At 40.4% G+C, this 72,089-nt stretch overlaps 1 protein-coding gene across 1 annotated transcript; it reads right to left on the bottom strand.

Moving 5' to 3' along the window:
- Nucleotides 1-4,538: 4,538 nt before the first annotated feature.
- Nucleotides 4,539-38,582, bottom strand: THRB (thyroid hormone receptor beta). The gene is made up of 7 exons (XM_009948239.2): nt 38,135-38,582; nt 20,612-20,712; nt 16,506-16,653; nt 14,482-14,687; nt 11,189-11,335; nt 6,259-6,517; nt 4,539-4,780 (listed from the first exon to the last, which is right to left on the bottom strand). Exons 1-7 carry the CDS (start codon nt 38,580-38,582, stop codon nt 4,539-4,541), a joined length of 1,551 nt encoding a protein of 516 aa, XP_009946541.2.
- Nucleotides 38,583-72,089: the final 33,507 nt, after the last annotated feature.

Here is a 72,089-nt window from a genome sequence, read left to right on the forward strand (position 1 = left end):
TTTTTTGTTTGTTTTTAATTTTAAAGCAAAAATATACCATAGTAAAAAAATGTGCTCACACCGTTTTGAGTCTTTAAGTGGAAAATAAATCTCTATCACACTAGAATAAAATTCTCTCTATAAAATTTAAATACGGATCACTTCATTGCTATATCAAAAGGAAACGTCTGGCAATCATTTCCAGATGATCACAATAACAAGACACATTAAGAGGTCCTGTCACCTCTTCCTTTGTGAAAAGATAAATGTTGAACACTTTCAATTGCTCTCACAGTGAGAGGAATACGTTCCCTGGTTGCGGATTTTGATTCTGTCAATGAAAAAGGTTTAGCCTTAGGAATGCTGGCTACATCTCAAAACCGTAAGACTGATTTTTATAATTTATGATTCATGCAGCAAGAAGTCAATATGACACATACAGGTTAGAGTTCCATAGCATAAAAATACATCACTAGCAACGACATGCTGCGCTTGTGATCAACAGCCCTGTCTTGGCAGATTTCTGATACAAATGGTCTTTCTGGACATTTTTTTCCTCTTTCTGTTGCCTGCCTCTGAAGAAGCAAGCAGTCTCCTCAAGGATGATTTTGGACCTTGGAGGTCTAACTCTAACATCTACTTTTTGGCAGAATGTAAACAAAAATCATTATCACGCACTATATAGGTCACTATAAATATTATAACTTAACTGAGATTACACATGAAATGAATACCTAAATGCACATGTAACTTGGGGCAAAACCATGAATGTGACAATCAGGTTTGACAGGAAGAATCTTCTCTGTAAGACCCACATGTAGACCACAAAGCAAACATGAGAGTTATTGTGGCACCATCAGAAATGAGACTCTGGACTGCACTGGGACGTGCAATGTTTGTTATTCCACTCAGAAGGCCAGTTACTACAAAGGGTGCTGACTGCAGTACTCATGTCTGCCACTCAGACCGTCAGTCCAGTGGCTCAATCCTACAACGGCTTGAGACCAGAGATATTTAAAAGCAAGTGTGTCTTTGCAGAACTAAGGTCAGTATCCACTGGTAAGAGTCTGCAAGAGCATCCTCCTGTGATCTAGTTTTGCTCTCCAGATCATGTAAATCAGGAGTCGTACTGAGGGAGTCAATGAAGTCACACAAAGTAAGACTGGTAGGAGATTAGAGGCCATTAGATGTCAGTACATCAAATCTGTCAAACTAAGAGCTTGGTCTTGTTTTTTAATTGAGGAATACTACTAATCCCCCTCTGTTAATCAGTTCCAGACTCCAACTTAATCTAAAAAGCTAGAAAAGTATGTTGACACATGTCCTTTCTGCTTAGAGCACTGCCGAACCTGTCAAAGTTGGCTGCCTGATTTTAGGCACTTCAGTCCATCTGCAATCATCTAAGGAAGGAGGCCTGATTTTCTAAACCCTAATTAAGCACAACTGCAAAATGCACCAGCATCTTGGGAAGTCAGGCCATTAGCTCGGATGCCTAAATGCAGCTTACGTGCCTCAATACAAACATCCATTTATGCAGGCTGCTTTAAAGCTCTGTAACTTGCCATGGCAGACCCTGGGGGACAAGTTCCTGTATGAGCAATGATTTTTGCAGAAGTCACTGTGCAAAGTGTTAATTCTCAGCACTGTCTCAAACTCCAGTTCTGTCCAGGGTGTTTCAAGTTCTTTCATCTCTTAGTGCTTCCCCAAGTCAATCCAGTAACTCTCACACCTTTTTCTAACCTCTGATCTTTATTTATTATTTGATTAATGCAGTACTGACAATCCCAAGTGTTCAAAAGCCAGTTATGAGGGCCCCAACATTTATGAGCTAAGTCACTGTTGAGCAGTGACCTCCCACCTAAATAAAAAACATTTAGGCTACTGATTTTCTTTATAGCTCAAAGGATAAGAATTGTTGACGTTAATGACAGACTAAACCTCTCAAGCAGCAGCACAACTCCAGGAACTGAAGCGCTGAAAAATACATGAAGCATCATGGACCTTGTAGTGAGATCGTTGTGATTATTACTGGGAGAAATGCGATGTTCTTCCTCATGGGTCTCATTCACAGCACAGTCAGAAGCTTGTATGGTAACTCAAGATCACAGTTATCAAACAGATGAGATACTGGCACTGGCTTCAGAGAAACTCCATGCTCAGATTCATGGCAGACAGAACTCCGAAAGACACGCACATTTCTCTTTTCTTTACAAGCCATTGTGGGTATAGATGCAAGTAATGGATTAGTTCATTTTTTGCTTTCCTTATATGCTATCAGTTCCCTATTAAGCCCCGCCCCCCCCATCAGAAACCTAGCACTCTTTACTGACTATGGATGCTGCTCATCTGAGATTCTACAGGAGTACATGTGAGTTTATCACATTGTCTGGCCACTTGTTCCAAAAAGCTAGAAAGTTTCTAACTCCTTGTCCCCAAGACACAGTGCTCTAAAAGGAATCTGGATAGAGACTGATGTTGTTAACACATATGCTTTGAGATGGAGCAAACGCAGCCCACAACAGAGGTTCTGCGACTTCAGCAAACATTTAAGAACAAATTTACAATGGTCTGTCTTCCTTGCTACCTGCAAAAAAACCCTAAACATCCCATTGTGTTTTATATTCTCACAAAATTATGGGTAAAACCCCCTAAGTGATAACATCAGTGCTCACAACTCATCACAAGTGCATATGGTATCAAAGAACTGGGAGAACAAGTTTCCACATTCCTGAAAACATAGCCAATAGCACTCCAAATGCTTTAGCAATGATGTAGGAGAAGGGGATGGAAAGAATTTAACCCCTGACACACGCATACTGTGTTCCAGCTACACGATAAGATTTCCTGAGTATCATGTTTTCATGAGGGGATAAACACATAACATATGGGTTTAGATATGGGCCATGAGCTTTGAAAGTCAACACATCCACCCTAACAATGCCCACTGACTTGCCAGGCAAATACATCAATAAATAGCAGAGAAAGGAATTGGTACAAATGAATGCACAACACAAAAGAACGTGGGTTATAAGGAAGTGTAAAATACGTGAACAAAGTCTCCTGTTCCCAGGAAGAACAGAAGGATGCTTTTGATGCATTGTACAAACTCAGAGGATGGTTTAACATCACGTTTATAAAACCCGGGGATGACACCCCTGAATGGAGATGGATGACAGAGAGGAACCTCTATCTATAACGCCCTCATCACCGGCCTCCAAACATTCCAGGACTGTGAGTACTGGCTTGCAGATTTCGGCAGCAGGACATCCTGTCATTGCTCAGTTTGGTTCCTGCTAGTGCAGTTAGTGGAAATAAATTAAAGGAATCAAGAGAGAATCTAGCCAAATGAAACACATACAGACACCAAGGAGGGAGAACCTAGCTGATCAACATACATGAACGCACACACGCACAGGAGAGGTTAGAGGAGAGAGAGTAGGTAAAAATATGGAAATATGTTTAAGACATCTGCTGAAGATTTGGAATTATATATATATAAAATTATATATATAAGGGCATATAAACTTTATATATATATATAAAACAAAAGATTACTGCCAAGCAACACTATTTGTATTACTGGGATAAAGCTGTACATTCTTGAGTGTTGTTAATAACACAGCTGGTTTCTGTCCCATCTGAAGGTTACCCCGTATGTTTCGTTCTCCTTGTCCTCATTCTGTGACCATTCACATCCTGGAGTAACTCCGAGGAAAGCCTGCTATCCTGACAGAGAGACTTCTCCCTCAGAGTGACGAATTTTCCACACATCTCAGAAAAAGCAGACCTCTCCACTCTCAGGAAAAGCACCTCAGAGGATCAAATTCCCCTCCCTACTCCAACAGACCTTCCAGTGAAGTCACCTGGAGTTCAAATGTAGTAAGAACTAAAGGATCTTACTTTCTTATACACATGGAAAAAAAATGAGTCAGTCCCTTCTAACACTCTGCGTTACTTTAAGTACTTGATTCATGGGGCACAGTTAAACTGTACCTGCTGGAACAATTCTCAGATAATGATGGGATCAAGATGATGATGAAGATCCTAAATTGTTACAATAGAAAAAATCATGAAGACTAGAAATTTCATCTCATTAATTGGTCACTTGTGCCCTGCAAAACAAGGCAATACTAGACAGAATTGCCAGGGTCAAATTAACAATAGCTGTTTTAACTTGGAGGCCAATTTCTTTTCTGCCACTTCAATTTCTCTCCCATATTTTCCAAGCAATGACGTGTGTGAGCTGGTGACCACGCAAGTGCTGGTGAATGATTGGTCTGTTTGTATTTTCACTGTTAAGCTGTCAAAGCATTCACATCAAAGGACTGAAGAACAAATTGCAATAGTCACAAGTACCCGCATTAAAGGGATGTTTTCATCCATGTGTATACAGCTGCCCCCCAGCAACCCCAAAAGAAAACCCAAACAAAAACCCAACCCCACCTCAAGAAACAGAAGAGCACAAAAGAAGAAGAAGAACAGAGGTGAGAAGAGCCGGGCAACGGGATGAAATGACAGCCAGTAGTGCGACAGGGGTGCGGAGAACCGCTCCAGTCTCTCTAATCCTCAAACACTTCCAGGAACAATGGAGGGAAGAGTTCTGTGGGGCACTCCACCTTCATGTGCAGGAAGCGGCTGGCATGGCAGGCTCCGATCATTCGCAGGTCTGTCACTTTCATCAGCAGTTTTGGCCAAAAGTGTGCAACATGGTGTTTTCTGTAATTAATGTAGTGTTCGAATGCCAGGAGGAAACCCTCTTGACACTTTTCTATCCTCTCGACGCAAACAAGGCCTGGGCGATCTGTGGATCAAAGAAGCAGAATTATCATTGTTAATGATTTACATTAACAAATTCCTAATCATAAATCAGGAAAAATAGGAAGGTTCCATTGTTAGGAAAGAAAGGAGGGAGACCAAGGGCATCTGGCACTGCCATAAACAACTTCTTTGACCCTGGACACCTCACTTATCAGTACTATCCCTCTTAAAACAAGGAGATAATTCTTCCTTTCTTCATTCTTTGCTTGCTTTGCCCTTTTAGAGTACAGCTGCTTGAGAAGTGTTTCCTTACAGTCACTAGAGCAACAGATCCCAGATCTCACCTAAGGCTTCTGTCGATACCTTTCCGTAAAACAGCTAATAAAGAACCAAAAAACTTTAATTGTCAGGTATCTAAATCACAGTTCTTTCCTATCTGTTTCTCTACAGTCTGAATGATGCTTTATCAAGTTTTGATCCACAGGTGAGCTGCAAAGGAAACTGTCATGGAGCACTAAGGAACAAAAAGTTTGGCCGATTGTCTCAACTGGTGCACAGACTGGCGCTGGGAAAGCTCCTTTCTTAAGTGACTCTTCAGGAGACACTTCTGGGAAAGCAGGTCCTCTGAACTGCCTTCTGAAACCCCTATCCACGTATCACTGTGTAGGGAACTAAACAGAAATCAAAATGTTTTGATTGGGAAGGTCAAGTGCTATGTTGTGATTAACGTGGAAATCCTTCCATCTCAGACGCAGTTAATGGTTATAAACCACCGTCTGTCTATTGTTATTCAGTGCCCAGTCTTCAAAGTGGTCTTAAAACAAAATCTCATCAAATCTGCCACTGCCCAAGAATGGAATTTCCTCTTTGGGCTGGCACAGTCAGTGGAAGCATATTTGAAAACATACTCAATTTGAGACGATTAGAAACTCTTTGGAAATCATATGAAATGGCCTGTGCTGCTTCTGTATCACGCCACCAAGAGATCAGTTGCAAATGGCCCCAGTGTGGGGAAACAGCACGGCTCTCAAATGCCCATTAGCAAGTAGTGGTGCTGTTAAGTAGGAAAACAAGACAGAAGGTCAAACTAAGCGCATGAGACTGATGGAAATGTGTATCAACTGTACCTCTTACTCAGTGCATGACAGTACCTAGGGGAAGAGGAACTTGTTGTAAGGACAACTGTTGTGAAATCAGTTTTTCATTCCAGGCAAACTGTCTCAGAATCAGATCTGATTTCTTTCTAATTATCATCCACGCCTCTTCCCGAAGTACCAAATCGAGCAAGGTGTGTTACCAAAGCCACTTTTATGCCCACCTCTCTGAATACCCTGAATTTTTTTCCTAGTGCTCACCAAAGTAATTCTAAGCTGCATCAGCATTTTGAGAGATAATGTCTCCCACATTACTCTAGCCAGATCTACAAGATCTAACACATCCTATTTCTTTTTAAAAAGAGGCTTGTAACAAAGACTAAAGAGTTTCAAAATGGTCAGGGTTCCAATATATTTCTATTCTCACCTGATGACATGAGCAGAACAGCCTGAAGAAGGGCAACCTCGGTGTCATCCAAGTTAAATGAAGAAAGAGACATGCCCAGGTCAAAAATGGCATCAGATACTACGCCAAGACCCCCATTTTTCAGCTGGCCCCTTGTCACCGCCATCTCCCCATTTAGTGTTAAAGTCTCACTCTCGGGGTCATAGCGAACTGCTGCTCGGAGGGACATTATCTCCATACAGCAGCCTTTCAGAAGGATGATCTGGTCTTCACATGGCAGCTGCAGAAATTATAAACGGTAAAGAAAAAGATACGTTTTCCAAACTGAGTTGGTTTTACAACTACAATAAATCCATGAGCATGAAGTTGCAGTTCACACCCCAGAACACTACCTCGCATAGTGCAGGTACTCTCCAAACACGCTGCTGATGGACTGGCACCACCAAAACTCGTGTTCCTGCTTTCAGAAACTGTCAGCAGGTTAACATCCCCACACACCCTTAGGAAATCTAGCGATGACACAGCTGTAGGCAAGTGATCCTGAGCAAGATACACAAAGCAAACCAAGCTGGTTCAGATACTGAGGTGAAGTGACGCAACTTGCAGAACTGCTGCTCTCCATGGGACTGCTCAGTTTGTGACAGCATGATAAAATTATGTCAAATATACCTTAAGAATGTCGCTATCCATTTTAAAGAACATTTCACAAAGCACGAAGGGTGAAGCAGACCTGTGAGGTGCCAAGTTGGTGGTAACATATACTACTGGTTTTGTCTCCCATCAGGGGTGGATCTAACTGAGATGGCTGAAGTGGTCACTGTTCTCAGCTGTTTACCCTTCTTTCTTCTACTCCTGAGCTCCCTCAGCTTACAATTTAGCATAACAGAATAAACCATAATTGGGGCTGATACAGACCTCAGATAACCCAGTTAAACTCATTGCCAGCCATGCTTATTTCTTACCTGACTAGAGGAAAAGACAGACATTTGGGATGGCCTGTAAAAAGTGGACTGCTTTTTAAAAAAAAGGAATGATGTATTTGTATTTAGAAGAGACACCTCAATCAGTGGGGCATGTACTCTTAATTCTCACTGCCCATTTAAACAACAGAGAATTTATTAAGCTGTGTTTAGTCTAGTAAGGCCGATCTCCCTAGACTCCCTACATTATTGCTGGACAGGCACAAAATTTATGGTATAGCTCCAGCTTTTATGCTGATGCATAAGCCATGATCTTCAGGGCATGTGGCTAGACATGTCTCTTCCACAACATTAAAAAAGGTAAGCTGTCCAAATTGGTGGAGGTAAGTTCTGTATTTATAAATTTATATTTTTTAATTTATAAAGTATAACCAGGATGCTGTCACATTAGGAGAATGTGTTCTGTAAAGCATGTCTTTATGTTTTCATAGGTAATTCACTGATAGCAAAACCCACCAAGACTATTTTGAGACTGTCACTAAATGAACAGCAAAGGTCAGATATATGAAAAAGCAACTCATTTCCACTTGGCTTGAAAGGAGGCAAAAATTCATCCATTTCTGATTCATATAAAGTTATTATAGCTACCTGATTTGCAGTTCAAAATGAAAAAACCCTGCCAACTACAGGTTTACATGGCAACTGTGTACTCGCAAAGCAAGGACATTGATCTGGTGTAAAATGATGTCAGGTGGATGCCAGACAGTCAGCTAATGCAAGTAGAAAGCAGTTCCCTGTTAGAGAAGAGTTTTAAGCACAAAGCTAACCACAGACAGAAAAAAGGAGTTGAATCATGCAGCTATTTTTCCAGCAATGCCAACTTCAGGTGTGAAGTGTTTGATACACAAGAAAAATGACTCATCCTGTTCAGGGCAAATCACTTTCTCTGCAGATCACATTCAGCTCAGCAGCAGTGTGGGGAAGGCTGCACAGGCACAGTGGCAGTCTTTCTACCCAACACCACGGCCACCGTTTGACTGCTGAGACTGAAGTAGGGAAAGAAACAGAGTAAGAAATAAAATGAGGAGAGGAGAGGGAAAAGAGAAAAAAGAGAAAAGAGAAAAGAGAAAAGAGAAAAGAGAAAAGAGAAAAGAGAAAAGAGAAAAGAGAAAAGAGAAAAGAGAAAAGAGAAAAGAGAAGGAGAAGAGAAGAGAAGAGAGAAGAGAGAAGAGATGTGTGAGAGTAACCATGAAAAAATATTGGAATAGGTAACCGCAGATAAAAAAGGGACATGAAAGAAAGGAAGGGAGACGAAAAGAGAAATGAAGAAAAAAATACTAAGGAGATGGAAGAAAGGTGGAAAAGAAACAGACAGGTAACAGAAGGGAAGATATTTCATGACATTTCAGCTGTTTTATTAGTGAGCCATTAAATCAATGAGAATTTCTCTTCCTACTTGAACATTCCTAAAAATTCTTTATAGTAGTGGTGATCTGACTATGCCCATCCTTCACCTGCTTTCCTAATTCTGAAGGATACATGGGACACCTGTTTCATGGATGCCAAGCCTCAGGTCTCATCTGCCAGTAGCAGAACTGACGTTCAAGCCCCAACTATGCAGGTTTCAATGCTACCTATGCTCATCACTTGAGTGTTGCTACTAGAGCACCCTCCAGGAGTGGGGTCAACGAATGGGACTGATTATCTGCCACATGTTGTCCTTCCCTTCTCTCTCTGCAGGGAGAAAAAGCAAAAGGCAGGAACCTGAGGTGCTCACCTCGGCAGGACATATTGGCAGCCAGTACATGTGTAATGCAGCACTGCGGAGCTGAGCTGAGCTGAGCTACGTAAAAGGGTATTGACACAGCTTCACCCAACATGGAACCACCGATGCCTGTGACACTTAAACTCACATCAAACTGATTAAATGCTCCTCAATCTTCATCTTCTAAGCAGAAGGAAATGCAAGAAGGAAACAACAGCAGAAATGTTGAGAAGTAAATGAAATTTTCCTTATACTTCAATTACTCTGGGATTATATTCTTCCTTTGAGGCACGGCCCAATGGATGAACACAGACTAAGCTGGGCACTCATGGTGCTTTGCTGGCTTGCGCATGTGTCCAAACAAGAGAGAAAGAAGGAAAAGTAGCTGTGAATATGTAAGTGGCCATGAATGTTCCTTGCCATGCCCCTCCTTCATGGAGATTTACTACAGTCTCAGCCTGAGTCTCGGTGGAAATTAATAACTGAGATAATGTCTAAATGCTCTGCAGGTCCTATGGGAAATGGGAGGGCTTTTTCTCATGAACAAATCCACAGCCCACACAGTGTTGCTTCTAAGAAAAAGATAAGGGTTAGAAAACATAACTGAAATAAACTTAACAGGACAGTGCCCCTTCAAAAAGGAGCAAACATTTGTAATTTTCTTTATGCTACAGCAGGAGCTATATGACAACTTGGAGGACAGCTGTCCTATTCCTTTGTGTTCACGAGGAACTGTCCCCCACCCTGCCACCAGACCTGGCTGTATACAGGTGTCAGGTTTACACAGTGCCTTAGCTGTAAACAAAGCCTGTCCTAGCTAAGCTGTATAACCTACAGACGTCATGTCCAATGATGCCTTAACTTCCTCGTCCGTGCTTCCTGCCTTGCTGTGACACAAGTGGGCCCGCGGTAGCCACGAGGGGCAGGGGATGTCAGATGGGCACTGCAATCTGTGTGTGACTGGCAAAGCTTTCTAAATTAGAAAGACTACCTTGGTATGTCACTGCAACTTCCCACCAACAAAGACCAAATCAGAGCAGACAGATTCCCTCAGACACTGAGTGCTGCAGGGGCCTCTTGATCTATGGACACATTCGTTGTATTTTAAAATCTTCATGCTTGGCCACTATTTCATGCTTTCTTGGCTGATGGAGCCAATGCTGAGGTTAGCCAGGGAGAGCTATTTACACTATGCCAACTATTGATATTTACCTCTTCTTGTCTGTAGGTCCCAGAGGACATAAATAGCTTTCCTTGACTGACCTTAAAGAAAAGCTGCCAGCCACAGAAGAGTAAAATACTATGGCTGCCTTAAACTTCCTTCCTGACTGACGTTTAGTTATGAGGAGGAAACACTGTTCCCAAGTTAGGGAGCCCGATGAACTCATTGATCATGGTCACTCCCATTTTGAATGTCATTCACTTGGCATTTCACCAGCAGAGCTGAGTGTTGCTCTGCAGCATGAGCAAGCAGGCAGGCATCTTTCCATGGCTGGATTTGGGATATTTCCATGTTAAAACTCCCATGGCTGTGGATCCTAAGGGACTCACAATTACTAATACTGAAATACTATTTCAGGCTGCAGTTCTGATACCATTTTTCAACTCAGGAAAAAAATATCATCAGCCATTGCATCTGGTCCTTCAATACAAGTGGTAAGTCAGTGTAAATGTATTCCTAATGTGCAACTGAGCCTACTTGAGTCTATTTACTGTATATTTTGCATGTGAGTATCTATCTGGAATGACAATCCATTACTTTTACAGACTCTTTTATGCTGGATGCAACCTCCCCGTTCACAAAAAGCATGCCTAGGGAACACAATGAGGCAAGTGTCACTCCTGGATAGAGCTGCTTTCCTGAAGTTGAAGAATTTGTTACTGCATAGACCCAACTCCACAATACTGTACCCGCCAAGGAGCCAGAAAGCACAGAGAGAACTGTGTGCTGGAAGATCTGATTAAACGTATCAAAGATGCTTCTATAGTCTTTTCTGTTCATTTGCTTTGTTCAAGGCCACTTCTAAACACACATTTGACTCCCTAATGAACCATGATGACTTCTAGATGAATAAAATCAAAATTTCAGTAATCACAGGAAAAAGAAAACTCATAAAAATCCAGATGATTCTACTCCCATCTATTTTGAGTCTTTTTAATTTTTCTGATTTTAAACATACTGAATTTTTTAGTTCCATGCCAGGAGTATTCTGAATAGTTTTTAACAACAGACATATAAATGAGGAGTGCAAGGAAGTCTTCTTACCTCACAAAACATAGGCAACTTTTTGGCAAAATCCACCACTCTTGTAATCGCTGGTGTGATAATTTTTGTAAACTGGCTGAAGGCTTCTAAATCCACTTTCCCACCTTCTGGGGCATTAACTATTGGTGCCTGCCCAATATCTTCTGGCTAAGGATATAAACAAAGATATTGAAAGGAACAATCTACCTTATAGCAAGCATTTTATACTCTAAAAATAACACTATTCACTTTATAAATAATGCCCATTACGCCACAAAATGTGAATTTGTTTGTAAGGCATCTGTGAAAGAGGTGACTGCACAGAGAAATGGGTGACTGGCCTGCCACTGCCCATCCTATGTGGGCAGCCACATTTTTGTGCACATGCAGTTTCTTCCTTCTGCCTGTATCTGAGTATTTTGCAGATGTAGTGTATGCATTTTTTGCTTAAAAATACAGGCATGTTCTTGTTTCTTACAGGTGCTGAGAACTCTCAAGTTTCTCTAAAAGCAAAGGGAGCTGAGGTGACCTGTTACCCATGAGAAGATGCTGAGAGCTTTGCAGAATTTGGCTCTTTCACCTACTCGAAGTCCTGAAATCCTCCCCAAAACAGATTGCCTGGTATCGCAGAGCTCCAGGCAACTGCCAAGGCCTGTTTCCAAAACTAGGCTAAAAAAACTGATGACTAAGAAGGGGCTAACACAAAGCTAGTCTGGATAAAGTGACTAGAATTTGAACTCATCTGAGTAAAATTTTGGTTGAAAATCACCTTCTGCATGACTTCAGCCCAAGGCTTCTCCAAAACAGAAAAAAAAATAATATTTTGAGGATTTCAATAGGGATATACAATGAAATAGTTTCAAGCAGAATCTGCAATGAGTGGTTTTTTATTCCAACTGCACTTCAACTTGTTCACCTGATTTTGTGACAGCTCATCAATGTCACAGCGGATTTTAAAAACAAGCATATCAAAGCTGTTCTGTTCACCTGTGGCTTTGCAGTTGTAAAAGATCTGCTAATCATCATGCAGAGGTTCAATTTTGTCCACGTTAGAGAGACAAAAAATGGATAAAACCCAGAGAAGAAGGCCTTTAAAACTGATGGACTTCATGACATTTATATAACGTCACTCAAACAGGGGAAGTGCTGAAAGTGCTGTCTATAATGAAAACTTCTGCTCAGCAGTTTTTTTAAAGCCACGCATCTTAAAAGATTCTTCTACAGCTCTGTTGCCAATCAGAATTCAAATCTAACTTTGTTCAAGAAAAAACTCAGCAATGCGTTAATAAAGTAAGCACCAATTGTAAAGGAACAATGAAGAGGACTGGGCTCAATTATCTGATGGTTCCTACTAAAACACTCAAATAATCCCAGTTCTAGGCTCTCTCCCTCTCTGTATCTTGGGAAACTAAACCACATTGTCAGTGTGCTCATGATAAACAACCTTCATCACTTCCAAGCAAGATGACTAAATGCTTAAAAACCACGCCTAACATTGTTAGGGAGAAAAAGAAAGAACACAGCATTTCCTTGGGAAAGGCGAAAGAAGTCAGGATCACTAACTAAAGCCAACACACTCCAGAAGGGCATGCAACTGGAGAGTCCTTGCTACCTAACTCACCTCAACAGGTCCAGAAAAGAGGTCCAGACCTCAAAGGAACTCCTGCTGTTGATGAACCAGCCCCAGCTGCCCAAGGACCGACGCACAGCTCCTGGGGCGTGCAGCCAGCTCCTCTTGCTCTACAACAGCTTGCGGCACGGGCTTTCAAAGCCCTCCACCTGGAGCTGGCATGCCACCCTGGACTTTCCCATCCATGCTCACTGCAAGGTGTCAGTGACCTTCCTACACTTGCCTTGCAACCACTGGGCTTCAGCATGTGAGTGCTGCAAAGAACCAGGAGGCCCTGCAGCAAGGGCTACTGAGAGCCCTTTGGTCTGACCTAGGAACCAGCTGTGGAAGTCACAGCTGGTTTCTGAACTGTCCATTACAGCTGCCACCCCTGCCTCTGCCCCATCCCTCCCCTCTCCCAATAGTCCTGTCATTACATCACCTCATGCCCTGCCTCCGCGTACCCTTTGCTGGGGCTCCCCCTCGGCTGTGACTGTCTCCAGAGCCTGAAGTCCCTCAGTGACCACGTTTTACATGGCCCAGTGTACTCATTCCCAACCCCTACCTCAAGCTCCCCATGCTTTATCCCAAACCAGGTGATACCCAAAGAACAGCACTCCTCCCTGAGTAATCAAACGCACTTCTAGGTCTGCTAAAACCAGCGCCACACACCTTGCTGTGCAGCACCACTGGAAAGTGCTCTGTTGCTTCTTGTCAGGGAGCACTGGCTGTGGTTTCCTGACTGCCCGCTACTACAAACATGCAGCCATTCACACAGAAATTTAGACATTGCCACTGGAATTAACAAGAATTATAAAAGGGATCAGCTGGTTTGAGTATTTTATTTCTCTTAGCAATTTAACAGTGGGTTGAGATTCCCACGGTGAATTCAGCAGCAGGAGCCTAGGCTTGCAAAAACTGAGTATACTCTGTCTGATTTGGTATACGCAGACTGTTAAAGACCCCTGTGTATTCCCAAAACACAGCTTGCAACCCCTCTCTTGTGCTGTAGAAGCATTCTGCACTTATTTTCTTTATAAAACAATTTAGAAAAATCAAATAAATCCTTTTCTAAGGCTGAGCATCACAAATCACCATTTATTTTCTGATCCTTAGTTACAGACTGAAAATATAAGTCATCTTGCAGTCTGCAATGCCAATGCTACAGTGTATGTATCATCCTGCTTTCACTGAAATTAATTTTTCATTGTCAAATTGATTTTAATTAATGTATTCATTCTGGACAAGGAAGCAAAACTCACAAGTTATTTGTAAAAAGTATCAGCTTTCACCTAAAATTTTACATTGTTTTAACACTTATGATATATTGGATGCTAGTCTCTAATAAAGACAACTATCCCTAGATACAATATATAAAAAAAAGATATGGTATGCATTATAGACTGCTACTGTTGTGAAGTGAAACAATTTTTCTATCTTTTCTTATCATAGCACATTAAAAGTATCCAGCTGGGTAATCCTTAACGTAGCAACACACTGTTTATCTTTTGAAATACATGGTCTGATCAAACACTGAGCTTCAGGCAAGAATAAGCAAGTAGTAACTATAAAGATCACCTGTTTTTTCATAAATGTCAATACACTGGCAGATATACCGTCTTTGGGGCTGCAATGCTGGGAAGGGACTTCAGAAGAAAGAAAGGAACCTGACTCGAAGAGCAGTGTAAAAGGCTACAGTCCTTACCAGAAATTTCCTTTTCTGCTTCCAGTGGCTTCCTTGTGCATTGGTGGCCACATGTGCTTCAGTAACAATTTTGATGAGCTCCCATTCCTCATCCGTTGGCTCTGGTTTGTGCCCAATGGTTTTCTGCAGCTCTTCCCGACGTCTCTTCTCTCGATTTTCTTCTATCAGCTTCCTCTTTGCCAACCGCTTGCTGTCATCCAACACCACTAGCAAGAGAAAAAGCATAGAAGATGGCAGGAAGCTCTTAAGACTGCCTGAACTTTGGTCTTTTCTATGCCAGAGGTACTAACTGATTACAAACACCTTAACTAATCAGTAAAGAAGTACTTTGTAAGACCCACAGTCAACACAGTTCTCTTATTTCTCCCTCCAAACTTCATTTTCTCAGAAGCCTGCATTGCAAAGAACGACTTACCCTTCTGGTAATGTTTTGTATACTGCCATTGCCTTCAGTGGCTTATCCCACCAACAAAATTAGTATGTAAAAGAACTTTGTGAGGACTCAAAAGTGGTCCTATAGCAGACGTGGAACAACCCGTGTTGGGAAAGACGCCCTTTTGTTTTCTTTACAGTAGTACCAGCGCACTCACTGCTCTCAACTTTGTAGAATGTGTTCTTCTAAGCCAGCAGAATGTATTGTGCACTTAAGAAAGCGGGAGTACTCATTCACAGAAGGCTCAGCTACCTATTGCATGACACAATCAGAAACAATACGCCTTCAGCTCTTTGCTTAAGCCCTACCAATGGTGCCATTCCATGGCACCTCCCTAGAGCCCTGCTGGATGGCTTCCAGCAATGCCAGACACACAGACCCAGGGCTTCACATCTCTGCCCCCCCACCACTGAAGGTTTTATCCCATTTTCCACGTGCACGTGAACAGGCCATTTAAACAGACTGGCGTGCTTTAGCAGAGGACCATTCTGATCCACAGCTGGTGGCAGGCAGGCAGGGGCGACAAAAGCCCTGCTTACACGCTTCTGTTCACACATTTTAACTCAAAGGTGGAAGAAACCCTTCTCGAGCTGGGGGAACAGCTGGCCCGTCTGCCGCGCTCAGTGACGGCTCCCTTGGTGCGTACGAGGTGCAGCCCGCAGAGGGCGGGCATGGCCGCTTTAGGGGAATGGCACCTGCCGCTCGGAACCGGGGCAGAGACACTTCTCACCCTCTACAGCCGGGCTCTGCTGACGCTTACCAGCACCTCCTGCCTCAGACTGGGCTGGATGCCAACTGCTGACCCAGGGTTATCCACCCCTCTCCTGAAGGTCTACCTGACTAAAATGAAATCGTCACTTCCTCTATTTCCCTCTATGCAGAAAGAAAGCCTAGAGCCTGTTACACATCACACTAACAATGAAAAAAGGTTAGAATATTTTTCTGTTGTTTATTGGGCCCGTTTTCCTGTCAGTTCCTCTGCAGAGGATTACGCTGGCAACAACCATTAACAGTGATGCACAGGGGGGTTTACGTGACTTCCTCCCATTTGCACCATTTGAAGTTATCAGTGTAAATCCCTGTGCAACGGCAGGAAAAGAAGACCCCTAAGGGTTAATCTTACAGCCATATTTTCTAGTCCTTTAGACTAAGAGTCAATTCTTTGCAGTAGATAACTTCTTTAGGGCTAAAAATAAAACAAACAACTGCAGGATGACTCATACAACGACATTCAATTTCACATCCTCCAGAATTTTCTAAACAAGATGTTTTTTTCTCAAGCAAAGTGTCCATCCAGATGCATTTCTCCCTCCTCTCCTCCAACGAGTGAACATTCCTACTGTTACTCAGCCTGGTAAGGCCAGGAGAAGGTGCAGTCTGATGAAGGAAAAACAGAAAATTACAGCCCTATGAAAGCAGTTTGATGCAACGAGTATAATTCTCCGGTACGAGTTATTAAAACCAAAAAAGTTCTGGAAGTTCTGCTCTACTTTAACAACCTTCACCAATCAACATACTTTAGGCAAACACACACACAAAAAAAAAAAAAAAAAGAGAAAGAAAAGAAAGAAAACCAGAAAAATATACTTACAATCTGTTGCCATGCCAACAAAGATACATTTTTTGAAGCGACATTCCTGGCACTGATTTCTTGTTACTTTGTCTATCACACATTTTCCTTCATATTTACAGGAATAGGTTGGATGGAGGTTTTTCTGAATGGTTCTTCTAAAAAAACCCTAAGTGCAATAAATAAATACATTGGAAAGCATTAGCATTGAGCAATTTTTTCAAATTAGAAGCCGCTCTGGTTTGGTAGGAATGTACCTAAGTATGCAAGATAACATACTTCATTCCATCAAACTCCCAGAGAGGAAAAGAACAAACCAGTTTTATAGTGTATGACATTTCTTTTCTGAGTTTCACAAAACATTTCCTCCCTAAAAATTAAACTTACAGATATCTTAGGTAAGTAAAGGCATAAGTAATGCTGTCTTGAGGGATGAATACTGTCTACATGTCTTCTTGAAGTCTTACGTTTCTGTGTGTTGATTTATTTGTATTTATTTGAAAGTTTACTTTGAGCCCTTTCTAAATTACATAATCATTTTGAGAGATACTAAGAGGCATATACATACTTTTAACTAAAGAGCAGCTTCTGCAAATAATAAGAATGGTGGTGTGTATGTGGTACTAAAGGATTAATAATAAACAGTTCTCCTTTCTTTCCATCAAAGCCAAATACCCAACCAACCAAATTGGCAAGACTAAGAATTTCGCAAACACAATTTACACAATCTTTGAGTTTGGTTCTAAATAATGGATTCATAATTTTAAAATTATCTGTATTTCTAAGAAGAATATTTGATTCATATTTACCACAAACATAATGAATAAAGATCCCTCCATATATAAATCCTTTCTTTCTATCTATCTATCTATCTATCTATCTATCTATCTATCTATCTATCTATCTATCTATCAATCATAATATAGATCTGTACTGCCAACTGTGGATATGAAGTCAGATCCTAAGCTCATGTAAGCTAATGTAGCTCCACTGAATTCAGTGATTTATACACTCCATAGACCCTAGCCTTACGTAAAGAAATAAGATACAACTTATCTCGGAACATTACGGACCTAATTCTGCTTCTAATTTCAACACGGCTTTTCTCATTGACTTCTACAAGAGCTGGATAAACTTCCCAAGACTGCAAGATACGGGCAAGATAGGCTGTAACGCAAGAAATTCAGACTTCACTATAATATCAAGTTTCACTCTTGTTTGAGACCATCTATATTCAGCAATGCAGCTTGGGATCGCCTTGACGTATAGCACACACTGGGACCCTGGTCCTGTTTGACTGAGGCCACTGAGAATGGTTTTGGTTTCAGTGTAAACAATGGCAAAATTGAAGTGAGGTTTTATCTAATGAATAGCCTCTTCAGCTGGGATTTTATCTAATGAATAGTCTCTTCACTTCACTAGGCAAGAGGTCTGTTTTTAATCACGTTAAAGGAACATCTGGTAAAATCTTATAGCAGTGTGTAATTTCTTTTAACATAGAATGTTGAATTAAGACGTATGGATAAGTCTGTAGTTCACCTTGAGATCCTAACTCCAGTGAAGACAATAAAGAGCCTTGTTCTCATTACAGTGTTATCTTACAAGATTCAACTTGAGCTAAGAGCACAACTCTTTCTTCCTTAACAACGGCAAGACCTGAATCTTAATTAAACTGAGTTGCATAAAGCATGTGCGTAAGCCTTTGCAAGACTGGCACCTGTTAGGTTGAGCCAAAATCCAGGAAATCACAGTCAAGATGTCCTTACACGGGGTTTGAATCAGGTCTCAAACTCTCACCTACCCAACAACTGGATTTGGATCCACTCTCAACCTGGGATGAATTCCTAGAGACAGGACCTGCCCTTCTCCTCCCTGAAGATAAAGATGGCTCTGGGCAACCAGGGACTCGGGGTAATCTCTAGTTACAGCAAGAGATGGAAAAATCCCTGGTGAGTCTCAGGAAGCGGTACTGAACTTCTGTTTCCAAACCTTGCATGGGACTTTACGTAGCCCTAGCTTTACAATGGCAAGGCTCTTCACCACCTGTGTTGGGACCAGCACATTTCATCTGCCCATTTCTTTGCATTTTTCAGAAACTTTTTGCAAAAAAACCTCTTTGATCATCTCTAGATATAATGTGATAAGGAAGTTGCTCTCTGTATTTGTCCAAACAGTTAATCACAGAAGTGTTATTTTCATGAATAAAAGAAAGCACAATTTATTGTAATGCAACTCCTGTTTTTCTAAATTCCTTTACTATGCACCTATCTAGCAATAAATGCAATGGGTACAGTCCAGAGAAACATTTCAGTGACATCAGAACTCACTGTTGGTTTATTTGTGTTTGAATTTCTTACAATTTACTCTTCAGAAATCATGTGTGAGGATGCTCCCTTCATAAAAGTACTTGCCAACGGAAATTTTTGGCTGTCAGCTCTGATTAATGTTGTTACAAAGTTAAAATGATTTTGAGTGGAAGCAACTAGTAGATGTCAAATTCACTGAAAACTGATTACATGTAACTTTGCTGATAAATCATACAACTTGAAGTGTGTATACAGATCCTCCAAAGCATGGGCTGAAATTGACCACACAAAACCCCCCATCTTGTACATAGAATACATTTGCAAGAAGAACAATAAATCATGACAAAACAAAATGGTCTGTTTGTAAGCCAACTATAAGCAGGGTAAAGACATTAATTATGTTTTGCAAATTGTTATCTCAGTTCCTTGTGCACATAAGCATTAGTTTAAATTGTACATCAGACAGAAGAACTGTATCTGAAGATAAAAGTACATTTTGTGTGCTTATCTTTGAAACAGCTGGTAGGCGTGAAAAGAAATACTTCAGCTGGAGTAACAAAAACCTTAGTAGGAAAGCTAGCAAGAGATACAGCTGTTCAGCTGGGAGCAAAAGAGATTTCACAATGCCACAGTGTTGCTTACTTCTTACTATATCTGAATTAAGTCATATTCATACATTTTTATGTATTATTATCATCTTGGTATATGGGATGCAAATAGGTAAGCAACACTTGTTCAGTTCCACAGTTGTTTTCAGGTATAAATATTTTTTCATACATATTATGTATGCATGTGTATAAAACCAATATGAATATTACCACAAATCCGCTATACATAGAATATTTAGGTCTTTGTGCATTTCCTAAATGTAACTTATGACAATGCTGCAAAACTGAAGGAACTACTTCAACACAAGAGTTGCTGTGATGTGGGGCTCTAAAGCCAATACAAACCCAAAATCTCAGATCCAAATATTCCAGACTTTGGGGATGAAAAGAATACAACTTTTGTGGCTTAGTCCCATGACACTAGTCCATGACACGTGTGGTCCCAGTTGTTTAGAAAACCAACTTTTTTTTGTTTTCCACAGGAAAGAATAGCTTCCTTACAGGATCTCAAGCTATTCAGGCAAATTTATGGCAGTGAAATCATGTAAGATGTGCCTGATTGTGTTACTAATTTTTTTTTTATTTACTTGCCCAAAGCAATCTCTTTTTTAATTTTGCATGTAGTTTTAGAGATGCAATTTAGGGTTGAAAGCACATTTCAATATGCTTAAGTTAAAGAAGTCAAAATCTTTTTGAAACTGTTTTAACTGAGTGCCAGTACTTCCCAAAGTGATGGATGTTATTGTTGTATGAGCATGTGGAAGGGATTTTGTTTTTTGCTTCTTCACAGTGATGATGAGAGGCACTGGAACACTGTTAATCGCTACAGACTTTTCATGGCCATGGGCAGAATCTCAGCTATTACATAAATGGCTTCACTGGAGCTGTTGGGAGTATGCTGATGTACACTGGCTGAGAACATGGCCAAAGAAACATTAAAAACCAGAAGTGTAAAAGCTAACAGTTAAACAGCAACAACAAAAATCTAAATTTCTCATTTTCTTTTCAGAAGCAAACACCGCAAAAATCAACTATATTCCTTATGCATATGAAGAGCAGCAGCATAGCCAGATATGGCTTATTGTCAGTACTGGATGTTCTTATTCGCTTCTAATCTGTCTTTGTTTTATTTGACAGCACAGTTCAGGAAGTCTGTATAATGGAGGAGCTGGAGAGCTATTTCTGATTCCCACTTTCCCACTGTGCCATTTACCTTGCAACCTTCGCAAGTGATGCAACGATAATGATATCCGGTGGCTTTGTCCCCGCATACTACACATAGCTCATCCTTGTCTAAGTAACTGGGTATATACCCTGTAAAGAAAAAAAGAGGACGTGGCATATAAACTCAATATAAAAGGATATGATACATTTGATATAAAAATATTGTATTAAAATCCACTGCAGATCTTGTCTGCCAGCCCCATGCTTCTCAATTCACTGAATTTCCCAAATAAAAACCTCACGCTAGGTTAACAGACTTATTCAAATATAGTCCATAGTATCTTCCACTTTTCATCTACTGGTCAAGAGGGAGAAGTCGGAACATGATTGCTCTCTCCTGAGTCAAATACTACCTCAGAAAAATAAATACACTTATTTTTATTTCAAAGGCTTTGATGTGAAAAAAAAAAAACCCAACAGTGAGACATATAATATATTTCTCTTTTCTGTTTCACAAAAAAGCCAATATACTTGTATACTGAAGATGAACTCCCAGGTTGCAGGGTGACTCAGGGACCCAGTAGTAAGAAATATTTAGCGAGAGATTGTTTGTTTCAAGACAGCTCCACAGGTGTGGTTAGAGAAGCACCAGCAATGGATAGCCCAAGCTGCATTGATCATACCTGACCTGGGCACGTTCCACAGGAACATTTAGTACAGCCTGAATTTAGGGCAAAATACGCGGGCATTCAAATGCGTGTGTGTGTACGTGCATGTGTTAGAATGACATTTTCTCTTCTGAAGTGGTTTACCAGACACCCAACAAGCGAAATCAAACAGTACTGCTATGAAAAACATTGGCAATGCTTGGTTCTTTTTCCACAATGACATTTGTTTTGATAACACAAACATATTTTCAATTTGAGCAAAAACCCAAAACAATCCCGGTGGTAACCAAAACGTAATTTTGAACTAAAGAGAATTTTTAAACAGGGTAAAATACAAACCTTTCAAAATAAGTGTCGCCATGACTCATAATTAATGGAGTTATGGTACATAACTTTTCCTTCTGAAAAATCTCTCTGTAAAGATGTAACACAGAGATCTCAGATTCAGTTTGAGGGGAGACAGGAAAGTGCAGCTATTTGTGTAACCACATAAGATTACTGAAGTGTAGTAAATATTTCACAGGATCCCAGAATGGCTGAGGTTGGAAGGCACCTCTGGAGGTCATCTAGTCCAATCCCCCCTGCTCAAGAAGGGCCACCTACGCCCAGGACCATGTCCAGGCAGCTTTTGAGTACCTCCAAGGATGGAGAATCCACAACCTTTATGGGCAACCTGTGCAAGTGCTCAGTCACCCTCATAGTGAAAAGTTTATTTTATTGTCTTCAGAAGGAATTCCCTGTATTTCCATTTCTGCTCACTGCCTCTTGTCCCGTCACTGGGCACCACTGAGAAGAGTCTGGCTCTGTCTTCTACCTGAGGGGGTATCAGGTACTTATGCACATTGGTAAGACCTTCCTTTGAGCCTTCTCTGCTCCAGGCTGAACAGTGCCAGATCTCTCAATCTCTCCTCACAGAACAGATGCTCCAGTCTCTTCATCATCTGTGTGGTGCTTTGCTTGACTCACTCCAGTATGTCCATGTCTGTCTTGCCCAGAACTGGACCCAACACTGCAGATGTGTTTCACCAGAGCTGAGCAGAGGAGTAGGATCTTCCTAATGCAGATCAGGATGCTGTTGACCTTCCTTGCTTCCACGACACACTGCTGGCTCATGTTCAACCTGCTGCCCACAAGGAACCCCCAAGTACTTCAATGCAAAGTGCTTTGCAGCCTATCGGGATCCAGCCTGGACTGCTGCACTTAGCATTCCTCCCCCACCGCCTGATTTGGCATTTCCCTCTGATAAATTTCAAGAGATTCCTCTCATCCCATTTGTCCTGCCTGCCTAGGTTGCTCTGAATGGCAACACACCCATCTGGTGTTCCAGCCACTCCTCCCAGTTTTGCATCTTCTGCCAACTGGCTGGGTGCAATTTATGAGTGCAATGAGGGAGAGTCCTTTGGATGTGGCTGCCTGTAACATTATCCCTTGCCACGGGCTTGCTGAACAACCTGTTAGACTAGACTCCAAGCTTGCTGTCTTTATGCAGCCCTCACACCAGCATGGCTCGGTACAGCTCGGGGACTTGGCACACCACAGTCACATGGGGAGCAACCAGCAACAAGACTCAGGGCAGCAGAAGGCTGTTGGAGGATGCTGCAAGAAGGGTGCCATCATCTTCCTGGGACTAACAAGCCAGAGGGTCAGCCCAGTAACAGACAGCCGAAATAGAAGTGCCTTCCAAAGGCTACACTTGCCATAAGTTCTCTAGAAAGAAAAGCCCAAATCACAGAGAAGATACTTGAAATTAACTGAGCTTAAAATACTTGAACCTTCTGGGGACTGGTGAGTGGATTAGGAGAAAGGAAAGAAGGAAGAAGGCAAGGAAGTACCTGTATGGTCTACTTCATATGTCTAGTTTGAGCATAACTATGAGAACCTCAAATTATAGAGGAACATACACCTCTCTTCTGTAATGCTGGGAAGCCATGGACTCTGAAGCCATGCCCAGGCACTTGCATCTCAGGTTTGCCAATACTCCTACTGGCATCTGAAAGGGAAGTGGGGGAATGAGCTGAGATCTTACTGATGTATAATACCAGTCTATAATACAGCAAAAGATCAGATCTACATTTAGGTTACATTTCTCCATGATGAACAAATTGTGCTTGGAAAAAGACTGGTGGACACACGGAGCTGGTTCTGTGACCTTGAGGGAAGAGACACAGCAGCGTTTCGACTCTAATTTACATCACTGACTCCTAATGGACATTATGCCAGTGGGGGATTAGCAAAGGCTATTATCTCCATCCTGCCCCCCCTTTTGCTCACACCTGCCTCTGCACATGCAACACATACACAACATGCAGCTGACACAGGAGGCAGCAGAGTCAGCAAAGGGATGCAGATTTTTCTATTAAATTTCTTGTAAAGATTAATGGCTTCTGGTTATTGCTGGTTACTGCTATTCAGGAAAAACAGACTTAGCGTAGCATAGAGTATGTTCTTTAAAATTCAGTACCCCTGGTTTGCTTCCCTAAGAATTACTTCTGAATTAAATGCCTTGATATTTCATTAAGTATATAATCTGGTTAGCACTGCTCATGTAATGGCAGCTTTGTTCTATTGGAGGAGCAGGAGACCACTTGTCTAAACCGCTTCCTTAAATATATACAGTAGCTTGCACATGGTGTCCATCTCCTTCTTGGAGCTTCATGACTTTATGCAACCCAGGAAACAGTTTCCAATCTGGCAGAAAAGACAAATCTTCCACAGGCACTCCCAGTCAGAAATTAAAAACGGCATCCTTACATGCAACCACATTCCAATTTTGCTGCAACGGAAGTGTTAAGTGCCAGCTATTTAAGCTTCTTAAATGTCAAGTATTATGTTCATCACTTTTGCAGGATTGTGCCCGTGTCACAAGGTAAGCACATACTTTGAACTCTTCTACAGGTTCAACAGGAAACATGGACAGAAAAATCTTATCCCAAGAAACCATTAGCAATAAAAGAGTGCAATAAACATATTTTTTCTTTCTGCTACAAATCTGAGAGTGATGTTCACGCTTTGGTGTATTTTTAACCCTCCTTCCAACAGCTAATGGGGTCAGAAATGGCTAGAAAGTAGAAAAATTGGACCTTCAGCAGCATTTTAGAAAGATATAATTCAGACAGACAGACATCATGCCAAGATAAATAAGGGGACTTACATTCAGTTCTTATAAACTGTAACGTCCACTATAAATAATTTCTAGTAGTTGAAAATATGCAGTCTGATCTCTGTACAAATTCAATGCAATTTCATTTGCAAGACATGCAGATAAGCAGCCTCAGTGCATTTTTGCTGCTACTCAGAAACAACCTCAGCATGAGGGAATTCAACAGTGTTTTTCTACGCTTGGTACCAGCATGGAAGCTATGAACAGTGCAATGGAGATTTCTTGGGGGAGCCGTGGATAGCCACAGAGTTGTATGTTGGATGGTTTGAGCAAGAAGTAGAGCAACAGACCTCTGTCACTCCTTGCCGCAGTTTGGGAAAAAAGAGGAGGGGCAGACTAATAGGGACTTCTCTCTCACATCAGCAAGTACTCTGGCCTCTTAACGTGTTTAATAACTCTGAACCAAAAATAAGATCTCCTATGTGGAAGAAGCAGATGCTGTCTGGACAGAGTAACCCAGGTGCTCTCTTATGAAAGAAGAAAGTCTGATGACCAATCTCATGGGAACATTGGGTAGGTTCCTATTTCTGGTGTTCATATTTCATCCTTTATTTCTTGGTCAAAACCTACGAAGTAGATAGCTAACAGGAACTGTTCAGAAGCAACACCAATCTCACTGAACTGTAAAATAATAACCAACATCATTCCTTGGTCTTTCAAGCCTCTGCCTGCTGTATTCTAGCATCCTCACGGACTACCATTTGGTGCATCCTGTACGATCCCCGAAGTTAACTATCTGTCAAGTATGACTTGACATTGCTCATCCCAATGTCCACCTTGGATCCTTGCTTCGAGTGGAGAACACCAATGAATGACCTTGACCTGCCACGACTAGTGCTTCCCCTGCAGCCTAAAGTAACTCCTTTGCTTCCCAGACTCCCACCTGCCAGTCTGCCTAATCTTACTGTCTTGGCAAGGCTAAGTACTCAGCAGGACCAGTTGCCCCTATCTAGAAGAATATGTTGTATAATCCATTATAACCAATCCTGACGGTGATTTACAGTATCTTTTAAATCGTAACTGTAGCTTTGTAGAGGTATGGCAAGAAACAATTCCCTCTGACAGGAAAACGCGCAATGAGTTTGCCCCAGCAGCAGTAAGGACAGAATGAGCTCTGCTAACCTATGCAGTCATCTGAGGTGCTCTGCTTCATTAATACTGTATGCCTACACTCTCAAATTACCATTTGCAGGAATGATACCTTAAGGCAGTATATGTGACCCTGCACGGTGTAACAGATTGGAGACACACAAATGAGACACTCTGGCTGTTCTTGCCCCCCCATCCCCGTCACTGCAACAAGGCAAAGGAAAGCTATCTAAACGACAACAACCCCTGAAAAATGATACTGTTTCTTCCCTCTGTACCTGGGACACATTAAAATAAAAACATGTTTTGAAAAAGTAAAGAACTGATTTCAGTTGTGTTAAAGTATTGTTGCACAGACTTTGTATTGCCAGGTCTCTGTCTGTACAGATAACACAATAATGGCTTAGGGATTAAACCACACCTTAAAAAAAGCTCTAGGACCCAAACTGTATTTGGCTACCAAACAGGGATATGAGTGACATCGACGCAAACAAATTATGTCTGTATACCAGATGTTCCTTATTAGCTTGTTCCTGATCCACCACAGGCTTATACCTTGCAAGCAGGAAAAGCCATTTTTTGCTACTGCATAAGGACCCTTGTGTTTTAAGACCATTATTCAGTATTTTGGTTTTCACCATACACTGGCAGAGTCATGTATTAAATACAGTCCCTGAAATCTTTCTTTCCCCCATCTGGTATGGGTTTGTGTGACTAGAGACCACTCACTAAAACGAGGAGCTCAGGACTTATCAGTAAGCTCGTATTCACTTACTAGACACTGCAGTATGAAAATGAAAAAGATGAAATTAATTACTACCTTGAGAATCCCCAACCGTATTAGAACTGAAAAGAAAATTCATACTGCTGTTCTACCAATTCTATAGTCACATTGTAACTCTCGCAAATTATAAAAAATTACAAGAACCATCCAGTTATCATCCTCGATACACTTGTGTAAAAAAAGCTTAAATAGCGTGTTTATCGTAGAAAGCAAGGGCTGAGTGAGCAAAAGCATACTTCATTCTTGTTTGTGCTGCTATCAATATTGATCTGAAAGGCTGGGCTGATACAGTGATCCTTGTTTCCCACTTCCTTTAAATTACTCCCACTGAGAAAAATTGCTTATTTCTCCATCGAGCCTGGAAGCACCGAGAACGTTGTTAAACAGAATCACACATTTTTTGTTAGCTAGCTGGCTTGCTTGTCCTCAATTTTGATCTTTGTTGACATTGTTTGATTTATGGAAGTACTAAAAGTTGGCAAGAGATTCTGCAAAGACAGAGTTTGGAATATTTTTTACAGTTTCTCTTCCCTTAATGAGTTTTCTATGTATTAACCCTGTTCTTTGGGCTGAGTCAGAAACCTTATCAACAGTAGTGCATTTTGCACAGATGTGCTGAAAATATTTTAGCCCAAGCTATGTCATCACTTAAAGTGCTGTAAGCGGTACTGTGCTTGCATCCTTCACCAAATACAGGTACAAAATGCACTATTGTAAGAGGCACACCATGCAATTTTTTCCCCAAAAATTATGTAAATGTTTTTAGAGACCATAGCTCAGTATTGCACGTAACTTATTTAGAAATCTAAGCTTCACTGAACATCAGTTTTACTACTGATGAAAAAGCAAACTATGATCTAGTTAATTTTCACATCCTTCCTTTGGTTGTGGAAAGGTTACAGTAAAGGAGCTGAAAATACTTTTTTTCACTGACATTTTTATTAAAAAAGAAACATATAATTCCAAATGCATAATGATTTGCTGAATAAGATGAAATTTTTATGATCAGTGCTATCGCCTTAGATGGGTGGTCAAGAGTAAAATTAATCATTTTTAAGCCCAAAATAATTGTTAACATACTGGGAGCTGCTCTGCTGCAAAGGCCAAGATGACAAATGATCAGTAGTTTTGTAAATTGATTATATGCACACATACGCCCTGCACTGATGAGAACACATTTTGACTTAACCTCCATGTTGTGTTTTCTTAGCTATTCAGAAAGCGCCCTAATGTTATCACACCATCGAGAACTCAGTTTGGACTAATTCAGTCGCATACTCTAGCAGTCATACACTACATATTCTCAGCTGCATGCAAATGGCCTGAGAAAACATAAAGGGAAATAATAATGACAATTACGATTATAATAGTAACAACAACAACAACTTTCAAAGCCCCATTCTCCCATCAGACCAAGAGCCCTTAAAAAGATGGCATTAAGCTCACCTTGTATCTGGGAAGCAAGGTGAGACGCAGGGCTGAGGAGCCAGCACTGCTACAGCCCGACTCAAGAATTCCCGCCTGAAAACCCTCGGTTCAGGGGCAGCCTCTGGTTACTTCCGGTCCACCCCCACAGAGCCTGAAGTCAAGGCCCAACTTCACAGGCACCTGCGGGCAGGTTTTGTTAACCTTGCCTGGGAAAACTGAAGCTACCAGTGCAAAGGGAAGTGAAAGCCAACTCTCATCCCGGTTTTAACTGCAGACGTATTTCCCACGTTGTCCAAATGGCCAAAACACTGCGCACACACACCACACGTGGGGTACTGAGGTTTCCAGACCGCACTGTGCTTTCCTGACCGCACTACCTCTACCCTGTCACTGGGTACTCCTTCTCACCGTACTGGCAGTGTGAGGAGGCCCAGGGACACTTTTGCCTATGTGCTCAGCCTGCGCGCAAGGATAGGGTGGCACAGGCTCCCCCAGAGCATCACCTGTTCCAGTGTGCAGTGCTGCAAGCTCACCATGGCCGGCAGCACCGTAAGAGGGGAAAAATATTCCAGTTTAAGCTCTCTGGGACAGAACTGGGAATAGCACCTCATTCTCACAACGATGAGCCCTGTTCTGCTCATCAGAATTCACAGCCTTGTGTAGAAAACAAAGCGTATCTGGTCATCTGACTCCTACGGTAGGGTCAGGTCCAAAAGGGCTTCTTTAATAAAACTATAAAGTCCTGCACGAATATTGTGCTGCTACCTTTTCATAGCATACACTACAGCACAAAAGATAATGAAGCAATAAGCAGATGCAAAGCTAAAACCGCACCTCCACCTTTTGATTTTATGGAGCACAATTTTTTCCTTTAAAATTCAAGTCCTTCATCAGAATTTGTGACAGATAATCAGGAAATAATAATTTTCAATGCACTGTAATAACTGAAGCAGCTTAAGTGCTTCCCTATATTTTAGAATAACTCGCTATACTTTCTAAATACTTTTTTTTTTCCCATTAGTGAGACATTGTTGGGGTCTTTGGTTCTTGTTTTTTAAAGTTATTTTTTGAATTCTTTTAAAGTGGCAAAAAGATAGAGAAGGAATTAAACTCCCCTTCATACATGATCATTTTTTCAGCACATAAAATGTTAATTTTTTTTCTTCCGAGAGAGAAAAGAAGACTTTAACCATTTAATAACTAGCAAAAGTTTTGATAGGAAAAGACTACATGTGCTACTGTAAAGTACAATCTGATTTGAACAGCATATTATTAAGATTATTAACAGAAATACCAACTGCAACAATGAAGACTCCTCATGGACACCTGCTTAGGGACTTAATTTTGCTTTAATGGGCTATTACCAAGGCTTCTCTAACAAACTCCCTTGTCCCCCACAAGATCAATTCTGGATCAATACAGACACACATGCCCTGTGTAGAGCCTTCTGTTCTTAGGACAGGATTAAAAGATTCGTTAGTTTTACGATAGCTTGGTTAAAAGATGGAAATAAAAAAAAAAAATGCACATGTCCCACACAGTTTAGATCTCTTCTGCTTAACAAACTCAGCATTTGCAAAGGTTTGACAGAAGGGAGGCAACTTTTTATTTAATATCATACTAACAAGGCTCTAAAGAACCCCAAAGCACATTGCTGAGTCTCACGAATGACCAATTAAAAGCCTGCTTGAGACCCAGCTTCCACCAAAATTCCCTGCCATTTCTTAGTGAAACTGAGGTAGTAAAAAATAAGGGCAAACAGTTTTTAAAAACAACTCTGTATTCTTTTCAACCAAGCAAGTACAAAAACTTTAAACAGAGCAGATGTCAGGTGTCTGAGTACTGAAATAACTTACTTAAAGCTCTGATCTAGGTATATCAATTATTATTTATAACCTTTAACATTATGAAAAACTTATTCCTTCACTGACTTTGCAATAGCAAGTCTTTATTTTCACTGCATTAATCCTGAGTACTATTTTTCTTTAACCAAAAATAAGACATGGGAAAAGTCTACAAAGAGTTATAAATTCATTAGTTAAAACCCAGTATCAGATAAACAACCTTAAAAAGCATTTAAAATGTTGCACAATACAAAACCATGCATTATCCACAATTACATTTAGTCTACAATTTGATCATGTTCTTACAGCTTCCTAGAAGAGAATTAAAAAAAAATAATTCCTTCATTATGAAATACAATGCTGTTCAAAGTATAAGTTTAGGACATTTTTCTACTGAACATACAGATTTATTGCACCAAGTGCCAATGAAGATTGCTTGCACAAAGGAAAATATTTCAGTTTTCCACGTAGCTAATAAGATAAAGCAGTCTACTTTTTAACTACAAAGCCACTTTAAAAGTAGTAAACAGTGTTTTCTCTGTCTACCTAGTTACACCAGATTCATCTGGGTTTTGGATAACTGCACACAGAAAATCTGGTCTTAATAGAAAAAAGGACATTATGTTGGTACAACAGACTGTGTATTTGATTCGTTAACAATGTGATTTTAAAGAAACACAGAACATATACTCTGTATGCGTCAGTTTGCTTGTGAGTTCAGAACAAAAAACACCGAAAACACTTCCAAGTGTTTGTTGGTATTTCGGGCTCTTTTTGAATCTGCTTTGCTTACTTGAAAGCAAAAGAACAAATTCTAAAAACAGGCAATGATTTAACCCTGAGGGAGAAGATACTGTACTCTGATTATCTCTCACAAACATATTGATTAGGTCAACTTTTTGGATGCAGAATAGTCTTTCTTGTGTAGCTATATTCTTGATTTTTCAGAATTTTTTTGCTTTGCATAATCAGAAACCACATGCCTTTCACTTAAAAGACAGTAGTAACTCTATTAAACGTAATCATTTTCCCACACATATTTACTGTTCTATTTTCAAAATATTTTGCCCAAGTTGCTGAGTAAACAAGAGTTCACATTTACCGATAACAAGGACTCACACAAATTGTATGTAACCAGAAACACAGCTTTAAGATGCAGAATATATAATGACGACATTTCAGAAGAGAAACTTTCTTATCTGTCTCACTGGTGAATAGCAATGAACTTAACAGCCCCAGAAAGCAGAAAACAAGCAATATATTTGCAAACGTCTCTTATAGATTAAGAAAAAGTGCTTGGAAATCCTGATCGCTCACAGAAAACCTTACAATCACCTAGCAACCTATGTTACTGCTGCTTTCAATTTTGAACAGGCAGCCTTCACATTCAAAGATGTATCTGAGCCAACTGATGCAACTGTAAGTTTAAAGCAAAACAAAAACAAAAACAGAGATGATTTTTTTTGTTGTTATTTAAATAAATTGCCCCTACCTTTCTTCTGAGAGTACGATGGCGACTGCACTTGAGAAAAAGTAGGTTTTTCTTCGGTGAAATATTCAGGTTGGTTGTACTGATTCAGGGCCATGTCCATGTCAGAGTACTCGCTTTTAAACACGTTTCCAGGGTAACTACAGGTATAAGGCTGATTCACCGCCCAGGCCTGTTCCATATATATGTTGTTACTGTGCAGGACCTGAGCATCACAACTGCTGTAACCCTGATTATCTTCGATGTATGTGCAATAATCAGTGGACTGCATGTAGCAATTGCTACCAGCAGCTGGGTGCACTTCATATATTTCTTGCATACAGTAGTTCATTTTGTTACCCTATCTCAGCTGCTACTTTACGTACACACACACATGCATACACACGCAGGCATGCATACACATGGAACGGGAGAGGAGCAATGAATATACACCAACAAAGTCGACTGCAAAACAGCCCGTTTTACTTTGGAGCAGCACCTGATGTGCTAAAATCCTATTTATATTGGGACAGCTTGTGAACTCCCCTGCCAGTCAAACATATTGGGAAGCAGATTTATGACAGTCAAAGGTCTTAATCTGTGACTGTAAGTTAATTCCAAGGGAAGATGGCAGGCAGGTAGCAATGACCACGAGACAAAGAAGCGACATCCCGACAACCCTCCTGTTCCCCCGTTTGTCTGGAATAATCATTTTATAAACCATTTCCAGCCTTTTCCAATATGATTAGAAAATGATTACTAAGGCGAGGAAACAGTTATGTCACTGTAGTTGTCAACTTAAGTGTGAAGCATTATAAAGACTGCTTAAGAACTCCCCGAGGGGATACGCTGAAAATCCTAAAATCAATAATCCTGTTTTTCAGCATTAAACCATAGAAAATCCAATAGTGCTGTGCTGATGACCCGAACACTAGTCTAGTTTTACAAAATTTAGCAACTTAATCTGTCATCAGCTTTATTGATTTTGTTTTACAGAATTACATGCATGAATCTCCCCAGCCTTCCACACACATACAATCCTCCCCACTGCCTGGTAATGCATTTACGGGAAAGCAGCTTTTCAAAACTTCAGTGATTTGGGGAGGTAATTTCTATTGAGTTCAACAGGTGGGAAACTTCAAAATAATATAATCAGCGAAAAGAACACTGCTTAAATATTATCAATAAGTTAATTGCTTTGCTATTCTGGATTGTGATCTTTTATGTTTCAGTAACGAAGTACTTTTAGAAGCATATCTTTTTCGACAACAGACTGAGTAAGGAGGGTTTTCTGCTCGTTTTGGCTCACCTATAAGCTATGTCCATGCCACTACAACAAAAAATATATGGTCTTATAATTGCTTAATGCACCCCAGATTTCAACACGGCTAACACAGCCTATTTAATCAGCCATTCTTTTTGATCTAAAATAAATTAACTTTACTTTTAATTTATATTAGCTGCTATTTGTCTTTTATAAGGCAAAACATGTTTTTTCTTTACAGCACAGCTAAAACATGGTAAAACTTGTGAAGTCAGTAACAAGACGGTATCCCTCTCCAATGTCTGTTCTTATCAGGAAGCAGAATCATTACTGATTTGATAATGAGGTCTTAGTTTTCTTATTTCACTCATTTTAAACAACTTACAGGATTGCCAGAATTACCATCTAGGTTGGCCCTTTTCAGCTAGGATCTTAAGTATACATGTAACAACCTTGATGAACATACACCTAAATGGTCCTCAAAAGTTCAGTGAAACAGGTAAGAACTGGGAATGACATGTACATATTTCTACCTCTCTGATATAGTTTAATGTTTCAGTCTAACGCAAAAAGCCAATGGAAAAATGTTCTCCCTTCCAACATACAACCATAACTAACCTATAAAAATAAGAACCATTGCCAAAGAACATCTAACGTGCAGGCTAACAGAATTCAGGATAAGCACTTCTGAGGATCAGGGAAGTTAAAATTCATGCTTAGATTTTTCATTTTTTTTCCCTCTATGAAAGAAGCATCTTTATCACATATTTCCTAATAACTTGCTCAGAAAACAATAATACATTTGGTAACTCAAAATGGACTCTAAATTTAAAGATCAATTCTACCGAAGTCAATGAATTTGCTTCCAAAATGAACTTATTCTTCTAAAACTCTGTTCATTTAAACTAACATCTTACTTCATTAAGAGCATTAATAGTTACTGAAATCCCAAAACTAAAATACAAATGAACCCTCACTCTCCATGTTTTTTTCTACTGAAGACCTAACTCAACAAATAGCATTGTGAAAAAGCAAGCAATAGAAGTTAATTTTCATTTTAGCCCAGGCCACGATCTATATTTTACAAATAGTGATTTTGTCTGTGATAAAAAGCATGTCTTAGGCAAGATCCAATTTTTCAAGAATGGATGTTCGGCACTTCATAGAAACATGCCCGTGTTTCCTAAGAAACTCTGCAATAGCCGTTTACACAGAAACCCCCAAACCATACCCATTTATGTGATCAGTTGGTAATACTGTAGCACGTACAAATGTAACACATACAACCTGCCGAGCTTACTTCTCCAAACTCCCCAGAAAGAAAATATTCCACAAGTGCAATACGTGGGTTGCTCATTTACCACAAAACGATCTCCTATATAGCTAACAGGAATTTATGTGAGAGCTTTCACTGAGGCGAGGCTGAATCTTACAGGTTACCTGAGCAGAATACTTAAGATACTTTTACACCACACAGAAAAACCTTTGGAGGGCTAGGCTTTAAGTTCTTAGTGGGAATTTTTCCCCACGTGGATTTGTTTTGCCAGATGAGTAAAAATTCCTACAAATTTTCTCTTCTCTTGTTCTTTCCTCCCCAGTTTGATTTAGGTTTGTCACTGAAAAACTAAACAGAATTGAGGCTGTGCGTAGACAGAGCTGTCCCACCCAGGATGGCACCTGAGGATATGGTACCTTGACATGGCAGAGTCTGTGACTTACTTTCTATTCCAAAATAAATCCCTCAAACATTTCTCATTTTCCCTTGCTATGCCAATAATGCTTAGAAATGTGTCATATGTACTACTTTTGTCAGAATTACTGCAATACTGCAAGGAAATTAAATTTGAGGAAACTGCGAAGAATGAGGAGAAAAAAGAAAAACAGGTTAAGAGCCTTTTCTGACGAAAATAGGAATGATAAATGCTGACAGGGAATGGGAGTTCCTCACCTGTAATCTGCTAACATTAAAAAGCTTTATAGCACTGCAGACTGTTGTTCCCTTGGAAACTAATCAGTTCAAAAAACACTGCAAAGACTTAGCATCCCTATTAAAACCGAAATATTGCTAAAATATTTTCATTTTAATCTCTTGGAGTCGAATCCTGCAGGTCCCTTTCATGTACCACTTTGAATTAAATCATCTGATAAAAGACAGTCAGATGGAGTCTTTAGTAAAAGTCTGCAAGTGGAGTAGAAAATAATATTAACAGCTTGTCTTTGTCTTGTATTCTGATTTGAATACCAGTCTTCAAATCGCGTCATGTTGAGCTTTCATTGCCTTCAGCAATGTAGTATTGCACTTGGAAATTTATTATTTCACAAGTGTCTGATCATGGGAACACATGGAAATTAACCACTAGCAGAATAAAACCTGTGGTGTGAGCAAACAGGCCGGTGATAAAACAGAAACTTTGATACTGTGGCAGAAGAGGATCCAAAGTCTGAACGCTTCACAGTCTGGGGTGTCAGTCCATTGTATTAAAAAGGTGGAAATTGCTGAACACAAGTCTTGAAGGTTTTTAAACACTCACCCAGAACTAAGTGCAGAAGTGCAGGGCAGTCAGCAATGTTACCCTGGGTGGGCAGGAGTCAGGCCAAGAATTCCTGAAAGGAGGTGTCTGCAGGAGAGGCTGCCTCACACTAGACCATGCAGCTCTTCATCGATTCCTGTTTCAAAAATTCTGTCTAAAACTTTTCATTATGAACAATCAAATGTCGCACTAACCTGCACTTCTGTTGTCACTTAACTCAGCTCCAAAACCCACCAAAATGAACCACCAAAATGTTTAGGCAAGACAGTATTCCTGTGGATGATCCTCCCAACGGTACGCCCCAACCAACCAAGGCCCCCGAGACACCAAAAAGAAGCATCATTCAGCGCAATCCACTGTTGTGTACCCTCTGCTAGCTGCGGGAATGCGTGGGTGGCACGTTACCCACAAGCGTCACGTTCTCCTGACTGTTCCCAAACTGTGCACCCCTGGTCTAGAGTCCCGGCTATCTCAGTGCTGCACTAAGGACCCTTATGCGCCGCTTCTAAAAGATTCAGCGGTGTCAGTACGTGGGAGGTATTGCAGAGCATTCGAAGCAGTCAGGGCACAGTGCCGCTTCTAAAGGACCAAATGGAAGGATCTTATGTTGGTTGTGTTCACACTTTATGCATACAGATCATTAAAAATCCAATATTTAGTCAAAGTTATGCACATTTGAACATGTAGTTGCAAGAATTAAACATATCTTTCTAAACTCTTAACAGTTACAAACACTTGTATGGTCAGCTCCTCATTTTATAATATGTATTTTTACGTGTTACAAAATAACTGTTATATTTCCTATGTAGAGATTTTCTTGTTGCCTGCATTCTCTCTGCAATCTCTGACGAAGGTTCTGGGGAAAAAAAATTAGATGACTGCTCTTCAAGGAGAACACAAAGCTGCACTTTTTTTTTCAGGACTCACACCAAGTAACATGGGACGCATGTCAGAGAATCCCTCCCTTCTCGTATCATAAAGAAAATACACTGCAAACTGAAATGGCTTTTGAGCAGCAGTACTAATGTGGCTCCAGCAACACACATCATTTGTCAAATACAGCTACCTCTGTGCCCATAAGATGAGTTACCACCTCTCTTTAATGTATATATCTGCACTACCTTATGCATTCACTTTATGTACTATGATCAGAGACTCAAAATGGTCCCTCAAAAATATGACTATGCAAACTTATTTTTCCAGATTAAACTAAGAAAACCGCAAATATCAAAATCCAAAATAGTATCGAGCACTTACTTGAATAGCAAATTAACTCTATATGGTATTTATCTTATTTTGAAAACTCTACTTGTGACTAAATCATAAAGCATGTACTATCACGGAATTCTAGTGCTCTAAAGTTACAGTAGCATTTGACAGTTCCTGGACTATGCCTCAGTGGAATCAAAGACATTAAAAATTGTCATTTTGTCTGCACTGTTATTTATTATAGCAAGTGATACAGTTGAAGGAAAAAAAGCTAAAGCTTTCTGGCATAAAACAATCTCTTTGTGTTTGCAACAGATGCAGCAAGCTTCAAACTAGCTGCCCCTGGTTTAAACCTGAGAAAAATGTTACTTACACAATAGCACATCTCTTTTCTCAACAAGTATTAAGTTAGTTCTTTCCCTAAAACTGCTTCTCTCACAAAACCTGCTGTACCTTGGTTATGACATGCCACTGAATTTGTATGTGACTCATAAAATGCCAGTGTAATGTGCCTTTTATTGAAACACTTCAGACTCATTAGTCTGTTTGGATAACAAAGAATGTCATAGTTTATATTTAAATGTTCAGATTCACTACATATCCAGTTTTCCCTGAAAATATTTGACACCTTGAATAAATTTGGTTAAAAGAGAATGGAGCTTGCTCTTTCATGATCAAGACTCTTCCAGGGTTTGTTTGCACTAGTTCCTTGCACCATTCAGGTTGCACGTAGGTAGCACATGGTCTTGTCAGAAAGCATTTGCTCCTTGAGAGGTCTGCCAACAAACCGGCTAACAAAATTTTTGAATAGTGTTTGACAACTTTTAAGATGGTCTCTGAGCAAATATTGCTAAGCGTAATTATAGACCTGTGACCCAGACAACCCAATTTGTTAAGTCTCCCCATATCTCATAATTGGAAGACCCTGTTAGCAGACATCAGTTAATTACACAGCTTATCTCTTGAGAAAGTAACCACCAATACTTAAAACGTGTACCTTTTCTGAGTCATTGCCTACCCCAACTCCAAATGAAAACTTCAAGGTAAGAAGTTCCATTTGTTCAAAATAAAACCGAGCAGAAAGCTTGCTAATGTAGCTTGACACAACGTAATTAACAGACCCTTGGGTGGGACTGTCTGGGTTTGGCAGCCTCCTGACAGCCCTTAGTAAGACGTTAAAGCGATCAACACCTGACATCTGTTAGCAAAGAGGCATTCTGAGGTAAAGAGCAACTAAATCTAAAGAAATCAGGTACTTAGACCAGTTTAACTTTTTCATGAGGTGATATCCTGCCTGACACTGTAATCTTTCTTCCTGGAGTGACGCAAGACTTAAGTAAAAGAAAACAACTTGTAGTCCCTCCCTCCCAATATGCAGTAATTAATTTTTAGGCAAAGAACAATGAAGAATGATTTATCCCAGTTTAAAAAGGAATAAAAATAACTTAAGCATCAAATTTCTGCTAATATCTAAGCAACCGTGATTCTTAAAAGGAATTTAAGATGTGAACATCTGTGCTGATGTGAACAAAAAAAGCTACCTGAAAGAAAACGGTTAATTCTCCTGACTACTGAAGCGAAGAATATTCATAACAAGAAGTTCCATTTATTTCAGTTCTGTATCTGCACTTATTGAGGCTTTGGGGATGGTTAACAGTAAGAAAGAAGAAAAGGCAAACACCACAGTCACAGGTGAGAGTTGAACACCCTGAAAGTGGTAAAAGAATGCTTTCATTTGCCTTTGCATTTTTAACGCATCAAGGATACGCTTTATTTAAAAAGGCCAGGTTCAGAAAAGATTCTGGATCAGCTTATCAAGACCATAAAGAGAGAGACAAATACATTTTTAAAAGGCTAACAGAATAGACACTATTTTATACTAGGCATCACACAGAAAACCCCAGTAAGTACTCATCACGTTGTCATCAGGGCTCTTCACAAAGCTATTAAATTGAATAAAAAGGAATACTAAAAACCACAAGCACCCCTGCTGAAAAAGAAATTAATTAAAATTTAAAAAAATAGGTAACAAGGAAACAACCCCCACATAATAATGTTTTTACCAATGGCCAAACCCCTGACCATAAGCAAAGATAGAACAACCTGGTTTGTTGTAATGCCAGTTACCTTTACACTTTTTTTCTTCTTTTTGGTGTTCCTGGGCACTTGACATGACTTGATAATTTGCTTTTGTATGGCCTGGCTGTAAAATTGTGCTAGTCCAAGTTGAAGCATGTCGACACTGCGAACGCTGCTGTCCATTCCTCTGGATATCATAATTCTTTGAATGTCTTTTCCTACACAAACGGTTTTCTGCTGTGCCCACTACATTCCATTTCTGATTTCTGTCAGGAAGGTGAATCAGTCTGTCCCATGACAAGAGGCCACGTCCTGGATATTTGGCAAATACTGCAGGGCTACAAACCGTTGGCATTGCCAGAATCTTGCTCAGGTGTGGAGTTTTGGAAAGCAAGTGGTTCCCCAGCTCTCCTGATGCTGTGGTATTCCTGTGCAGCTCCACTTGACCGCACTGATACGATGCAGAGCCTTTCAGCCATGCCCATTCAGCCACCATAGTTCCCCTTCGGTACAAGTAAATACAAAATTTTCCCGTCTGGGAAGCCTGAACAGATCTATGTGGACAGGCTAACACTAGATGTAACTTTCACAACATCACAACTACAACATGGGCCTCAGGGCAAGTTACCACCAATTTATTGCCTTGCTCATATGATCATTTGAGGTCTTGTAGGTCGAGGCTGGTCGTGAACAATTTTCAGATACTTAAAACACAAAACATCAAGGATTCAGCCTTGTTTGACTTTGCTCTTATCATAGGCTGACCTGAGGGACACTCTGTTACCTAAGTGTGACATTCTTATGTGGGCATGCTTAGCAGTTCCGCTTTTGCTACCTACTGCCTTTCTCTAGTTGTGGCCACAGTGGAGTATGAGACGCTAATTTTATCCCAGGAGTATGGACACTTGGGTCCAGTGCAGATAATGAACAATACTAAAGCAGCATGATTTGATCTAATTAGTCATAGTGATTAAGCAAATTTGTTTATTCTTTGATATAGAAGAAACAGAGATATCATTAGGTGATAAACCTGTAAAACATTTTCTATTTTGGGGCATCAAAACTAAATGCTATAGAAATGACACATCACTTTCCATATTTAAAGAAATCATTTTATTTTATATTATATGCATCAAATTTCAAATACAAAATAGCTTTCTAACTCGCATATAGAAAATAGCAAATTCCAGACATTTGATGACTGATATCCACTGTGGTTTTAATCACAAGAAGATTCTGCTATTTTAATGGACCTAAGAGTTAATTTTACATACATTTCACTCGGTAAAGTGATTCTTAGTAGCACATAAGTGCATACTAAGTCAGTAATTTCCTGATAAAAATTATTACAAATAATTTTGGATTTCATTATCAGATCTATCATACTATTGTTGTTTCTGAAAGTTTTGTCTTAAGACTTCTCTTAAGTGGAACATTACTAATAGAGGACATATTCAGAATTATTGCTAGTATTAAATACTGTCATCCTGTATTAGTCCCTGATAGCATATAGAGCTTTCCTCAATATGTTATTTAATTTTAAATGTAAATACCTTTTCTTTTTTCTGCTGGGAGAATAAGCTCATGTGATATTTGAAGTTAAAAGTCCATTCCTTCTATTCACCGTATCTCAGCTGGACATCAATAACATGAATTTATATGAGAAACTATGTGGCATCACAGACTTCAATGCATAGGGCAGGCAAGTTAGCTACAGAATTTGCACTTACCTACCTTTGGCTTTATAGATTTGATTTTCTTAGTAAAATTAAAAACTAACTCTAAATGCAGGTAATATGGCAAGAGAATATCACTTGTAGGAGGATAATCAGATTTAAAATAGAATAGTGAAAGTAACCCAGAAAATACTAGGCAATTTAAAAAAAATAAAAGAACAGAATATAAAACTTTTTTTTTTTTTTTTTTTTTCAGAATCTGCACATTTTTCTATCTTCTAGACTTCATAATGAATTTAAGCTCAGAGCGAGAGACTGGATTGTTCTGGTAAGACCCTCTGGGAGCTGCACCGAACTTCCCTGTAAGATCTGAACCTAACTTGGCCACTTCACTCTTCTTGGCACGAAGAGGAACTGTGCATTGCAACCCACCCGTCCACTAGGCTTTGTGTAACCTCAGCTCATGTACCCGTTTGCACAAGGGGACTCCCCTCCTCCTTCATGTTCTAGTTATCTCCCTGCATGGGTAATATTGCATCTTTATATAAATGCGAGAGTCGGGCATGTGCAACATACACACATAGAAAATACAGGCACTCCTATAATCCACTCATAAATAGACCCTTCGATGCTTTGTTGATTTCCTGAGCAGATCACTGACACCACACAATTCTGGACCTTGTTTAAAAAAGTCAGTTATATCCTCGGTTACTCAGTTCTTGCTACTAGTCCCAGAAATGAGATCAGTGATTCATAATCCAGGCTGTTCAACCTTGTTAGGCAAAAATTTCTATATATTTTTCCCAAATCTGTCTTTGATATTAAAGGTCATCTCTGCTGTCTTTTAGCCTATGAGGATGTGCTTTAACTTGAATTTTTATTAAAAAAATTAGAGTCAGTGCAATGGTAAAACTTTTGTTCCTCAGAGATTCAGAGGCTGTCACACAACGCTCACAGATTTTTACCTTTAGCAAGGCACTCTACAACCATCCTTAACTTAAAAAACAAAACAAAACCACATTTTCCAATTTCAGTTTGCAAAGCATCTGTGGAATTTTAAAATATTATTCTAGACACATTTAAACTATAATATGAAACTGAGTCTGTTATAGCTTCCACCATTTCAAATTTGCCCAGGCAGAGTTTACAATGGCTAACCCAACATCAAGCAGCTATATCCTCTCTTTTTCTTTTTAGTCCCCTCTGAAATTTGTCTCACTAGTTTGACTCCTATGTTAGTTGCAGCTTATTTAATTTTATAATCTTCCACTTTATTTCCCAAATTCCCTTCAGTACCCAGGGACATTTTACATTAAAATTTTTCTAGATGAGGATTAAGTTGTAAGGAATTACCACTGAGGGGTCTCCTATTTTGTCTCGTTTTCTTGTACCTCCTATACTGCGGCACAGCAGATATGTATGTCCTAAATTACCATTTAGCTTATTAAAATGTTAAGCTATAGTTTGACTACATTATTTATTCTACTCCTTTTGTTTTAACACATCTTGTCTGAATTTCTCAAAAGCTTTTTTTTTTTTTTTCAGTAGAGAATGCAGTTTAAATCTCCTACATCTGCTCTTGGTTTTGTCAAACCAAAACCCTTGATAAAGGATGATAATGTAATTTTGTCTGAGCTCCCTAATTGTAAGAGAAGCATCTCTCTCTCTCCCTCTAGCTACTGTTAAAATGGCTATAATCAGGGCAGAAAGCAGAGCAGCCTGCTGGGATGAATCACAACTAAAACCACAGGCCCCGTTTCAGAGTAAAGAGGGACTAATAAGAAGGGCCTAGAGCTCTTCTTGTCAACGTAAGTAAAGGAATCATCAAGTAATTTCAGAGATATAAAAGCAGCACATTGTAGCAACAACTGGCATCTGAGCAGTCAACAGGTCAAAAGACTTTCTCGAGTTCCCTTCAGAGTATCTTTAAAGGTAAGTTTGTTTTATAGAAGCAGGAAAGTTTTAGCAGATGAAGTGCCCAAGGAGCTAAACTACAAGGACAGGAGAGGAGAATCTCTCATAAGTTGTTTATTGCAGGCCAAGACAAAGACTCCTAATGTGTGACTGCAAAGGCTGGCCCGTTCTCAGATATGCAGTGCTATCTGAATGTCAGTATATAGACTAAAAACAGTGGAACAATTCATTTGTTTTCATCTCAGTTATATGCTTTTTCTCTACTTCTCTACTACAATCTGCCAACAGTGGTAAAGGAAGAGAAACGAAAAGCCCCTCCCCGCTTTAGTACATCTCAAGAGAAGGGAGCCGTAACTTGTTTTGTCCAGAAAGATGGAAAGCGGTAGCCTGCCAGCCAGGAGGACAGCGTTTCCAGCTGGAATGAGCAGCATACCTGTCCTGAGCTTTGACCCTGACAAAAACTCACAGTGCACAGCACATGACCAAAAATCGCACTGAAAATGCCGGTTCCCACCCCAACAACCCTAACGGCACCGCGTTAAATCCTCCCTGCTGTGCGCCGAGAGCTACACCCGTTCTGCCTAGCTCGGGATCTGCCCGGTGATGCTCTAGGCTGGCACTTGTACCGCCGCTACTGCTAGTACTGCTTCATGCCGCAGCACCACCAGCCAACTAGATCCATTGGTGATGAAAGCTGCTGTGTGACCACACAGGCATCGGTCCCTGCTCCTCAAAGACTACACTGCTCACACTTTTTTTGGGAGTGCAAACATTTCTTTTTTCACCCTCAGCAACAGGCTATCACTTCGTTTCAAGGCAAAAGGTAAATCAACAGTTCTGGGATCTCAGAGGATTGCTGTTTTTACAGTTAAAATGACACTTCCTCTCACTACAAATTATTTTACACTTTAAAACTTCTCACAGCCTGTAAGGATTTCACCTTGTAGTTGATCAAAACAGTAGCAGTAGATGAATGTATTAGTGGTCTCTGAGTTGCCATTAACTCACGTGACTGCAAAACAAAAGACTGACAAAAGCGATTCTTACATAGTTTTCCCTCTTCTCATATTTGAAGTTTACTGAAAACAGAGCAGTAAGGGCAACAGCATTTTACTGTTGGGGTTTTTTTTCTAAACACTGAAGTATGCAAGCATCTAAGGACATTGAAGTGGGCTGGCTTCAGAGAGATCAACTGAGGCAAATGTAATCAGGATTAGGACTGAGGGGTGCATAGTAGGTTGATCAAGCAGCCTAGCTTTTTATGGACCCAGTCCAATAACACTAGATGATTTTTACTTAATGACTTCAGAAAAAAAAGCAAGCAAGTTACAATTAAAGGAAATCTCCCCAGCAAAATTCAAAGCTGATTCATGTGTTGTATAAGCATTTTAAAGCACACAAAGTAACTATAAGTAAAAGCGCGTAAAGTTTTCGTGTACATTTGTGCTGGGAATGATAAAACTATCTATGCCAGACAATGCTAAGGTTTCATTTCTTCTCATTAATGTTGCAGTCAGTTCACAGCATTTTCTTTTCTTTCCTTCATTTTGTTTCTCCTCTGCTTTCTCCTTTCCCTTCCTTCCCTTCTCTTTTCTCCCAAATAATGTTTTCTTCTTATTCTTCCTTATCAAGCAGGGAAACACTTCACAATTGAGTTTTCCCACTTTCAAAAGTAGGTTCATGTGATCCGTGAAGAAACAGAAGGATGGAGCATAGCTAATATAGACTAGCCAGATTCTTCTTTATAAATATGCAAACCCTGCCTTCATATAATGTGCTAAATAAAACCTTTGAGAACATGTTTCTTTCCTATATTTTAAAACGTAAAAATGACAGTGACTATAAGAAAAAATTGTAGAATGAGAAAAAAGGACTGCAGCAGGTGGAACTAGTGATGTCTACTGAAACCACTAGGTGGTTTCCAGTATTTCAGAAAGACGTGTGTATCTGTGTGCCTGTGGAAGTAAATAGAGCCAGGATTATTTAATCCAGGACTGTTGTACTGTTACTCGCTTTAACAGTGGCAATATTATAAAATATTTAAGAATATTTTAGAATATGGCTTTCAATATAAATTAAATTTCAGTATTTTCAAACAATCTTTTGGACAAAGATTGCATTATCATGGAAGTATTACAATAAACTTTGTAAAGAGTTTTTAATGTGCAAGAAAGGGTAACATTAAGACACTTGCAATACACAGTGTAATAGCTTTATCCTGGTTCTTGCTCACAGATATCTTAATGAGCTCCTCAGTGTGAACCAGTGTAATAGCTTTTTAAAAACACACAGAATTTTTATTAACTCTTAAAGTAATACTAGACATATACTTATCTCATCAAGAACCTGGGCTCGACGTTATGCTCAAATTTCGAAACATAAGAAAAAATTAATCAGAGGAAAAGAATATCCAGGAGAACGTTGACAGCTCATCTGTACATTAACCAGAGGCAGGTTCTGAGCGCATAGAAAAAAATGGTTCAGAGTTTTGGTATGTAAAGAGCTACCTGAAATCCCCTCCTTAAACAGGAGTTGTGTACCCGAATATGGAATCTTGTGATGGCTACAGATACAACAAAAACACTGAAAGAAACAAATGACCAAAGCTGTATGGGAAAAGGCAGTAAGATACCCGGGTACACAATGGAACTAGAAAGGTGACGTTAACCAACAATCACACGGATGCTAAATGAATGCATTACTGTGACCCTCTCATAGTTCTGTACAGCGCATGGGAGGGAGTTTTTCTGAGAACAAGGTATATACCTGAGCACGGCAGCTCTGTTCAAACCACAGGGCTCACCTGGTTACTGTTCTCCAACAGGAGCCGTAAGACCGAAAACCAGGGAAGAGCAAGAACAAAGCAAGCATATATGAGAGTTCCCACAAATGGTGTCCCAATCCCCTGCTAGTTGTCAGACCAAGGGAATGCCCGAGCCCCTGTAGCCTACCTAAACTGCAGTAATACCCAAGGGATGTCTCGCTGTAGTGCAGCCCAGTCTCCTCTTGTGTACAATTACTGCATTCACAACACCAACACCCTTTGGCAACGAGTTCCAGTACCTGTCGCTCTTTAATGTGCAGAACCACCTCCGTTTTAATTTGATGCCCAACAGACAGCAATCCACCTCTCCAGGACTCATTTTGCAGACCACTGCTTGTGTGAATATGGGAATGTTAATGGATTTTTACTCTCTTCACATGGTGTTAGTTAGTTCTTTTAACACCTGGGAACCTACTAAAATAAAAGTGAGAAGCCAAAACACCATTTCCAGACTATGGATCAAAATGCAATAGATCTTTAAACAGGTGTAAGTTACAGTGGAACCATTTGGGAAATCACTCAAATCACTTCCACAAATCACTGCAAATCACTACCACCAGTCTGCAAAATCCTGATTCAGAGTACTGCTTTCACCATAAGCTTTCACACCAGTTCACACCGTCTTACCTCAACCCCACGTTAGACCTTCTGACCCTTACCACTGAGGAACAGACAGTATATTTGGCCGCTGTTTACTAACAGCAAATCCTGGGGATATGTGCATGTAATTGAAGCTCTTTGTTTTTTCAAGATGATGAAACAGTTCAAGCTATTTTAGTTCTACAATTGCTTAAACAGATAACCTGTATCTTGAAATAACACCTTCTGTTCAAGGACTGAGGTTTGAGCAACATCCAGGTAAAAAAAAATAGCAGTCTTGACAAATATACAATTTGTGAAAGACAAAAAGCAATAAATAAAGTTTGCCCAAATAATGCAGTCAAAGCCTCCTTCAGAAAGAAAGACAAACTGGGGTGTGAGGAGAGAATTCTTTAAAACTTGAAATAAACTGAAGCTTGGTACAGCTCTAAACAGCTTTCAGATACATGATCACATACATAACAAAGCAGATCTGAAAGTCTGGCCTTCGTGTTTTGCAGCCTTTAAACATTTCCTTAAATATTTGTCCTCTTTTATGATAAGCGCCATAGCAAATCCGATGCTTTTAAAGAACATAATCAGTAATGTGTTTGGGTAATGTAAAAGTTTTTTGTTTATATGGCAATAACTTGAAAATGCCTGATTGGATAGCAGCTTTCCTATAGTTCATCGACAGCTTTACATTTGGCACAAAAAAAATATCTCTACATATAGGACTGCATATCAAGGAGAAGTGGTGTAAGTTCATTGCTCTGACATACAGTCATCAGAAGAACTGAGCAGCACTCTGGCCAGGGTTATGAAGACCACAAAATGGCAGGCTGCAACTCCTGTGGCAAGCACAGCAAAGGGAAGTGTTTTATTTCATAGGCTAGTGGAGAAGACTTAGAAAAAAACACAAGGGCATTTTAGTTTTTCTTAATTAACTATTTTAAAAGGTTTTTGCCTGCGAAATTAACAAGTATGTTTTATATTGACAACACTACACACTCCTAAACTACGGCAGCAGTGAAACACAGTGTTGCACAGTCTAAGAAGGATACTCAAAATTTCAAACACAACAGTCTGCTCCCACGAGAAATAAATTTCAGAAAGACAAGTTAACAAAAATAATGGTTTAAATAAAATTACTATAGAAAGGGACTAAGTATACTGATGGATTATTGAAAAAAAAAAAAAAAGGAAAAAAATACCAGCACTAACATAATGAAACATGCTTAAGGAAATGGCTAGCAGATGTTACAAACCCAAAAAAATACATGTTTGTTTTCTCTGTTCTTTGTGAAACCTAACCAGATCCAATTTTTTTTAAAAATGCACGTTATCTTATCTGGAGGATACAGCAGTACCCATGAGTTGTAAACATCAAATTTAAGCACCTTTAGAAACAGACAGATGCAAGATCTTCATGTTTCTCCTAAAGAAAAAAAGGACACCCTTTAGAGAACTTCTTTTACCCCATGATGGGAAAGAAAACTCCAACATATTATTAAAGAATTGCATGAACATTGAAACATTACAAAATGTTATACAGACTACTTGCCTTTTGAAACTTTTGTATTTACACAGCACTTTTCGAAAGCACTTATAAAAATATAGACATTTAAAACAACAAAAAAAAAAAGTTAAAATTAAACTAGAATGTCTGTAACCTAGAACTTACCAAGTGGGATATTTTTAACTGCATATTCAAAAATATGCTTCTAAGTAATAAGAGCCATCATGGAGTGATTCATAGCTTCATGCAAAAACATCCCACAATATAAATCTTGTTAACCTTTTGAAAATCCCCAAAAGCTCATTACAAAGCTGCTGAATCCTGGTGTAACAAACCCTTATATTAAAGTATTTACTGTCCTTCTAAAAAGTCCATTACTTAAAAGAAATAATACACTTGAATTAGTCGGATTTCATCATGGTTTGGCAGACCACAAGTGTCAGACAGTGATGTATGTCAAATTAAATTACCCTAGGAAAATCATTATAAAAATCCAGGAGAAATAATTTTTCAATTGATGTTACACCATAAACTATTCTCCATCTGAATTAATGGCAAGTTTACAGGGTAATGAACATTATGGTGAATAGACTCATGAAGACAACGTGGTACCTTTCCTACCCTATTACTTTTCCCAGTTCTTGGAAACTACGTGCAACACCCTTGGAGACACTGTTTTTCAAATGGATTTGTTGCACAAAAGCCGATTAATTTTATTCTCCAAATGAGTGACCTGTTACAAGAAATGCTGCATATTAAAATCTACTTACTGAAAATATGCATTTATGACATTTAAATTATATTCCCTAATGTAAGCACTTAGTTTTATTATAAGTCCTATCTTGATCTAACTTAACAGTCATTACCAAATAGAACCGCGTGAATATTTGAGAGTAGAAGCACAACGTCCGAGTCGATTATGAAACTCCAAGTATAAGCAGAGCCAAACGCTGGCCTTAGTGAAGTCAGCGGCAGAGCTGCTGCAGGCTTCACTGACACCACCATCACAGTCTTTACATTCGATCTTCGGCTGCCATGAAGGTGAAATTAGTAAGATTTACTGTATTTTACAAATACTATTTTCTGGTTTTTAAAACTCATTCTTGAACTCCTTCTTCAGTTCTCACTCCAGTAAATGAAGTAAGACAAAGATCTGTCTCAGGGTTTGTCCTGCATTTTCGGAGAAAATGTACAGAAGGAAGCCTTCAGTGATAGATTATTGCCAGGGAATAACGATTATTGCCAGTGAATAGTGATGCCAAAGCCAGAAGCTTCACTACAGTATTTAAACAGCAAGAATTTCTTAATGAACCATGTTAACATACTTATTTATGTGAAAGTACTACCTTCTCAATAAGAAAATAAAACTTTCAACTTTTTAATATTTCTATTCTATTGTGCAAATGTATGGCAGAAAGACTTGTAGTTATTGCTAAGATAGTAATAGTTTTTAAAATGCTTATAATTTCTTTTTCCATGTATTACACTGTAGATAGTAATTGCTGGGGCCAACGGTAGAGCTGCTGCTGAACTAAGGGGGGAATATCCAATCAGTCATTTTCCACTTATTTCTACTTAGAAAAAAACAACCAAATGTATTTTACTTACATTCCCTAAATGCATTTTTGATGTTGTTCTTCAAAAGCATCAGATCTGCTGCAGCATTTATCATAAAAGACAACGAACATTTAAAAAAAACCTGGTTTCAAAACAGGAAAGCTAAACTTTCAGATTTGCTTCGTTACATTTATGTGTGTGATCACTCATCTGAAAACTATTTATTTTAGGGATGTACCAAGCTTCAGTTTATGAGAACAGAATGCATCTGTCTCAGACTTAGCACTCAACTGCAAGACGTATTATGTCCAGCTCTCCCTCTCCAGAAGCATCCCTTTATCTCAATGTTTGGTCATCATCTGAGTTGCGTGTACAAAAACCTGGTTAGGCAAGTTTTGACACTTAGAACTGGCAGAGCTGCAAAAACAGAGTGTTTACAAAACCCGTAGGTCCAGCTTTTCACTTGTCAGCTTCTAACACCATCAAGTACCCAGGATCAGGTGTTCATTAACTCCATCTGCGAATTCTGTTTTGACGACATTCTAAGAAAAAGGAAGAGCAGTTTGGACTTCATTAACTCAACATTTGCCTTCAAGCTTATCTTTTTGCATGCAAGGGTTGTACCTGGTGCATTCATTTTGCTTTTCATTTTTCATTTTAGTTCACTTTTAAGTAAGGGGTTCCATACTTCTGAAATCCTTCCACGTTACCTGTAACTTTGAAGTTCCCAAAAAATTGTGGACAACTTGAACTTTCACTTTATTAAAAACTATAAGCACATACAATTATAGGCATGTGCCATGAAGCAATCACACCAGTATGTGTTTTTAAAGCTGAGATCTCAAAATATTCAAGACAGTTTTTCTATGGCAACTGCAAAATGTAGTAAAGCCTAGCTTTACTACCAAAGGCTAAATTCTACAACCTTCTGTCAGAAAAACTTTTCTAGATTGCACTAAAACCTGCAGGTTTTGGGGCAGTGCCTACAAGAGGAAAATTCTTCCTGCAGTAAAAATGTTAATGTATGGGCAGAGAAGTTACCTATCAAGAAATTAGAATAATACAGCCTATTATTTTAGGCAACTGGTTTGGTTTTGGATTAGATTCTACTCTCGTATTCCAATGACTCAGTAACAGAATCTAAGCTTTCATTTTCATTCATTAGAAAAGGAGTCCTGTCTGGCTCTGGATAGTGGTATTTATGCAGTTTTTATAGAGTTTGAAAGATTTTTATTTCATCCATGCTTCTTTTCACATTCACACTCATGTAGGGAATTTCATTCCTCTAACAAGAAACAGAAAATACAAACTGCTCATAATGAAAAGGGCTGGACATCTACAGCTGTACCAACAGCCATCTTCTTTTCACCTGGCGATTATTTTCTTTGTGCATATTTGTTCTACCCACTTCTTTCAAAAGAAACACAGAAAATGTAGGTCCTTCCAATCAGGCTTTGTGTTTCACTGAGCTTAGCAGAGCTGCCCTGCCAGGGGGAAGTCCAGGAAGACAGGTCTCGCTACAGTGCTAGTTGGAATTCTCCATAAAAGCCCCCTCCACAGGAAGCTACACGCCGAACAGGTAAGGGGAGGCTGAAGTGGGTACACAGCATTTCCTTCCCCAACTCTTGCCATCACATAGCACAAGCTACTAATTGCTCCCTCCAAAACCACAGCAAAACCAAGCCCTGTAGCAGAAAGTCAAAAAGCACAGTTTAACATAAGACAGAAGAGAGCACAACAGAGAGCTGGAGAGACTGAGTTACATGCCAGTGCTTTAAATTCTTCCAAAACCAGGTATTTGCTAAATTAAATTATGCCTAGAATGCCTGCAGAAGAACGCAAGAACACTCCAGTGGGCCCTGCCAGTGTAGCCTAAGGATACTAACTCCTTCCTGATCCTCAGGTGGCGGTTATGCTAATCCAGAGCCTGACACACCACACAAGAGTCAGGTATTCCACTTCATTCCACGAAAAGCCTTGATGCCTTCTGCCTCCAATTTATATTCATCCACGCCTCATCTCCGCTTCCATCGACAGCAAAGAAACCATGAAGCCAGCAGTCAAATGACTCATCTTTGCGTATCATCAAACCATACATTGTACTAGGAAAGCATGCATTTAAATGATGCTGTTTCTCCCCATGAGTTTTACTCTCTACCTCATAGGTAGGACCCTAAACTTAAAAGAGCAGCTTTGTTGGTGAATGCAGCTGTTACCCCTTGCTGGCCAACACAAAAGGATGTGAGCCTTCTAAGGGAAAGGAAAGGATATTTGATCTGCCCAATCAGTAAAAATAAACTGCCCCTTGAGCATGACAACAGGAATTCAGTCTTGTTTGTTATGGTCTTCCCTATGTAGCACATGCTGCATTTGACAAACAGGTTTTTAAAAGGTCCCATTTATGGTATTTGGCTCTTGAAATATGCATTGACAAACAGCATCAGCAGAACATTTTCTTTCCTCATGCAATTTGATGAATACGAAAACAAATTATGGAAGACTGAAATTCTCTGGCTTTTTATATGATCTCCACATAATAAGTACATCTTTTAGACACCCTGTTCTGGGTTTAGAATATATGGGGGTTTCGACACAGCTAATTTATGTACAGCCTTTGAACACAAGATGGTTACGTGGACATAAAATGGTTAATGATCATTTCAACTCTGGATCTTCAGCCCACCTGCAGACCTACTCAATTATTATCTGAAGAGTACTTGGTAATCCATGTAAAATGAATTGACTGTCTCACTGTGAACCTCAGGGGTATGTCTGTGTTACAAAATAACTTAGGCCAACATACTGAGCAGAAACTGTCACTGTACTGGCAGTTTCAGCAGAAATGCTGAAGTTGGAATGTGTGCTTAGAACAAAACACAACTTTGTTTCTGAAGGAAAACCAAGGAGGATGAGAGCTGCAGCAGGAAAATGTTAGGGAAGATTACTACGTGCCCCACATCTCTGTGGTCCGGGTAGAGGCAAGATTTCCATTCCCAGCACCAATGCATTCAGAACTTGTTAAAACAGCATTTTCAGTAAAAATTTAATAATCATTGCTCCAGCAAAGTAAGAAATATTGCACAGATACTCTTATGAAATACGATTACCTGACATACTGCTGGGAGTTATGGATATGTAATCATTCTTGTTCTTCTTCCGTCATCAACGTCACCTGCCAAAAGAAGGAAAAAAACCCCATGTAATATGTCCATTAAAGCAAATCTGCAGAACACCATTAACATTTAAACAGGATGGAACGTTTTGGGTCTTGAATACCACGGTCCATGCATGTCTGATGGCTTAACACACTAAATGCAATGCACCTTGCTTAACTGCATGAGGCAACGAATGCAAGTCAGGTCTAAAACCTGGGGGACTGGACGAGCTGTGGGTAACAAGGATTTATTTGGAAGCAAGGTCAGAAAGCTGGCAGGTAGTGATGCAGGAAAAAAAAAAAATCCTTCTGCCCACTTCATGGAACACCATTCCTTAATTTTTTGCAGAAGTTCCTTTAGGTCTAACATGTAAGTTTAGGAGCTAATTGGTTTTTACTTTACAGTTTCTATGATATATGCCCATTACTCTCGGGTTCAGTAAGAATAGAGGACTCAAAGGAACTAGAACTTCTCGGTCTACAGTTACACCTATTCTTCTTCAACCATTTGAAACTCAGAAGTCTATCAACTTTTACAAAGTTTTGAGATGTATACGGTAATTCTATTCATTTGGTACAAAATAATTTATATACTTATCACTTAACTTTTGAACAATGGCATCTTATACTGTATTAAGGAGATAACTGCAGCTGTGAGGAACTGGACTTGACATCCTAAAGCCACGGGTTTAATATTTAGATTGCCACTCCCCCCATATGTCCATATACACACTTATTAACTATACTCCTTTTCTGTTTGGTAGCAAAGACTGAAGCCCTGCAAGCTGACTTTGTGTTAGTAGAGAAAGTCACTGATAACAGTTTCGCCATCATCCTTCAGCAGTGTCTGTATTTATACCAGGCATAATGTTTTCAGAGTTATCAGAGGCAGCACGCCCTCGTTCAGCCATCCTAGCCTGAAACACGGTGCCCAGTTGGATGATCCCAGCTCGCTCCCTAGTTTAAGCACCAACAATCCAATCCGAGCAGAGACAATCCTAAAGGCATTACTCCAGAATAGAGACAAGATCTCATTAGAATTTTTAAGTAAGAAATCCTGGGCCTATGACTGACCCCACTAACACCAGTGGAACACTAGCCCGGGATCAGTCACGCTCTCTTGATCATCAGGAAACACGCATCTTTTAACGTCAGCACGCAAGTGACATTTTATAGGGGAAGCAGAACCTCTCTTAGATTGTCCTGATCAACATTTTATGTTAAGAAACTGCCCTTTGCTCTTTATTAATGAACTTTTGGGGTTTATTTCTCTCCATCTATTCAGCACCACAGCCCTGCCTGTATGTCCTGGCGGCCACTGCCTCCTCACACGGGGAGCGTTTCCCTCCCTTGTCCTTGAAATAAACACCCTCCACCACCAGCAGGCTGAAAGGGCACCGAGCGCATCTGCTCCATTTAGGCACAGGCTACAACGCCAGAATGAGAAAGCAGGTGAGCGGCAGCAACCGCACGTACCGTGTAATTAATGTATCTGGGACGCAGCCTCACAGCCTCACCTAAGCTCATCAACCCCCCCAGCGCTGCACCGGCGGGGGCTGAAACCCCCCCCCGGCGGCTCAGGCACCTGAGCCCTTGCGGCCACCCTTCAAAGGCTCCGCAAGATGGCGGCGGGGCGCCCCCGCCGCGCTCCGCGGGCCCCGCACCGCCCCGGCCCCGCGCCCCAGGCGCCACCACGCGTGCCGCCACTCGAGGCGGGGCGCGAGCCGGCGCCTTCCCCCGCGCCCAGGGAGGAGAAGCCGCCCGCCGGCGACGCGAGGCGAGGCGCGGGCCAGCGCCGCGGCCTGACCGCCCTCCCGCGGGGGCCGACCGGCGGGCGCGGCGCGGAGCCCCGCTCCCCCGCCGAGCCGTCCTTCTCAGACCGCTCCACCCCCCCCCCCCTCCCCGCCCCGGCGCGGTGCGGCGGCGCCCCCTGGCGGCCACAGCGGTGCCCCGCGGCCACAGTGGTGCCCGGCGGGCCCAGGCTGCGCTGCCGCGCTGGGGCGGGGGGGGGTCTTCCCGCGCAGCCCTCGGCCTCCGCCCCGTGCGATCCCGAGCTGCCTCATTACATTAACCGGGCACGTCTGGTAAATCTTTAAACCAAACTGATTGCTACTCCAAGATTCAGAATTGCTTCATGATTAAAAAAAAACAAGAAATAAAACAAACAAGAAAAATAACAAAACCACCCTGCCTGAAAAAAAGCACAAACCCACAAAACAAGAAAAAAGGAGGAAAAAAAAGGCCCCCCCCCCCAACCCCCATAATGTTTACTGTATTTGTAAAGGAAGTGCAAAGTAAAACCTACTGAGTTTTACAGCAGGAACTGGTAAAGCATCCTCCAGCATACATGTCACAATGTGTTTTTATCTCCCTGTCTTTTCTTCCAAGACTCGGTCTGGGCTCTTCTCAGAAAAGACAGTATCTCCTTAAACTCTTAAGGGAAAATCAAATGCTCCACTCGATATTTGCCATGTACAAACAACACAACCAGGGGCGAGGACACAAGATCTTTCTTTTGCTACTGACATCTTGTGGAACTTCAAAATCCTTCACAGTCTGTCAATCAAATAATTAGAGGGTACAAATTTAGATCAGGCCTCCAATTAAAATCACTCTGACCCATCCCACCATGTCATGGGACCCCGTGAACCTCAACAATAAGCAATTTCCCAGAATTTAATTGTGGTTTGGTGACTCAGTGAAACACAAGTGCTCTTGAAGTAAACAATTGTGTGTTTTAAATAAAAATTCTGCCCCTCCTGTAAATAATTAGTTACTAATCCCAAAATCATTGTTTTTGTGACAATCTATTAAAAAGGAGGGGGGAAAAAAAGGAGAAATAACAAAGTTCTTCAATGAATTCTGTATAAAGACAAAAATTCTAGCTATCCTGGGAGTTTTGCCATTTTCCCTGATGAGACCAGGACTTGGCATGAAGGCAGCTGTCACTTGCGTAAAAAAACCTAATTACGAAATGACTGTAGGAAAAGATAGTCTTTTGTTTAAAGCATTACACTAACATATCTGGCTTTGGCACAGTCTTCCTATGTCCCACAGTTTACCATGGAGAGCATGCATCCTCTTTTTCTTCTCATACCTGCCTAGAAAATAAGTCTTTTGGAGCAGGTCCTGGTGTTGCTGTGTGAATGCACAGCACCTCGCCCATCCAACACCTCCACTAGGTCAATTTAGCAGCTGCCAAAAGATACATGGTAAATGAGCCCGTTCGTAATACCTGCTTTGTGCTTGATGGTGATTTTAAATAATCTTTCCCAAATGTATTGAAAATGTTCTCAAAAGGATGGTTTTATCCTGCACTATATATGTCAGAAGTAATTTCCTATTTTTCCTTCTAAGGACTGTGGCACATGGACGGAAGCGTTGTGGAAGTACAGGACTATTTATCCATCCTGCCACCCAAAACCTTGACTGTCTGCTGAAGGCCCAGAACAGTTGCTATTTTACATGAGCGAGAACAGTAAGTAGTGTGTACGTTAATTATAGCAAGTTCGTCTTGAAGGCATAGTTGTGGAAGATGTTGGAGAAAATCAGGTTTTTCTTCAGAGTCTACGACTAAAAAGTACGTGAACGGGCACAAATGGGAAGGAGGCGGATGAGTCACAGGCGAGGCTCTGCCACATCAGGCCAATAATGTCTGGGAGTCTTCACGGACATTGCAGAGTAAGTTTCTTTCTTGCCAAAAGTGATACAATTTTTATGGTTAAGCTTCGCTAACATGACAGGGAGCAGGCTTCATTAGATTATCTTTTGTGTGTCAAGCACTCATTTGCCCACAAAGAGCCAGCTGAGGTCTCATGGCTCTGAGTCACAAGCCCTGAGCATGCAGCACTAACTTCAGAGGTTGCTATCTCACATCGTGCATGATCTCCCTGCCAGAGCCAAGGTGGCAGGCCAGGCAATGTGCTCCTTCTCCATCACTGGAGTTCAACCCTACCTTTTTCTTCTTTTTCTTTCTTTCTTTTCTTTTTTTTTTTTTTTTTTTTTTTAACAAGATAGTCCTCACGTTCATATTGGCTACCTCAAATAAAAGTAGCAAAATGCTCATTCTGTTCTGGTACTGAGTTGTGCTTCAGATCTACAGCCCTACACCTGGAAAAGAATATTCCTATTTTGCCCCAAATAAAAAAAAAAAAAAAGACATCTTTGGGATCTTCATCTCCTCTGGCCTGAAAAGGTGATATTTAGCATAATTTTCAGGCTTTGGTCTCCAATCTAGAAGCACTGTCAAACCATATTGCCAATTACTGCACTTACTTTCTTTTCCCATAATGAAAGACGATTAACCAATTAACATTAATCAATGTGGTTAAGTGTTCTCCCACTCTCATCAAGCGCCTCCTCCTTCACACAAATGCATCCGATTAACCAATGGCTATATAAAAGGGTTGCGCGGCCCAGGGGATGAGGGTGTTTTTGATCTTACTCCATTGCTTCAGGTTTAGGTGGTGGCTGCCAGTCTCGCCTAGGCCAGGGACACAGTAATTTTGTCCCTGTCCGTATCATGAACTGCACGCTTCCTGGTGAGCCTCAGGCTTCCCTTCCCGCTTGGCAAAGGGCTGGCCCGCATGGAGGGACCACCGCTACTGCCTCCTGTCTCTTCTCAAGGCAGAAATGGGTGGGAAAAGGGATTTTTGCACCTTCCAGAAGCAATAACAAGCCACTTGGCTCCTTGCCCTTCACCGGACTGTCCCTTGATGTCACCTTTTAAAAGCCAGAGGGAGGGCCTCAGGGCAACCTGGCTGATCTGCACAAGTGCCTCCTGTAACCCTACCTGCAACACCCGATGTCTCTGGCTTATCCCCGGCACCCTTACACAACACCCTTACACAACGCTCGCTGGGAGCTGGGCTGCCTCCAGGGAGAGGAGCTTTGCGCGGAGAGGAGGGGAGGGCTGCTGGCAGACCTCCGCCCACCCACGCCCAGCGGGGAGCGGGCGAGGGTGCGGGGTGGGATAGCAGAGCACGTAGCTTTTGTAACGGGGCGCAGGGGAAAGCTCTGGCACAGTCAGACCAAGCACCGCAGGACGCCAGCCCCTCACACTCTGTCCTGGCCCAAGTTATGGCACTTTTGTTTCTCTTGGGGGCTATCTTGGCCTGGGGGCGATGAATTACAGGATGCGTCATCTGAACATTTTGTTCTGCAAACTCCCTCCACGAAAGTTGCTCTCACTTTTAACTTCATCTTCAGTCAAAAATCCAAAGTATCAACTCCACATCAGGAACAATGACAAGGTAGCCTATAGGCTGTATTGATGCCTAAATGAACTTTTAAATTTGTTTCAATATTTAACATTTCAATATTTAATAGCAAAGCAGAATTACTATTTTAGAGCAGAGTTATACAGAGGATTTTGTAGTAATACATACTCAGTGAAAAATGCACTAGGCTATGGCTTATGGTACATGGTACCTATATAACGAGCAAGCAGTATTCTCTCCCTTATAAAACATATCGAACAATTGTGCACTGTATGAGAAATAAAAATCTATCTAGTTTTCTACATACATTTAATGAAAAGCCCCCATCAACACTGGCTTGTAGGCACAAGCTCAGAAGTCAACTTTGACTCATGTTTTTTATTGCTAGTCTAGTTCAATTCTTGAGGACACAAAAGCACGCAATAAAGCATAAAATCAAAACCCCAGTACACTTATCTGTACAAACATTTGCAGTCTACCCTGAAACACTCCATCAAAAAGGCAAGGAGCTACCAAGCTTTCTAATATGAATGTCCAGTAGGTCTGTGTAACCTCGCTCCCTTCCCTCCACACACAGACTCAACATGTGTTCTTTAGAATAATGTACCAGTTTTACCTTTAAGGCTCAGAATTTCCTATTTTAACTCGCTTCTTAAATGCTCTAAAATTGCTGAGCACTAACAAGTCAAGATTATGGATGCTCTGCATCAGGATCAGACCATAGTATGATATATGTTCAGCTCTGTACAGGCATCAGCAACTTTTTGACAGCATGAAATTATTACAGGCAGACAATAAGCCTGACAAATTATAATGGTAACCTCACTGCTTTCAATGTTTTGAAAGCAATTGTGTTTGAATAAGCAGAACTGCAGGATGAACAATGTTAATTTAGATGGACAAAGTCATTCCTCCTGTAGTCCCACACTGGTGAGACTTTGATTCTGGCATATGGTTTGCAGGACAGGCTGAATGATAAAGCTGTTGTCTTGAACATATCTACAAAAAATAGACACAGCACCACAAAATGAAGTCATGCAAGACACAAGCTGGATAAAGCTTGTTTTTATGATTTCATCAGAACTTAATGTACTTGGGCAAGTATACCTTTTTATAAGCTGATGGAAAATACAATAATCGATTTCATTACAACCAAAAAGAAGAGAGTTTTAGTATTTCTGTCCATTTCCCAGTAGCCTGAACACACTAGAAAAGCAGTCTCATCAAAAATACACAGCTTAACATTACCTTTAACTGCAGGTTTCAAGCAGAAAACTGAGTACGTAACGCTCCTCTTGCCCTGTGCTTACAGCAATGAGTAGAGTTATCTCACTTACAGAGTATATCAAATCACTTATTATGACAGTGTGGAGCTGTTGACTGGCCCTAAGATGTAAAGGCTCTAAGAAATCTGCTTATATTCGGCTTAAAACTCAGTCAGCATAGCAGGCTGTAGCCTTCTCTTTGCTTTACTTCATCCCCTTGCAGAAATGTCAGCTCTCTAGCACTTTGGCCTACTACATGTGTACACAGGAGGGCATGAGAGGAGCACAGAACTGGAAGCAGCCCTGTTTAGCCACTATTTTGATAACCAGCGTTTTATTCCCTCTGGGGGACTTCCTTAACAGGAAGCGTTACAGCGCAAGCTAGCCAGATTTGCCACTGCGCATTAAGTGATGTTTATATCGTTAGAGATTTAGGCCTTAATTCAGAAAGACCTCTACGTACTCGCATAAATAGTCAGTCGAGCAAGGATCCTGGAAGGCCAAGGATGATAGAAAAGCAAAAGGGATTGCTTTTTTGCCATCTTTGATAAAAAAACTTGTATTTAAGTAATTATTCCTGTGTTTTATGAAGAGCCTTTGAGACACTTCACGGCTTACGTGTTCGTCCTCCAGCCTATGGGAGTTTCATTCAGACAACAGCTTTGACGTAAGACTTTTCTTGTTTGTCAACTAGGGAAACATTAGCTCTCCCTGAAATTTCAACAAGGGACAGTTTATCTTCAATGCTAATTTCTCTTATTACTCACTGTGAAGCATGTATTAGACGAAGGCTGTCTTGAATTACCAAGTAAATCTCTACAACTGACTAACATCAGATAATCCCAAAGATACTAAATTTCAAAGACTTACTGAAATGGGTGATTTTCCACCCTCATGATGAAACGGATTAAGAAAAAGAATGTTTTCTAAATGTCAGGAGGGGAGGTACCTGAATGAATCTTGTTAACAAGAATGCATTTTGTCAATGCATCTTATATTCCCTGTGCCTAAAAAATCAGTGAAGCAGAAATGAGTATGTTCTAAACTACAAATGTCACTCTGAATAGGGATAAGTATTACCCTAAAGATTGGCACTGGCATTTGTTTCAGCTATTTTCAGGGATGCAGATATGAACAGCAGAATTAATGCAGCTTTAGGCTTTCTGCTTTTCTTAACCAGAGCTTCAGAGAGTCACCACATAGTTTAAAATATAAATTCTAAATACTGAAAAATCATTGTCTATATTGCAGGCCTTGAGTTACAGTGTGCAAGTATATAGAACTTTGCAGAAACCCTTGGAAAAGAAAACACAGATGCTGTTACAGCTATGGATTTAGCCTCATGGGTTTTGCATATTGTGTGACTTGAGTTTCCAAACCTGAATCTATTTGTCCTAAAAACTGATAGCTGAATTGCAAAACCACTGAATTCTGAAATGTTCAACAGAGACTCCAGACCTGTAATGTATGGCTTAGATTCAGTTATAATTGAGGGAAAACTTTGAAGACACTTATTTTCAACAAAATTAAGGTAACAGATCAGAACAAGAAGTTAGTTGTTTTTTGAAATCTATATCCCTAGCCAGCAAAACCTACGGCAGAGGGATAAAGACTAGCTGAAAATCTGCACAGATCCTTTCTTCAAGTTGGAACTGGTGGTCCTGGAGTCTTCGCCTGCCATTGCAGAAGCAACTCAAAGGAAATGGGCATCAGACAGGCACTGACATTGCAACCCGCACCAAAAGGGGGCCGGTGCATTTCTGGACATGTAGGTTCAGGCCTTATGTGAAGCAGTAAGGCAGCTAACATCCCTGGAGGCATGATGAAGGCATACCAGAGACACAAAATGTAAATATCAATTATAGAAAAGGAGGGACAGAGAAGTGAAGTTAAATGATTAAGGGGCTTGACTGACATGTATCAGTTGAGAGTTAACTATGGCTTGATGAAGGGACAGGAAAGTGAGCACACGATAACCATGCTCAAAAGAGAGCACGGGATGATGGAAGAATGTGGCTGTTATGGGAAATCTGGTTAAATTATGCTAATGGTTACTGGTGGACATGTAATTAGGTTAGAGGGCAGTTATATTTAAAAAGGAGAATTCCTGCCTGGTTTTAATTGATATTTTGAAATGAAGAAGACCATATTGCTATTACTGAGGTTTACCCAAAAGCTCATTTTTCAAAAGAAAAAATTCAATTACTTCAGTAACAACTAGGCTCAAGTTGGAGAAAGTTTTCTGCAAACATCCCCTCTGAAATTTCAAAATACAAAACACATGTTTTATATATACATAAATATATTTATAATTATTATAAATAAATAAAGAGTTTCAAGTTACCTGGCAATAAGCTGGTGGTCATAAAACATGACCGTATTAAAACTATCTAAACATCCATTTGCTTACGGTTTTGGGCAGACAGGAGTCATGGAGAGAAGGAGCAGTACTTCTGAAAATTAAGTAGAAGCTCTTGTTTTGCTTTTTTTAACAGAAAATTGCTTGCACTCTCTGTAACTGCGCTCTCTGTAGGACCAGCACTGCATGAAGTTAACTGGACTTCAGCTGAGGATTTTAACAGCTCAGAAGTTACCCTGTTCAATGTTGTATTCCTTTTCTATACTTTTTTTTTTTTTTTTTTTTTTGAGAACAAACACAGTATGGCATATTCCCAACTAAATAATTCACTGATTTACTCTTTAAGGCAGGCAGTTTCCTAAAAGGTGTGCTCTAACCTCTACCACTCTCTATACCCTTTTTCCTGACCTCATTGGGGCCCATGACTACTTCTTCTAGGAAGAGGCATGTATCCTAATGTTAAGTACAAACATTACAGATGCAAACATATTTTTGGCTGCGGACTGGAAACAAATCACATAGCCTCAGTGTTAACAATGGCCTTTCAGTATGTCCAATAAAGCAGTGATTTCTTTTGGGTTTTTTTAAACCTCTCTTGTTTGCTGCCTCATTTACAGCTAACAATAGTAGAATCAGGCCCAGAAATTAAAAGAAAAAGTTTAATCACTGATGATTTTGCTATCTCTCCCAAGCAAACAACAAAAGTCCACAACCTTTTAACCTTTTCCATCCTATTTGCTAATTACTTATTTTGTAATTAACCCATTATGCATCTGTCATTGTGTTTTAAATTAAATCACTTTAATTGCTAGTAAGTAGGGTTTATTTAGTTCCCGGTATGGTTGTACGGGGTCATGAGTGGGGAGCAGTTGAACCACTCTGAGTTACAGGTGGCTCTCTGCAAAACTGCTGAAGTTGCTGAAGATAAAGAAGAGCTAAGCTGCTTTCCTTAGGTGATTTGATTTTAATGTCTAATGGCATATTTCTAATAAACAAAATTTACTGCAAACATAGGGAGGCATTGTTTATTCCTTGTATATAGATCACATTGAGCATTATTTTGTTTCTTGAAATAATTTTTAATAAAGGAATAATTACGCTAATAGTTCTAGAAAATGCCTATCACCACAATGCTTACTTTGCTGTATAGTAAAACTCTGTGAAGTGCAACACAACTTTACATTAACAGCTGAACTTCAAATAAGGAGAATAGAGAAGATCTAACACATGAGACACAGGGAGTTTTAAGTACGGGGCTAACGGTTGACACACTCTAATATCTTCATATGAAACACCATAAAAACTGAGGATAGACATGAAAGATTTTGTTCTCTGCAGCACAGCCCCCTTCTTCCACTTGTGTGACCTGACTCGCTTCACTGACTCTGCAGAAAATACCCACTTTTTTGCTGGGTTAGTTTTGCACTGGGTTAGTGAGTCACAACAGCCCTGCGAGGTGGCTGGTGAGCACCGCAGCTGGCACAAAGTAAGTGGCAGGAGCTCACAGCTGCAAGGAGGGACGGGGAGGGAGATGAGGTTCATCCTGTCTCATAAAACAGCACCCGTGAAGAACACAGTACAGGTTTATTCCCTTTATAGTAAACTAGGGTATATATGACTCTATGCATTGAAATTACTTTTTTTTTTTAATTGTTAAAATAATTTCCAAAGGTTTCTGAAACACCTTTGAAGATTACAAGTCTTGCACTGGGGAACTGCCCCCCCCTAAAGTCAACACAATTCATCGTAACTTTTTTTGTATTTAGATCCTTGTACACTGAAGAAAGGCACTAAAAATTGCTTGCTGTATGTTCTAGAGAATGGCAATACAAATTGGTGAGGTCAGGCTTCCCTTTAGTACTAAATAAAGTCAAGAATCTAGTACTGGTAAGACGAGAATAAATTTCCAGCAAGAACCCAAGTCCACATGTTTGCTCAGTTATCTAAACAACTATGGGTCAAACAAGCAATATATAAAGTCTACACGTATGAAAGCTGACAGATTTAGCAAACTGAACTTCCCACATAGACTTTGTTCTGAGAATTCATTAACAATACTAAAACCCAAGATTAGCCTAGATGTTAAATATTTTCTTCCCTGCTCTTTGAAATTATAAGGGATTATGGAGCACACCTTAATAAGACCTATATAGCCCTTCCAAAAGACAGTCTCTCTGTCCATTAAAGAAGCTGTAATTAACCTTTGAAGCTTGCTGTGTCATTTGTGCATTTTTACCTTCAGCTATGGGCTACCAAAACATGGCACACGGCTGTAAGATTCTGATGCAGCGTTTTCTTGCTGCCTGATTTCTACTGCTGCATTCATCCTGACACCTTCCTCGCCCATCTGAGTAACTCCACACCTCCACAGGCAGAGTTCCTGGGCAGCCCGCCCTGCCACCAAACTTCAGCAGAGTACCCCACTCTGCATTGGCTTTGCTAGCACTTGCACTGTGAGACAAGGCTTACAGGTCCGGAGGAAGAAGATGAGGGACTGCAGAACAACGCAAAGGAGAACAGGAGTCATACTGGTGACTTAAGCTTTTAATGAGAAGGCTTTGGATGGCCTTCAGGGACAGCACGACCTGTCAGAGAGAAGCCATCAAAAGCTCAATTAGATAAATCTGTTGTATAGAGCATAAAAATGCAATCAGAAAGCTTACATTTGCTTAGAAAAGGGGAAAATGGGCAAAGATGCAGCAACGGAACTGAATTAAGACTCAGAAAGATATTCCTAACAGCTGTATTCTGAATATGCTTTAATATTATATGACCCATCTTAGTATGACCCATACGTGACCTACCTTGAGATGACGAGGCTCTGAACAGGGGTTCTAGAAGCTTAGTCCGACAGAGTAAACCAAACCACTGAAAGAAGCAGACAGCTTTGAGGGTGGCCCGCGCATAGGCGCGCAGAGACAGAGTTCCGTGCTGAAGACAACACACAAGCAGCCCAAGGCTCCAGGAGAACCACAGGGAAAGAATAAGCAGGGGAAATTCAGTTGTAAAGCCCTGTTCTGCACCGCCTGCTTCACCTGAGGTGCGAGTTGGACATCTGCAGCTCTTTCGCCTTCCTTGGTTTGCCAGTTGTTGGCTTGATACTCTCAGATTTTTCCAGTTTCACCATTGCCTGCATTCAATCCCTAACAGAGGTAAAAAGTATTTGGGACTTGTATTTATCAAAGCAGTAACATTAGGGGTCCTGAGAGGGCAGAGGGAGGTCAGTATGGAAGCAGCATCCTCCCAGTGTCCTAAGCAGAACCCTGGTATGAGCAGCCACACTTTCCCTAGAGAGCGCACCAATAATTACATGGGGGAATCTTATCCACCCCCTTTACTAAGTTCATTAAACTCTCAATACTATACTGCTTCATGACGGCTAGGTGACCGAGGTAACACCAGGATATCAATTCAAGTTTCTTTGCTCTCCTGAGTTAGTGGGATGGGCCAGGCTTTTCTTTTAAAACATAATTCTCTCCTCTCTTGCTTCTCCTCCTTCCCAATTTGCATTTTCCCAATCAATCTCTCTTTCTGTTCTAGTTTCTAATTTTGTTTGTATGAAAGCATAACAGGAAAACTGGATGCTGCACGTCACTCCCAAGGATATCAGATCTGGGGGCTCTGCTACCAAACACCAAAGCCTAATGACTCAGTCTTTGTCTACTGCTCCAGCCTGTCTGCCATCTGAAGAACAGATCCTCGAGGAACACAGCTGCAAGGAGGCGCAATCACCGTTCAAGGAAAACTGTCAAGACATCCAGCACAGATGACTTCAAAGGTTAGCAGGAAGATACTGAATCTGACCTGGTATGGAGCCCTAGGGGCAAGACAGTGATAACAAGGAGTGTGCTCCCAGTGGTGCAGCATATTGGACAGATTCAAAGAATTGGAGAGTCTTCTGTTCTAAAGCTCTATGTAAACTCACTGCACTAGTAAAGGATGGGAGATAGAAATGTGAGGATTATCTAAGTCAAGGTACCAGATGAGTTCTCTCTGCTTATCTCACAAAAAATTGCCCTGAAAATACAGAAAATAAAGAAGCTAAAGAAAGCCAAGGGAGAAGCCACAAGCAAAATGACTCCTGAACACAAGGCAAGATAGAAAGTGCTACTTTTTCAGCAGATTTAATTCCTCCGTTTAGCGTCATCTCCATTTAAATAATGTGCAGTTTGATTTTAGCCAGACACTCAGAGGCAGTTTTTATGTCACTCACATCAATCAGTAGAAGCAAAATGGGATGCCATCTCTGCATTGCTGATAATGAGGCTTCCCATGATTTATCTGAGAAGCATCACATGGATATTGAAAAGGACAGTGGAAATACATGATCTTACAAGTGATATTCACATACTTCCCATCAGGCTTATCTGGAAACATGCTAAAAAAAGCATCAGACATTCTTTTCCTGTTGCTTTCCATAGTGTCCTGAGCAGCGAAATATTGTCAAAAGTGACACACCAATCTAAATTAAGGATGTAGGTATCTTCCCATCCAATGATGGGGAGGAGGTAATCCATCAGAGCAATTTTAGAATTAATAAGTTTCGTAAGTATTAATATATGGATCTAATCTGCATTCAATGTTATCCAAATTACCTTGTGCTGAAAGAACAAGTTTTGTATAATGAAGAGAAACAAATGAAGCTCACAGAAAAATAATTAAAGCTAGGAGTTGCAATGGGAATTGGAGTCAGCACTGCCTCATGCTCTGTGTTGAAAATTTATTCTTACAGTAACCCAGCTTCCTCATCCGTAAGGTGGAGACAATAATACTCACTTCAGTTCCAACAGTATACCAGGAAGATCTACAGATAAGCCATCAGAATTGCTATTATTACTATTATATATGCTTGGCATGCATTTTTTACTTCAAAACAGTTTTACAGATTGCATTTCTAGTCTACTCTCAGTGTTCTGGGGATCACTTTTTTAGACGCCAGAAAAGTTATTCTCAATTTCTTTCCTACATTTGGGCATATTCTTTGCCATTGACTTTAACTCTATTTTACAGCTTTTAGATTTATGGGATTTTGTTCCCTGTATGATGTGGGAATACAGTAGCGCAATGATTCAACAAACACCAGTTTTACCAACCAGCCAGACTTAACAGGCTATTTCTTGTTGTATTCTATAAACACAGTGAGCAGCCAATCTGATATTTAATGATGCAAACCATAAGCAGAGGTAGTGTTTTGTGCCAAGACACAATATGTGGAGATTGCAAAAGCTCATAGTGAAGTTTCTGTGGAAAAAAAAATACATCATGGAGGTTTCTGAGCTTTTCTTCTGTGCGAATCAAAAATGAGTAACTTTACTATGAAGAGCAGATAGATTAATTATAAAAATCCAAAGATATTGACAGAATGAGAGAACATCTCATATTGTCCATGGAAGCTATTTGCAACCAACTGTCCTTTTTATGGGAAAACTTTATCAGAACAGGATTCCCAGCTTTATTTTCGTGTTCTGCCATCCACTGACTAAGAGACTTCGGTCTGAATGATAAAGCAGTTTTGATTATACAGGAAGCACAAAATGTACTAGCTTCTAAAGAGGGCTTATTTTTTAGTATCTGTGAAGTTGTTGAAGAATCTTACATAAGAATTTATTTATAATGACTTAAAATTAGAATTTTCTTTGAGGTATCCTAACCAAATTACAGAAAAAAGATCTGTGAAACAGGATGAGCTATGTTTTAAAACCAGATGCTTGGTTTTTTAAAAACATCTTTCCAGATCTCTCAAAACTGAGACTGGTATACTACTAGGATTTTCTGAACAGGCACAAAACTACAGCTTTATAGTCCAGGGTACGGTGGACTATAAAGTGCTGTCCTTGCTCACATACAGACAATAAAATGAAACAAAAAAAAAAATCAGAATGAAAAAGCAGAGTTGCCAGTAACGACCTGACTCTCAGTTCCTGAGTGCCTGAAGCTGACAATACTGGATCATTGGAAATGCTTTAGTAACAGACATCTCTCCTGAACAAACTGACATCACTACAATCCAATTTGCTGGAATTCACAACCATGCTGGGCTTTATTTCTAAGCTATTGTGGTCAACAGCTATAGCCAAAATATGTGTCTCTCTTCCAGTTCTCTTTTTAAAAATCATATATCCTTTTACTACATTTTATATGTATTTCTTCATTTTGATTTTATTCATCCTTACACTTTTTTTGTAGAGTAATGGGCTACAATTCACAAAAACCATGCGCAGCTGTAGAAATAAATATTCTGTTCAATCCTCCAGGACAGATTTAAGATGTCATTGTCAGCTTTAGGATATCTGTCTGTATTAGTCATCCTGCCAGCATTAAGATCGTAAGAGAAAAGATAAGGGTCTGCTGGAAGGCCCACTGAAGCAGAAGGAGTCTTTCTATTGACATCAGCTATTTTGTACCATGTTCCTCTAGCACAGATTAGGACACAAAGAAGAGCTTCTCATGCCAAATTCTGTACTTACTTCTTCATGTGTGCTCATTTTTATTGAGCAGGCTCAATACAGTCTATTGGGATCATCATTCCTACAACCTCTATACAACTTTTACCTTACTTTATACAGTCTGTCTGGGTAAGGGGCCAGGCCTTCATATTTTACAAAGGAAAGCCTTTTCTTCTGCATGCCTGAGTTTATTCCTTCACTTCACCCTCTTATTTAGTGTACTTCCTTCACCAGGTTCAAAGAGGTTGGTCCTTTGTTGGACATGTACCCTTTGGAAGCAATGACACTGGCAACAAAATGGCTTTTTCAAAATTGGGCCCAAGATATTTGTCCACAGGAATACATCATTTAGGGACATTACCTTTAGGGACCAAAGGGTCTGCCTGCCAAGTGCTGGAGCTCAGCTCCCCTTTGACATCATGCCAAATTGGCTCACGCCTGCCGTTTTCGTGTGAGCCACTGCCCTCCGCTGCAGGTCATTTGGCTGCCGGCAATGCTCCGGCCACCGCTCTCCTGCTCCCGTGGCAGTACCCAAGGTCTGTTTTCTTTCCAATGCTGAAATCTTCCTGTAGGATCTGAGATGCTGATCCCAACCCACCTATGGAGCCTGGTGGGAATTGCTACCCCCAGGGAAGATGCCAGGCAGGCAGAGAGTGAGTCTGCTAACAAAAGCGACGGATAGCTGGATTTCACTGATGGGTGAAATGGATCTTGGCAAGAAACAGCCAAGTGTCACAGATGAGGGACGGGGAGGGCAGAGGACCTGCTGGGGAGCACAACCGTGCAGGGCAACCAGGACTTACCATGTCACCTAAGGCCAGGATTGCCTAGGCAATGGTGACCAACAAAGTTGGGACAGATTTGGAAAAAATGGGATTTAAAACGTTGTTTATTTGGGAGAAGACTGGAGTGAGGATAACAGCAGATGCAAATAATGTTAACCAGGGCAACTTGGGGGTATCTACCAGGCAGCCATGCCCTTGACTACTGCAGCCTGATGTCCTAAATCAGAACAACCAACCAAATCTGTTGTTCCGAGAACACCATGTGTGCTGACCTGCTGGCACAATCGGGAGGACTGGGTGGGATGGGCGCAGAGGAACATCCAAGGCATATGGATCGAGCATCCAGTGTTGCTGTGGTGGTGCCTGTGCCAGGCCTGACAGCATCAGCCTCTTCCCAACCTCCTCCTCCTCACGCACACACCAGCAGAAGGAAACCCTCTCCACCAATGCAGCGTCATCTCCCCAAAATGGCTTCAGCTAAACCAACAGAGGCAGTGGCACTTTTTCACTGACACAGCTTCATATATATTACGGGCTTTGCCAGGATAATTTCACTGGCTAGGAAAGGATTATTATTTTTGTATGCCTGTACACAACACATGTATGCTGGCAAAATCATACAGAGTCACTTCACCGCTTGCCTAGTCCCAAAGAAGGCGTTAACACCTTCAAATTCAGTGAGTGGAAGAGCACGTAATGAAACCGAATTGCCATTTTTCTTCACAAAATGCTACATGTAATTATTTTATTCTTACATTACGCGTTATTTTTGCGACAACAGGGACTAGGTGAAAACAGAAGTCTCTTCCTTTCAAATTGTTTATTCCACTGGCACTTTTATAAAAAATAACCCTTACATCTTTTATTCAGTTAGTTTCATACAGAGTTTTCCTTGAAATTATTACTGTCTTTAGATACTGCACAAATTATCCTTAAAAAGAGTATGTAGCGTATTATCCTCAGACGCATACGAATGCAAATACCCCCACTCAGAGGGCAGATTACTGATGCTGATGGCTGCGATAACTAAGGCTTAGTTCTCCAGCAGACAGATGTGCTGCCTTTGGGTGCCAGCTAGGCTTCTGAAGTTTTGCTTCACATACAAAGTGAGATATCGGAGAGGAAAAAGAATTCATCTACAAGAGTCATTATCCTCAAAAATAAAAAAGAGGAGTCCTACAATTCTCAACTGGAGATAGACATAAAGAAGCTTGTTCATCAAGGAGAAGAGTTAATAAAATCCAGAAACCAGCTTGCAGAAAGAAATCTGACTGGCTCCGCACCAAGACATCTACAGTGGATATAAACCCAGAAACTTCACTAAATATATTGTCTCTTACCACAAGATTTTTTTTTTTTATGAAAAACTGTTCCATTTTCTCAGAAACAGTGACTGAATCTCTACTGAATAGCACCTCCTGCGTTCATAGCACATTTACAGCTGAGCAGAGCACTGTTAAATGCTACAAATGCAAAGAGTTACACAAAGCAGCATAACACTGGAGAGAATCTGGGCACTCCCAGGAAGAATTTGGGATTTGGGATGATAGCTGTTGCCAGCATTTTTCTTCTTTGGTTTAGCAGCCCACTAGAATATTTAACAATAATATGTATTTTTTTTAATGCTGTCACATGAAGAGGGATATTAAACACAGTGCATTTTTTAATAGGAGTAAGATTTTAAGCTGCTAAAGAACAAGCTCTATTTGTTGGGATTTGCGCATCACTGAAATAGCCATTAGTTTGGAAGTAGATCAACCTACATGCAGTATCAAAAATCACATTTACAAGCCAAATAACACAGAATAACCTGCATGCTTTTTTGTTGGTGGTGGTTTTTTGTTACTACACTGTGGGGAAAACTTCTGACGTGCAGGTAAAATGATTTTTGTTTCTTACTAGAAAATATTGAATTCCCAGCAGATTTTAAAATGAATCATATGGAAAGAACCTGTGCTGATTCATAAAAAAAAAACAAGATGAAGGTGAATGCCCTTCCATAATTCTTAGCAGCAGTAAGCACACTCCTCCAGGTTTTTGATCCAAAGCTCAGAACTCACTTGGGACCCAGATATAACATTTGGTAGCTGTACAGAAGAATGATCACAAATGAAGCTCCTCTTGACAATGATCATTGGTTCCCTGTTCCAGACAGGCTGGATAATGATGAGATTCCCAACTGAAATACTTTGACTTTGCAAAAGCAAAAAAACTGACAAGCAGTCGGATCCTGAATCATAGCCTGATCCTGTTCCCATTTAACTCAAGAGAACTTCTACCCACTGCTTACATTCTTTCACGCAAAAGCAGAGATAGCTCAAAGCGGCAGGCAAGGCAGGCAGCAGCCTAGAGCAGAAAGCTGCCTACACCACCCAGGAGAAGACGGAGCGCAGTGCTCATTTGCAATTCCACAGCCCTCACTAGTACACTGTCTCACAACTCAGATGCACTCATTGAGACCATGGGCTTCAGCTGAAATTTTACCAGACTATGAGTAAACGTCATTTGTAAGTCTCAGCTGCTCTGGAACTGGATAGCTGATTTCTGAAATATCCTTACAAAATTTGTATTGCCATGTAATTCACCTCCTGAAGAAATCCAAGTTTTCATGTATTCACCAAATAAACCCTCACTTGATGCTAGGGAATATTTGTTTCTCTCAGTATTGTTTCAGAGCTGATGGATATTTTGGGTTGCTTTTTCAAAAATCAGGGTAAAACAACTCCAGGATTATTTCAGTTCCACACTGCACAGACTTCTCCCAGAAGAGACTGACATTTTTTTCCTGTGGTTTCAGGGAATATTTTCAATATTTTGTATAAAAAGAGGAACAGTTTCAGCAGGGATACTGAGAGACCCCCACTCTGGCCAATGCCACCTACCTAGCAAGGAGGTACAGAGCCGGAGATCAAATCAAGAGATCAGAGATTGGAACAGGAAAGCCTCAGTGCTGCAAACCTGATCTGTTGTGCATAGGGCATTTCCTCCTGCTTTCAGGAGGCAGGGATGGATCTGACTTGCCTGTCTCCAGAACCAAGTGCTGTCGGCCCAAATTCACTAGCTTAGGGGTGTAACTTAGCTTCCACTCCTCTCCAAGGCATCTCTCGCTATGGGCAGCTGGAGTTGGTTCATGTGTAAGTGCCATAAGGAACCCTGAGAACTAAGCCTGAAATAACCTTCAGACTCAGAAATAGGTGTCACAAAGTAAAACCTTCATGCATTCACTTACAAAGTACTCCTGTACTGCACTCAGCATTCTGATCTCCAAATAAAGTCATTGGTCCCTGCAGTGTGCAGGTGCTCAGTTCCTTGAAGGAACGTAGGATAAAGCCCATATTCAGTTTGTTAGTCATCTTTCATACCCCCTTCATATAGACTAACATTTCATTTTTCTGGTCTTCCTTAAGAGTCAGGAAATATAAAGAAATCAGTGGGTGTTTGTAAGCACTTTAGTTGCCAAAGTATGACTTGAATGGTTATAATATGTGATTCAACTCAAACGAGTATCTCCCTGTCCTCACCATTTCAAGATTACCCAAAAGATTACACTTCCTTAGAACTGTTTGTATTGCCAAATCAGAAATTTCAAATGAAAATCTGGTAGGTGTGAATTCTTAGTCATAGCAAGTGTCATTAGCTTTCCAAAACAAAAGCATATAGAAAACAATTTCACCAATAAGGAGGAAAACTTAGCAGTAATCCACTGATTAGCAGACATCGGAATGACTATTATTTAATTCAGGGGTTTTATGTGATAATTTCTTGTTAAAAAACAAGAGGGGCTGTTAAAGAGTACAAAAGTACTGTCAGGGACTTTAACTAAGAAAAAATATCCTTGGATGTTGCCAAGAGAACTGGGAACATTTTTGGAAGGGAGCATATCCTGATCTGTTTTCCCACATGAGAATACTTTCCCAAAATAAGGTCAACAGCTGATTCCCCCTTTAGGGCTTCAGTCTGCTAGCAATGGTCAGTCCACAACCATTTGTGCGAATTCTGATTTGCAAATATAAACCTGAAGTTTCTGCAGATTTCTGTAGCTGGTTGCAAAGGATTTTCATTTCAGTATAATGCTACATTACTGAGTATGTGCTAACGCTCACTCCTCTCTATTGCTATTACAAGTCAGTCTGCTGGTAAGGAAATCTGGGTTCGTTAATCTTGCCAATACTCTGCACTGTGTCATGCGCTGCTCATTAGGAACCACGGGCAACCAGACTGTCTCAGCTGATCAGTTATAAAAGTTACAGGAGCCTTTCCCACCTTACTGGTAGTAAAGACATAAAGTCTGCCACTATCACAATTATCTTCAGAAGAAAAGCAGAAAGTGCTAATTAAATAAGATGCTATGGTAGGCTGTACAGCAAATGGCATTCAGAACGAACGCTGGAGTGTGAAGGACGGAAAGCTTGCTTCCTCTTTCCAAGAAACATCACAGAAAGCTAAACACCGAATAACCTCTCTGAAACAGTGCAATCTGCATGTATTTTCCCAGTTTGTGCGTAGCAATGAAACATCCTTAAGCCTTGCATTAAGAACTTAATTGCAGCTTTCAGTGGGCTTTTAGAATTTCAACAAGTCTGAAGTTCATTCTCCCAATGCAGGCGTCAGCTCCAATCCAGCGGTGGCTTTACTTTGTCTGCTCATAGGGGTACGCCAGCAGGGTGGGTACTGCGGTAAATCACGAGCAGGACTTGCAGTAAGTG

Source organism: Leptosomus discolor, chromosome 7, assembly GCF_034619465.1.
Source record: "Leptosomus discolor isolate bLepDis1 chromosome 7, bLepDis1.hap2, whole genome shotgun sequence".
Lineage (NCBI taxonomy): Eukaryota > Metazoa > Chordata > Aves > Leptosomiformes > Leptosomidae > Leptosomus > Leptosomus discolor.

Excerpts from the sequence above, each read along its gene's own strand:
- THRB (XM_009948239.2), bottom strand. The coding sequence starts at position 38,582 with ATGGTGGCTGAATGGGCATGGCTGAAAGGCTCTGCATCGTATCAGTGC. Across the intron at positions 16,654-20,611 it reads TCACTTGCGAAGGTTGCAAG|GGTTTTTTTAGAAGAACCAT; the intron begins GTAAATGGCACA and ends TATTGCACTTAG. Across the intron at positions 6,518-11,188 it reads AGTTGCCTATGTTTTGTGAG|CTGCCATGTGAAGACCAGAT; the intron begins GTAAGAAGACTT and ends TAATTTCTGCAG.